This window comes from Wyeomyia smithii, chromosome 1, assembly GCF_029784165.1.
Source record: "Wyeomyia smithii strain HCP4-BCI-WySm-NY-G18 chromosome 1, ASM2978416v1, whole genome shotgun sequence".
Lineage (NCBI taxonomy): Eukaryota > Metazoa > Arthropoda > Insecta > Diptera > Culicidae > Wyeomyia > Wyeomyia smithii.
Genome location: NC_073694.1, coordinates 14,970,560 through 15,034,505, shown reverse-complemented (window position 1 = coordinate 15,034,505; position 63,946 = coordinate 14,970,560). Strand labels below are relative to the sequence as shown.

At 40.0% G+C, this 63,946-nt stretch overlaps 4 protein-coding genes across 5 annotated transcripts; all 4 read left to right on the top strand.

Annotated features, from left to right (window-relative positions):
- Window positions 1–7,382: 7,382 nt before the first annotated feature.
- Window positions 7,383–10,484, top strand: LOC129721308 (N-acetylgalactosaminyltransferase 7). Its single transcript, XM_055673747.1, has 2 exons — window positions 7,383–7,913; window positions 8,064–10,484. Exons 1-2 carry the CDS (start codon window positions 7,700–7,702, stop codon window positions 9,632–9,634), a joined length of 1,785 nt encoding a protein of 594 aa, XP_055529722.1. The 5' UTR covers window positions 7,383–7,699; the 3' UTR covers window positions 9,635–10,484.
- An 8,126-nt stretch (window positions 10,485–18,610) lies between these two features.
- Window positions 18,611–19,287, top strand: LOC129721331 (uncharacterized). The gene is made up of 2 exons (XM_055673780.1): window positions 18,611–18,782; window positions 18,849–19,287. Exons 1-2 carry the CDS (start codon window positions 18,701–18,703, stop codon window positions 19,238–19,240), a joined length of 474 nt encoding a protein of 157 aa, XP_055529755.1. The 5' UTR covers window positions 18,611–18,700; the 3' UTR covers window positions 19,241–19,287.
- A 378-nt stretch (window positions 19,288–19,665) lies between these two features.
- On the top strand, window positions 19,666–36,933 carry LOC129721317 (serine protease persephone-like). 2 transcript variants are annotated; one of them, XM_055673759.1, is made up of 7 exons: window positions 19,666–20,052; window positions 20,117–20,347; window positions 20,532–20,742; window positions 34,188–34,509; window positions 34,564–34,741; window positions 34,794–35,151; window positions 35,221–36,933. In XM_055673759.1, the coding sequence occupies exons 2-7, from the start codon at window positions 20,251–20,253 to the stop codon at window positions 35,405–35,407; spliced, it is 1,353 nt and encodes a 450-aa protein (XP_055529734.1). In that variant the 5' UTR covers window positions 19,666–20,052; window positions 20,117–20,250; the 3' UTR covers window positions 35,408–36,933. The 2 variants fall into 2 exon arrangements, with proteins under 2 accessions (XP_055529734.1, XP_055529742.1); XM_055673767.1 differs by having other exon boundaries at window positions 19,666–20,347; window positions 35,217–35,331.
- A 7,201-nt stretch (window positions 36,934–44,134) lies between these two features.
- On the top strand, window positions 44,135–57,646 carry LOC129721340 (serine protease persephone-like). Its single transcript, XM_055673792.1, has 7 exons — window positions 44,135–44,791; window positions 44,867–45,357; window positions 45,417–45,587; window positions 52,497–52,503; window positions 56,322–56,803; window positions 56,862–57,045; window positions 57,109–57,646. Exons 1-7 carry the CDS (start codon window positions 44,665–44,667, stop codon window positions 57,465–57,467), a joined length of 1,821 nt encoding a protein of 606 aa, XP_055529767.1. The 5' UTR covers window positions 44,135–44,664; the 3' UTR covers window positions 57,468–57,646.
- Window positions 57,647–63,946: the final 6,300 nt, after the last annotated feature.

Genomic DNA, 63,946 nt, shown 5'->3' with positions numbered 1-63,946 from the left:
CCAAACAACCGGACGAGTTAAACAGTTTGTTTTGGAAAGTCTTCGGGTTTTCCGCCAGGAGTGCTTTCTACAAGTAGTTTCAAGTAGTGATGGGAAATATCGCCCAAAACAAACATCGATAACAATCGATAACTCTGGGGTTTTTATCGATATTATCGATAAGTATCGATAATTTGACAGCTAACGTTTGCGGTAAAAAATTTTTTTTTCAGATGGTGATGAAAAAAAAACTATTTCAGATGGTGATGAAAAAAAAACTATGACAGATAATTCAGTTGGACAAATTTCCCATGGAAGGTTATCATGTTAGCTTCCTCACAAAAAATATTACGTCCTTGCGTGCAGCCTTCCGGCAGTTAACCGGAACATTCGCCATGGCGCTTCAAGTTTGTCCAGAAATTCTCGATGGGAAGCAGGTGGGGGATATTGGGCGGATTCGCCAACTTCGGTACCACATCGATATTCAGCCGCTCCATTTCCTCCAACGATCGCTTCGAGTAGTTGGCCGACGTCAAATCTGGCCAGAACACCGTGTCTTCGCGCTTATGGTATTTCTTGATGAACGACGCAACTTCTGTCAGGCACTTCATACTATAAATTTCCCTGTTCACGGCCATCCAGGGTGAGATAGGTCTAGTCGTCCAATACCACTGCCGCATCGCGATTCACCGGGAAAATCGACTTGACCATCTTATTCAACCGCTGTTGCTGCGCCATTGCCTGCAGCTCCGAGACCACTGGACGGGACTGCCGCTTCCTGCATGCATGTCCATGTTCTCCACACTGTTTTAGAGCATGCACCAACCTCTCGGCCTCTTGTCGCTCAGGGTCGTTTGCCGTCCGGAACCGGGCTTTCTTTCGATGCTCTGATCGTTGGCCAATAGTGTCAAGATGTTGTAGATGCCAGAACCGGCATACCCGGCGTCCACAAAGTGCCGCACGATGTCCGTTTTTGACGCGGCGGGGTACCATTCTTTGAACGCGCACACTTCTGAACGGAGTAGCTTCACTTTTTTCGCCATCACAGTTTAAGTTTGACTGATAGAACAGTCAATTTTTTTTTTGCTTACTCATGGGTTACTATGATTGATGATGCATGAGTAGTTTCGTCAGTGCGATTAAAGGTAAACCCATGAAAAATCGGCAATTTTTGACCATTTTTTTCACCGCAAACGTTATTCGACAAATGCAATTTTTCTATATAAATTCGTTAAAAACAGAGACAGAGATGGCCGAAATAGAATGGATACGTTTGCGTTGCGTTGACGTCAATGTGACAGTAAATGTATGGGCTAACTGTCAAATTGCCGCAAACGCAACCGCAACGTATCCATTGTGTTAAGGACTTGAATGACAAATCTTACGATACTGCGAATGAAAATTCAAACAACCGGACGAGTTAAACAGTTTGTTTTGGAAAGTTTTCGGGTTTTACGCCGGGAGTGCTTTCTACGGGGAACTTGATCTGTGAAATAAACTTTACCTCGGTGCTCACTTCCTTCGTGGGGGAGGTAAAATACGAAGAGCCCTGCTAGTCGTTTCCATCCAGGGTGAGATAGGTCTAGTCGTCCAATACCACTGTCGCGTCGCGATTCACCGGGAAAATCGACTTGACCATCTTATTCAACCGCTGTTGCTGCGTCATTGCCGAAGTTCGTTTTGAAGGGTGTATAATAAGGGAAATAATTGAAGCAGGCAAAATTCTGTCAATTTTTAAATGGCCAAAACTTCACGAAAAATGAATCGATTCTGACAAAACAGGTTTAATTTTACTGGAAAACTGTCCTAGTTTCCTAGTATTACTTGAGAACTGGACATAACCAAGGGTCACTGGAAATGTTTTTGATTTCCGGAGTGTGTGCCAAAGTGTACTTTTTTGCAACGCGTAGAACTTTTTCTGACATTCTGTTTCACTTAGGTTTATATGTTGTCAATAAATCAGAATTTATTTCGGGTTTATTGGTAGCCAAAGTTTGAAAATTCACCAAGGAATCATCGAGGAATGCATTTATTAAGTATGGGTGTTGATTTTGGCGGTTTTTTCCCTGTTGGGTACTAATTTTCTTTGAGCTTGCAGCACTCTAGCAGAATTCAATCGAACATTGTGGGTGTGTAGGTCTTATTAAACCAAGCAACTTGCAAACTTGCGTTTGAAAATTTATCTGGATTAACATTTAAAAAGGTCAGCTTATTTTCACGCGGATTTTCTCTAAAAGGTTATTTATGCAGATTTTCGAATTAACGTGGTTTTTTACGCGAATTTTTGAATTAAAGCGGTTTATCAAGCGGATTTCTGAATTAACATGTTTTTAACTGTATTTGAACCTTTTTCTTATAAATCAATATATCTTAGTAAAAAATATCTGAACTTTCCTTCAAAAATATAAAAAAATGAGTTAAAGATCCTACTCTGAAAAAAATATAATTTTAAAAACAAAAAATGATTTCAGAAAATATCGGTGATCGCAGATTTTTTTAAATAAAGTATTTTAGATAGTCAATTTAGTTGCCTAAAACGTCCTATGCGTTGCAAAATTTTTTTTTTGGCGCAACAATTTCGTTGATTTGGATATTTAGTGGAACTAAAAATTGTTTGTTGGGTAACAGATACTTTAAACTTAAACAGTTCCAAGTTAAACTAAACAATTACCAGAGAATTACCAATAGACTGCCGCTATGCATGTCCATCATATTACAAGAGTTGGCAAGCCAAAGGAAATGCATTTTATTGCAATTTCGTATCATTGCTTTTTATGAGATGGTGCAAAAAGTTTGGATATTTTTTTAAAGTTCTCCAGTACTAAGTTGTCGAATTCATCTGTTCTTGGGAACTAAAAACTATAAATACCTTTTTAGTTACCATTATTCCTCAGAAACTCAGTGACACCCGGGGCGAACTTTTACACCACCCGCAACAATGCTAAATCTTGTCGAATAGCAGCACCCAACAAATACCTAGCGGCAAAAGCAACTCCTAGGGTAGGGTAGGAGAGGTTTCCTACTTTTGGGTCTCCTCCAGTAACCAGCCGCACTGACTTGTGCTCACCCTTGTAATATCGATAATTATCGTTAACGTGAAAAAATTATCGATAATATCGATGACCAGCAATTATCGATATTATCGATAAGTATCGATAAGTTTCCCATCACTAGTTTCAAGCCGAAGTTCATTTTGAAGGTTGTATAATAAGGGAAATAATTGATGCAGGCAAAATTCTGTCAATTTTTAAATGGCCAAAACTTTACAAAAACTGAATCAATTCTGACAAAACAGGTTTCATTTTACTGGAAAACTGTCCTAGTTTCCCGCTTGGAAGCGAAAACACACAAACACTACGACACGGCCCGCTTTACACTGTATATTGAAATTTGTGAGAGTGTGAATCAAACTCGGTAGTTTTTGACGTAGGACTACGTCTTTGTTTTCTATACTAGATTACACTTTGTGAAAATGAAAATGAAACTGGCAAATGTTGCGTCAGATTTCAAACGGTTATAGTAAGCGAACGACTTAATGCATCTTAGTCATTTATATTTCGGTGGATAGATAAAATGTGTAACAATTTTTTGATATTATGTTCAACATTGTTGCTTTACTGCTTAATGGTGGAAAAAGGTGAAAAGTTCCAAGGTCAAGCTTTCCCATACATTTCCCTTGTTCTTGGCTTGCTTTCCAAGCACAGATAACAATAACATGGACGAAATAAATTCCACTGCCTACATATTTTGACTCAACAAAGGGTTTTGGTTTGTTTGTCTTTGTCTAAGCTGCGTGGCCACGCCTTAATGGTAAAAATCTACGCTGAACTCGATACAAAAGACTGCGTGTGGAAAATTCAGCTTCAGTTTAGTTTGTTCCACAATAGCGAGTGCGGTGCAGCCGTTAAAGCTTTGCGACATTGAGAAACGAGAGCTGCATACGAGTCAACTTCCAGGCACCGCGGAGCATGTTACCAGTATTCTGCACACGGCAGCAATAATAACCATTGTACGCTGCAGGATATTTTGCTGGCACAGCTGCTGGAGGGCACAGCGGAGAGCAAATTTTATATTTTATCGATGCTACCGGTGGTGGTGTGATTATCAGCATTCTGTAGCATACATTTCGAGCTGAAGGTTATCGAATCGGTTCTTTTTAGAACTATAAATGCTTGAAGATAAGAGTTACGGGAATTTTCACAACTACTCCTAGTGTGAAACGTCCATCTATTTCTCAATAATCATTTTTACAATAACGACCAGGGCGCAACAAAGATAAACGGTAGTGTTGCCTATGAATAGTTTATCACAACAAAACATAACCCTCATTTCAAGAATTTTCACTGCTAAATTGAGTGAATTTCCGGTTTAATTGGTTGTTTGTGTCCACTCGAACACCGTTATCAGTCAAAAATAAGAAACGAAAATTAGTTAATCTAAGAACCAGGACCCGTCTGGACGAGGGAAAAATTTTTCTAATTCTACTCACACCTTCTATTCCCTTTCATCTTCGCATTCCCGCGAAATTACATACATTGCCCGCTTTACTAAAACTTAAAATGTAAGTCAATATGACAAAAAATGAAATTAGTTCGTAAAAGTATATATTAAATATTTAGTCCTACGTCACCATTTCATACAACCCCTAGGGCTGTATACCTTGTAGTATTTATGCTCTCTTTCAGATGACAGTTCTCACAGGTGACAAAAAATTCTTACAGCTAACAAAAAATAAATCGTAAACATCGCACTAATACAAACGCACCTGAAGAACTCTATGCATGTCCATCACATTATAAGAGTTGGCAAGCCAAAGAAAATGCATTTTATTACAATTTCGTATCATTGCTTTTTATGAGATGGTGCAAAATGTTTGGATATTTCTTCAAAGTACTCCAGTATTAAGTTGTCGAATTCATCTGTTTTTAGGAAACTAAAAACTATAAATACCTTTTTAGTTACCATTATTTCTCAGAAACTCAGTGACACCCGGGGCGAACCTTTACACCACCCCCAACAATGCTAAATCTTGTCGAATAGCAGCACTCAACAAATACCTAGCGGCAAAAGCAACTCCTGGGGTAGGGTAGGTGAGGTTTCCTTCTTTTTGGTCTCCTCCAGTAGCCTACCGCACTGACTTGTGCTCACCCTTAAATATCGATAATTATCGTTAACGTCAAAAAATTAGCGATAATATCGATGACTAGCATTTATCGATAAGTATTGATAAGTTTCCCATCACTAGTTTCTTTCGTGAAGATTCTTGCCTCGATAGTACAAGTGTTAAAATATCAATGTGGGCTGTACCCAAGGGGGAAAATCTATTAATTTATGATTTTTTTCCTCTATTATATATATATATATATTATATATATATATATATATATATATATATATATATATATATATATATATATATATATATATATATATATATATATATATATATATATATATATATATATATATATATATATATATATATATATATATATATATATATATATTGTATATATATATATATATATATATATATATATATATATATATATATATATATATATATATATATATATATATATATATATATATATATATATATATATATATATATATATATATATATATATATATATATAGCACTCGTGCGCTAATTGCACGAAAGTTGCAGTGCGATCAGCGGATAATTGCATGAACTCAAAACTGTCATAATTTTTTAGGGGGTGCGCTAATGTTTTGTTTTCGTGTATCCGTTTACGAACCCATTTTGAGCCAGTCAGATTTTTCCATGCATTGCAACTTAGTTGAAGTGTGACGAACATTACTGTATTTCAGAGGATCCCACGTTTTCAGAAGCTGTTCAGTGTGTGGACAGCTTAATGCGACATTTCAGTGAGGATCCGATACAAGTGATCAAATTGAAATCAATTATATCGACTATAATTGAAAACAAATGGGACAAACGTGCAATGTGATTATGTATATTTGGGGCCATCCACATACCACGTGGACAGATTTTTAATGATTTTGAATACAACTCCCCCCCCCCCCCCTGGACAAATGCCCATATAAATTCTTTTTTTTTTTTTGTAGGGACTGTGGACATTAAACAACACCCCAAAGCTGTCCACGTGGTGGATGGCCCCTTTGTTATTTAGTACATACAATCGAGATCTAAAATAACAAAATTAAAAGATATTATTTTTCTCCAATTAATTAAATATTTCGTGCATTCAGTATCCCCTCGCAAAACTTGACAATAGACGTTAGCTTTAAAAACTACGTGTAGTTTGACGCAAAACTGCTTTTTAATTGCACTTTCGTGCAACTAGCGGACGTGCAATTAAAACGCAGTGCAACTGAATCGCGTGCAATTAGCGAACGAGTGCTATATATATATATATATATATATATATATATATATATATATATATATATATATATATATATATATATATATATATATATATATATATATATATATATATATATATATATATATATATATATATATATATATATATATATTTAAATATATATAAATATATATATATATATATATATATATATATATATATATATATATATATATATATATATATATATTATATATATATATATATATATATATATATATATATATATATATATATATATATATATATATATATATATATATATATATATATATATATATATATATATATATATATATATATATATATATATATAGCCAGAAAGGATTGTGTAATCGGCGTGAATTCTTCGATAAAGTTGTAAATGATATTTTGTCTTTTTGATGAACAGATAGGAACTCGAAAAAAATATTAGAACAAAACTATCCTTACAAGCTCAGTTTTTGAAAATCTTATAACAGAAAAATTGAAAACTAGAAAAGTTTAGCTTAACAATGATGGTTGTCCAATCATAAGAAATAATGTCTGTCTAATGATGTCTTCGGTGAAGTTGTAGACAGTAATTTTGTCCTTTTAGAAAAATATACACCGTTTGAAAAAAAAAATGAAAGAAAGACCACAAAAATATTATGAATTAAAAACCTATCTTAGCAAAAAAAACATGAGGTTTTCTACGAAAACTACTTAGATGAACATTGAAAATTGTTTTAACTCGGATTGAGTGTTTTCAGTTTGCTTAAATTAGAATCCGGGAATATTGTCGGTGTTAGAGCAGCGCCTCTAGTGGTAAATTTGATTCGTACAACCATCTGAGTAGAAAAAAATGCAAACTTGGGCACTCTTTTCCAACAGTACACTCTTCAAATCAACAAAGTTGTTTTGTCACTCTCGCACTTGTTCTATCGTTCGGGAGTGAATAAGAGAAAGCGCTCACTTCTCTGATGACAGCCCGCATTGTTTAACAGTGGTAGTGTCAGGCAGAAGTTGCTCTTCAACACAACAGTAGCAAACAAGCCAACCGCCCACAGCTCGGATACCATGTCTGTGTTCTTTACGGTGCGCCATCAAAAGAGTGAAGTGGAGTGACTGAAAGACACCAAAAACAATAATCACTACTCTCGCCACTCGCATTTATCCGGCTCCGTTTTATAGCTAAGCGCAGCAAAAGACGTACACGTAGACAGGTATCTGTCTGGTTGCGTTTTTGATATCGGTGCAAATATCGCAGCTTTCGGGGAGACGGAAAGAGTTATTTCTTTCGTCGTTGGTACACGCAGTAGTTTCGGTTTTCAGTGACCATCGTTATGCGAGTGACCAACATTCGTCGTGGGCGGATCGCCCGGATTGCCGTTATCGTGCTGGTAGTGCTGTTTATCCTGTACACGATTGCCACCTGGTCTGGGGTTGACCATCGGGGGGTGAAGGATGCGTACAATGCCCGCTTCACGGGTGGCCGCCCCGGGGAGCAGCAGGCCGAGCATCCCGACCACAGCAACGTCTTTCCGGTGCTGATTGAGGGTAAGCATTCTTGGTTGAACAAGGTGTGAGATGTTATCTGTGTCATAATGGCTACACACAGCTTTTGTTTCCACTGAAGAATCTGGAGTATGGGAAATCTCTGCTTACAATGTATTTATTTATTTTTTTTTTTCGTTCTCTAATCGACAGGTCTAGGCAATTTTGAACCGAAAGAGGTGGAACGTCGTGATGGACCGGGTGAGGCTGGCAAAGCGTACATTCTTCCAGAGGATCAGCAGAACCGGGCATCCGATGCTGAGATGGAGTATGGAATGAACATTGTCGTGTCGGACACGATTTCCATGGACCGAACGATTCGAGATACCCGACTGGAGGAGTGCAAACATTGGGACTATCCGCACGATCTGCCCACTACCAGTGTGATTATTGTGTTCCACAATGAGGGTTTCTCCGTGCTGATGCGGACCGTGCATTCGGTGCTGAACCGTTCCCCGAAGCATGTGCTGCACGAGGTTCTACTGGTTGATGACTATTCCGACAAGGAGGATCTGAAGGAGAAACTGGAGAAATATATCGAACAGTTTGACGGTAAGGTTCGACTGATTCGTAACGTTGAGCGGGAAGGGCTAATCCGCACCCGGTCACGGGGAGCGAAGGAAGCAACCGGAGAGGTGATCGTTTATCTGGACGCACACTGCGAGGTCAACACCAATTGGTTACCACCACTGTTGGCTCCGATCTATCGGGATCGAACTGTGATGACGGTTCCGGTAATCGACGGAATCGATCACAAGACGTTCGAATATCGACCGGTTTATGCCGATGGGCATCACTATAGGGGTATTTTCGAATGGGGCATGCTTTACAAGGAGAATGAGGTCCCGAAGCGGGAGCAGAAACGGCGCAAGCACGACAGTGAACCGTACAAGAGTCCCACGCATGCCGGGGGTCTTTTTGCGATCAACCGAAAGTTCTTCCTGGAGATTGGCGCGTATGATCCGGGACTGCTGGTGTGGGGTGGTGAAAACTTTGAGCTGAGTTTTAAGATTTGGCAGTGCGGTGGAAGCATCGAATGGGTACCTTGTTCGCGTGTTGGCCATGTGTATCGGGGCTTCATGCCGTACAACTTCGGCAAGCTGGCGAGCAAAAAAAAAGGCCCACTGATTACGATCAACTACAAACGGGTGATCGAGACTTGGTTTGACGAGCAGTACAAGGAATATTTTTACACCAGAGAACCGCTGGCGCGGTTTTTGGATATGGGTGATATCACCGAACAGCTGGCGCTGAAGGAACGCCTCCAGTGCAAGAGTTTCCAGTGGTACATGGATAATGTGGCGTACGATGTGCTCGATAAGTATCCCGCTCTTCCGGCCAATTTGTACTGGGGAGAGCTGAAAAACTCCGGCACGGAAAAATGTGTGGACGCTCTCGGACGCCAGCCGCCGGCCATAATTGGACTGCAGCACTGCCACGGCCAGGGACACAATCAGCTGATTCGGCTCAATGCCGCTGGACAGCTGGGTGTCGGTGAGCGGTGCATCGAAGCCGATGGTCAAGGTATTAAGCTTGCCTTCTGTCGAACGGGAACAGTGGATGGACCCTGGCAGTACGACGAAAACACTTCCACGTTGCTCCATAGGACTTATAAAAAGTGTATGGGTTATCATCCGCAAACGAGAGCGCTGGCTTTGATGCCTTGCGACGTGCACAACGCATACCAATCGTGGAAGTTCCACAGCATTACTCCGCGCTGGTAGTGTGGGCTAAGCCCGACCAGCAATAGAACATTCCTCGTTTGTTAGAAAGTTATGACTCCTGACGGCTAGAAGCAACTTTGGACACAATCAACTTTTTCCGTGTGTTATGAAAGTCATCTAAAGTAAGCCAGTAGTAATCCGTCAGTTTGGGGAATAGCGTGATTTTTTAAATTCGTTGAGCGTTTTGTAAATATTATCATGTTTGGAAAAGTTGAAATTCTAAGTAGTTGATGGTATCTTTCTTTTTTTTTTTTTTTTTTGTTTTGAGTAGAAAATGTGTAGAACTTGCCAAAATTACTTAAGTTTGGATCAGCAACACCAACATCAATTACTGTGCGCCAACGAATTTCGTAGTTTTGTACATTATATCCGGTGGGTGTGTGTGTGTGGTGAAACTGCCGATCCCAAAACCGACAAATAAGACAAATTTTGCAATAACGACACTCAGAAAGAGGGGACTGCTAGTGCCTTTTTTCTTTTGTTTTATCAACCTCAAAATCAGAGAGCGGATTTCCATTTTATTGCCCAGTTTCGTTCAAAGCTCTTCTATTCGAACATCTTTTTTTCCGGGCGACAGCATTGTGGTAGACTAGTTGAGGGGTAGGTTAAAAGCCGTCGCAAAATATTATTAGCTTAGGACGATTTTGAGCGACGCGTCTCGACATAAACTGCGAATCATTTGGTAGTTCGATAGGACAAAATTGACTGCAAGTATATCGAAAGTGCAGCGAAATGGGGGAGTAACGTGAACTGCAGCAAACAAATCAATTGTTTAAGACTTCTTACTATAAAAATATCAAATTAGCATACTTTTTCTAATAAATAAGACAAAAATATTGTTAGTAAACTAGTGGTTGATGGTTCAATTGATCCGAAAAAAAAACTCAAAATAGCGGTAGTAATGTAGCAAAAGTGTAACGAGAAATAAAAAATGTTGCCTATAGGTTCGAGAAATTTTGAATGGACAATAATCAGTTTGAGAGTATTATAAGAGATATTAAAAGCTTGATGCCATGATATCCTGCACAATAAAATAGAGCGCCCTATGTTAAAAATGTCGATTGTGTAAAAAATATCAGAAAGGTAACAATGTTACCAATGTTAACTATACCAAACACATATGACCTGCTCGTAACGGCTCTGGAAAATGCTGCCTAATTGTTGCTGTTCCAGCCTGGTAGAGCTTTTACGGTACGTATGTCGTCGGATCTTTGAAAGCTGGCGAGTATGAACCAGTTTCTGCTTCAACTTGCTGGGGGAGGTCGCTCTGGAAGTTATATTGAACTTCGTTGTTGTAAATCCTCTGGTAAGTTGACTGCCGGTGAATCCATGTCCACATCACCTATAGCACAGCAGAAAGCTGCCAATGGTTTACGAGTGTTTCTTTCCCTACGGGTGATAGGGTACAGTTTCAGATGTATTCTGCGAGCGTCAGAGCTGCTGATGAGTTGAGTCCCATTGTTAGTGACTAGCGTTTCCGGATTACCGTGCATTGCGCATATTCTTCGAAAGATCCGCAAGCTAGCGGGCATGGGCGTAGCCATAATTGGGGGAGGAGAGGGGGGTTTCAAGTTCTTAAAAATTTTAGAAGTAAAAAAATGGTATTTTGAAAAATGAAAATAAATACTAGTGTTTAGTAATTGTTACATCAAGGACATCAGTTTGGAAAAATTGATTATTCTTTATATAAATTTAAATAGACGTTCTTTAGTAAAAACTCTCGAGTTCATTCAAAAACTTTTGACATATCATTTTGGCGACGAGGATCTCAAGAATCCACGAACATGGCAGTAGATAGAGTTGATCAGCAGCCGCAACCGGGAATTCAAGATATGATCCTTAAGATGGCCCAACTTTTACAGCAAATGGCGGCCCAGCAGCAGCAGCATCAGTATCAAACCCCGGAGCAGATTTGGGAGTCCCTCCCATCCTACATCACCGAGTTTGTCTTCGACGAAGAAAACGGAGTTACGTTCAGACGCTGGTTTAACCGCTACCAGGACCTCTTCGAGAACGATGCAGGCCAGCTGAATGATGCGGCAAAGGTACGTCTACTTCTCCGGAAACTGGACACCAATTGGCACAGCCGCTATCCTACCAAAGCTTCCCAAAGCCGTGAAGTTTGAAGACATAGTCAAGATTCTCAATAAAATCATCGGGTATCAAACGTCAAAGTTCATGTGTCTGCAGTTAGTGAAATGCGAATCTTAAGATATTACCAGCTACGGTGGCAACATCAATCGAGCCTGTGAAGATTTCCAGTTCCAGAACCTAACACCGGACCATTTCAAGTGCTTCATTTCCGTCAGCGGATTGAAAACCACAAAATATGTCCGGGCAAGACTACTTTCTATGGTAGAGAATGAAAAGCCTGAGTCACCAATTACTTTCCAATCGTTAATTGATGAGTATCAACGCCTTGTCAACTTAAAGGAAGACACCACGGTCATCGAGCAACAAAACAGCGGCTCGAAACCTACAGTTCACGCCGTCATGGAGAGGAAGAATGCACCGTATCAGCGAAATTCTTCGAAGCAAAAGGGTAAGAAACCGAAGACACTGTGTCGGCAATGCGGTCAAATGCATGTTGTGAAGGACTGCTTTTCAAAAACCACTTTTGCAAAGACTGCAACCGCATTGGCCACAAAGAAGGACACTGATCCTGTTCGAATAAAACGAACCAAACGATGCAGATATCCTGAAGGCTCCTGCTTCAAAAGATCCACCAGCTGAACATGAAGAAGTTCAAGAACTTCCTCCGTCACCATTAGAAGCTTCACCACAACTCATGGCTTAAGAACAACAACCCCTCGATACTGCTGAACAGCTACTAGACAACGAAGAAAATGTTCCTGAGCAGTAAGATGATGAAAAGCCACACACTTGAAATTTATTGCCGGATCTCGGTAAATTTGGACGAGAACGGCACCACTGACTGCTCGACTTAAAAAATAATGACAGCTGTCACATTTTTTCGTGAATCTCGGTTCATAAAATATTGCCGAGCTATCACTGCCGAGATTACGGATCACCACTTGCTCCCGAAGTCCGATTCCATTCAGAACATAGACAATCGTAACCATCTCCAGGCTCTTAGGGTTTATTTCTTCCTCTGCTAATTCGGGATCCATACCAAAACCTTACATCCGAAAATCCGTTTCTTGTTAAGGTCTAATTCCTCATCATCCACTTAACTGCAGGAGTATGCTTCTATCCAAAGCCACCACATGGCAACGGTTCAGGAGGTACGTTGACAGCATTGAAGCTTTGCTACTTCAGCCGCAAATCATTTGCATCCTTCACGGAATGGTCACAGTATTCCGAGTCTACGTGGAGCCTCATACTTCTCCTGGTCACCATTTACCATGTACACGACTGCTTTCTCACCGAATTTTCTTACGGTTTATTGGAACGACAGCCCTTTTGCCCGACCGATTGACCATTCCCTGTCTTAAATTTTTCTCCTTCAGATTTTAGAATTCCGTCACTTATAGCTGTCAGCTAAGGTTAAGAATAGTTGAGCTAACAAAGTCTCTCCCTTCTTGTCTTAAAACGGATTTCTTTGCAACGGTTTCTTCTAAAGCCTTCCACATTACAGCTTACTTTACATTACCAAACATACGAGGGCCGTGGTGGCTCGTGCTTTATCAAGAAGTTATTGCCATGTTGCTCGGTTTTAGGCTGTGCTTCGCCTGTTCCCCAGGTGTTCCATCACCATGTGGTCGAACCATCGTGCTCGCTGCGCCCCCTAATTCTGATGCTGGCAGGGTTGCTGAAGAGAAGCGATTTCACAGGGTTGTCGTCCGGCATCCTGACGACGTGACCGGCCCGCCGCAGCCTATAGACTTTCGCCAGGTGTACAATGGGTTTCTCTTCAAGCAGCGCGTGCATCTCATGGTTCATGCGCCGTCGTCATTCTCTGGCGTCAGTCTGTACTCCACCGTAGATAGTTGTTGCTGTTCCGATTCCGTAGAGGACCACCGGTCTTATCAGGGTTTTGTACAGCGTCAACTTCGTGGGTCGTCGCACTCGACTCGATCGAAGTGTCTTCCAAAGCGAGAAAAAGGAATGATTTCCAGCCTGGATGCGTCTCTGGATCTCTTTGCTGGTGTTATCGGCGGTCACCAGTGACGCCAAATACTCGAAATCGTTGACCACCTCAAGCTCATCGCCATCTACGAAGACTTGAGTTAAAAGGCTGATGTGCTCCTTGGAGCCTCTCGCTAGCATGACGCATTTATTCGGAGTCCGATTCGTCTGGTTTCGGCTTTTAGTCGACCGTAAGTTTCCTACACCGTCGTCAAGTTACGTGTTATGATGTCGAAGTCATTCGCTTGTCACCCTTCTCGTAGAAGCGCTGGCAGTTTTTCATCCTCCCAAATCCCATCTAGCATACACGGTCATCTGTTGCTGGTGCTTCTAGGTCAATTCCTGATCCGCTTCTGCTTACTGTAGCTCCATTCAGGTGTCTATCGAAGTATTCCTTCCTCCTGTCGACTACCTCGCTGGCATCCGAGAGAAGGTTCCCATTGCACGTCATTTTTCGGCAGCCTCATCCAGACTGGTCAACGATCTTATAGAATTTCCGCATATCACAGGCACGGTACAACTGCTCCAACTGCTCCAGCTCCCGTCTGAGAATCATAGTCATGTCGTTCCATACCCGTTTGTAATTGGCCTTGTTCTCTCTCATTGACTTGCCCAAGTGTATCGCCCGGGTCCGGTTCGTCTCATTCACTATTCCCTGTCCTAGCAGTCGTTTCTGCCATTCGGTGCTTCCACTCCTAGTGTCGCCACTGCGGTCTCCCCGATGCTGCACACGCCGTGCTCGAGAGGCGATGCGCCCGGCCTTTCTGCGCGTATTCCTCTGCATCTTGGAAGACTCGCAGCAGCTTGATGTTGAGCCGCGGGGTTTGGCGATGTCACGCGTGGTATACGCTCGACAGTTCCGAGCGCAAAGATACCGCAACTAGGTAATGATTTGAGCCAATATCCACCCCGCGATTGATGCGTACGTTTCAAATGTCTGAGAAGAACCAGTCGTCAGTGAGAACATGGTCAATTTGGTCTGCTGTACGCTGGTCACGTGATATCTAGGTGATTTTGTGGATGTCCTTTCGGAAAAAAGGTACTTTGGACTGCCAGTCTTCGGGAAGCTGCGAAGTTGACGCATTGCTGGCCGTTGTCGTCTGAAACGGTGTGCAGGCTGTGCGGGCTGATTACCGGTTTAGCATGTCTCTGATGACAGTTCGATGTCTCTACGCGAGCAGCTATCGTATAGAGCTTCTCCAGCTGTGCGTAGAACATCTCTACGTCGGGTCTTCCTTCGTGAGGGCAGTGCACATTGAGGAAAGTGTACTTGTAGAACCACCTTTTATTCTCAACAAACTCAACCTGTCGCTGATCGTCGCCACTTAATCACACGACTCTGCATCTCGCCCAGCACTATAAAGCTGACACCGAGGGTTATTAGTTTGTTAGCCGCTCTGGTAGTACTGTGCCCTGCGGCCACAAATCCTCCGTACCTACTCTCCTTTTTTTAGAGGTTCTGGAGCGCAACGATCTTGAAGTGGCGGAGTTCTAGCTAATCTAGTAGAATCTGGTCGCCCGAGGCGTTCTGCGATCTACAGTTCCATCTACCGAGCTTCCAATCGTCGTTCTTAGTTCGTAGTATGTTAGTTTTCCGGCATGCTGCCTTACTAGGGCTGTGGATGCCTAGTCTCGCGACAGGGCTGTCGTCTTGGGTGTAGCTGGTGAGACACCGCATTTCATAATTCAGCCGACGCTGTTTGAGCCGCCCCTAGCATAAAGAACACACGCTCAAGCCAGCTGCTCTCCTAGAAGAACAGCTTCCCTTTCCCTGTCAGCATAGGACCAAGCCTTAGAAGGCCAAGACGAACTCAGATAAACATAAATGAACGCATTGCTTGGGAATGACTGAAAATCTGCTTCACGAGCACTTGTCAACTTCTCAAGGCCTGCTTGGCAGCACCTACGTCTACTATTGTTATAAAAGGTTCAAAATGTCGAAAATTTTAAAAATGACATAATTATCAAAACTACATTGATAGAACTAGGGAAAAAATCGAAAAATGCTATTACAAAATGTGCCAAGATATATATCAAAAATGTCCAAAATAATGATAATGTATAAAAAAATTTCAAATTATAAAAATGTCACAAACGTAACAAATGTCAGGGGTTCCAAAAATTCTAAACAAATAAAATAGTCAACGGGTTAGAAAAAACTGTAAAAATGACAGTAATGACAAGCCTTACCTGTGAATAATTTTGAAAATAGCAAAAATAAATTTCACAACGGCACAATCCGAAAGAAAACAATCCGAAAGAAAATAAACGTAAAAAATGTCAGAGATTCCAAAAATTCTAAACAAATAAAATAGTCAATAAATTCAAAAAAAAAACTGTAAGAATGACAGGAACTACAACAAGCCTTGTCTGTGAATAATTAAAAAAGCAAAACTACAAGGTATACAGCCCTAGGGTTGTATGAAATGGTGACGTGGGACTAAACACTGTAATTAGGGGATTTTTTGTTACAAAATATACAGAGTCCGCAGACAGAATCAATGTGTTTGCTCAGCGACTGTACGTATTTTTATTTTCAGCCTCCCCTGGAAATCAATTTTTGAAATATATTCAACAACACTCGAAAGAATATCGTTTATATCTGACGATATTATGCCTGTAGTATTTTTTTGTGCAAACAACATGTATTTGACAAGGCACGAGCTTATTGTGCTTGTTGAAGAAGCACCAAGAATTTCTCGTAATGCGTCAAAGTCAGAATTAACTCTCAATCCTCAAAAACCAAATCCAATAACACTTACGTTATCATAATGAATGGTTTTGTCTTATTTAACTCTGATTAAATCAAATCTATAATATGGATCTTACTTTCAATATAATATGGAAGCCCTTACAAAGGTTCCTTAATTGGCAAACATAAGAAGATATTTTAAATAAAACTATTAGCAAGTTCCAGCAAAAAAATCGTAGCAATCCACAATTACATGTTTGTTTTTTGCTTGACAATTGTTTCATTTGCCTACAACTACATTCGCTGTATAACGAAGACAGCTAATATACGTTTATTATGGTACTGTTGCTTTTACCGGCATGTTTCTTTCAAGACATCAGTTTTTATTAGGTTCTGAAAGCAGGTTTAGAAATTGTTCAAGAATGGGGATTGTTTCAAACTTTTCAGAAAACTTTTACCTTCGAGACATCATATTAGTCTAAGCTCATGGGAGCAAAAACAAATTGACCTATTGGGACGGGGAGACTCTGTCAATTTTTATTTCGATATTGATACAGAGAATATCACAAGGAACGGATGGTGTCCATTCACGTCGTCTGTGCTAGGAATGCTCGCATGTAATTGGTTCATTATTCGCGTAAATTTGTTATTGAAACCTTTTATCAATTTTAGCGCTTAGCAATAAAATTAGAGTGATAACTAGCATAATACAACATTGTTATACATTTTATCTATCCAACAACATATTGCTTATTGTTATCCATCATGTGGTTATACTGTTATTAACGTTTGAAATCTGACGCAACATTTGCCAGTTCCATTTCCAATTTTATAGAATGCATCCCAGTATAGTAAACTAAGACGTAGTCCCACGTCAAAAAAAATCAAAACGGCCAGTCCTATCCAAAAGAAAATATTGAAGAAAGAATTAGAAAAAAGTAAAAACATTACCATGGCTGCTAAAATGTTACAAACCCCACTCTTTGGGGGCCCCCACAAAAGTTTACCTCCTACAACAAATTTCGTGACACTTCAAAAAAACTTTAAACTTAGACAAACTAGCACAATGGTTCTATAACCTTACTTGACTTTTATTTTTGTATGACATTTTCCTTAATTAAAATTTTGACAACTGAAAGTGGCCTTGAGATATCACTTGGCTCCCGGGCACCCTCACCCCTTGATCCGGCCTTGCATTCAAAACACATAATTTGTCGCTACCATCACAAAACAGAAAAATCCCCCTAACGGAAAATGTGTGTCCAGAAAATCTGATGAGATTTGGCACAGCTTTGATCAAATATACTCAGAATGAAAAGAAACTCGTGCGTTTTTAACGGCGCAGACACCTTCTCCATACAAAATAGAAGACGTGATCGCCATCGTGTGTATTTGGTTGGGCCTTTAGTTAGAACCATTCCCAATAGGAAACTCTTGCGCGCGGCATTGCATTTGCCAGAATGCGTTTTTCTGCATAACAACGGTTGTACACAGGCAACAAATTTATGAATCCATGAATTGTAATAAAAGCATGCCTGCGGCAGGAATTGGGTTGTTTAGCTATATCAGCTTTTTATATCATCTGAGAGATCTGAATTTTCTAAGTAAAACGTGATTTAAAAACAAAAATTCTATAGTTGTCCTTCGCTTTTTAAATCATGATTTAAAACTGCTCGAATCGCTACAATGACAGTTCGCCCATATACCAACTGTCATTGTAGCTATCAAGAGCAAATTTTTATTCTTCATTTAAAAAAAGAAGGATAATGATATAGAGTTTTAATAAATCACGTTTTGCTCAGAAAATTACACTCTTTCAGATGATATATAAAAATCGTAAATCCATGAATAGCTAAACAACCCAATTAAGATATCGTTTGCTGTATGTTTTGCAGTCTTAACCCTTAAATGCGCAGCGTTGTTTCAGAAAATATTGGGAATAATGTTTCAAAATAAATGTATTTTAATTTTTTCTACAAATATAATAGATTGGAGCAGTTATCTAGGCTTTGATTTCTTTATTAAAACCTTGATGGCTGTTTATACGAATTTTATTTCTTAAAAAAAAACTGATTTGAAACGTTATTCGCAATGTTGTTTCAAAACAACATTGCGCATTTAAGGGTTAATAGTATCGACAGTAGAATGGTACTCACCAATTTGCACCGAGGCAACTTTTTGTGCTGACTGTGGCAGTTCGTCGGCCAATCGTGCTCAGGTGGCAATGTTCATCACACCACTGCAATAAAATTTAGTCCGAGTTCGACCGTCACTAACGCAACATAATGACGCGTGCCAAAGCGATCAGCCTACTGTTCTGTTTCCTGTACGGATTTGAGCTGGAAATTGACGGCAAAAAGTATAACTGTGAGTTTCTAATTACTCAATGAGAAAGTATTATAATTAGATCAACTACAACATTATCTGCTTCAGTTACTTACGATCCTCAGGAGCTCGAATGTACGGGCAACGAAACGCACGAGAAGGTGATGCTGTCGGCATACCGGCCGATGTTCGACAGTGACAACAAGCGGGACTACAGCGACGCCCGGTTGAAAAAGTTGTACTCCTTGCAGGATTTCCTCGACAATCGGGCTCCGTACGTGACGGTCGGTATGGACGCGAAGCTGAACATCCCTTACGGCAAAGCGGTCTGCATTCCGGAGCTTAACGTGCACTTCCGGCGGAACATTAAGCTACAGGTGCGGGACACCCACGAGGATTTAACCGGTGGGGGCTACCGGCGGATCGATATCTGCGTCCGCACCCAGGCGGACAGTTTTGATGATAGTGTTAATCTGCTCGAAGCTAGCGCAGTGTTTTGAGCTGTCAATAGGTCAGAGTGAATAAAATTGCAAATCTAGCGAACGTGATTTTTTATAAGTCTTTTCAGTTTTCTACGCTGTCCATTATATATACAGATTTCTAATGAAACTGTCGATTTTTTCCTTATATCAAATACCTACTTGAGTTGAATAGATCATTTGACTAAGTTTTCCTCTTGTGAGTTAAATGATAAATTTTGTGTTAATGGATGAGAAACAAATGAATAGCAATCTGCGTAGTCCCACATCCAGAATGTGATCCTGTCTCAGATAAACTTCCCACTGACAGGTACAAAGTTTACAAATCAAACTCGCAACACCGCAGTTGTGGGTGGTATCAGCTCCAGATGATTGCTATCTCAGTAGTGGTGTAGATCCGTCAGCCAGTGATCGCGTGAAGTTAAGAACAGTTGGAGAGCGATCGCTCTCCCAGTTCCTATCGTATAATAGAGCAGAGCAGACTGCTTCGTCCCTCCGCGAGCTATGGCGCAAATTGTGTGATCATCGATCGCAATTAGAGGGTGGGTTGAGTTGATAACACAGTATAGTAAAGTGACTTAGAGTGCAGCCTACCTGCTAGTGATCCGGAACCTTTGATTGTCGTGCGTGCGATTGTTGTGTTAATTAGTCTGCTATTGGGTGAATCTTCGATTTTTCCGCTACATTTAGCTGATGTTTTAGATGTGTGGCAGTGACACGCCGAAACCGGTTCCAATGTTTATTTGTTTTCATATGGTGGTGTGTAGAGTGATGCAAAACTGGCCTGCGGTTCTGGTTTTATGAAACTGGTCGCGACCGATCGACGACGGAAGGTAACATTACGGGGCGACGATCGTGAAAGCTGTATTGATCTTGGCGACATTATTTTGTTATCAGACCGAACGCTAAAAACGCGTGATTGAACTAGTCTAAAGTCGGAGTATCGGAGCGAGCGTCTGTCATCAGCACTTCAGCAGCCTTGTCTTGTCGTGCGTGAAACGATCGACCCGAGAGAAGGCCGCAGAACCAGAATGCTGCACCATCAGAGCTTCGTCGCGTTTACCATCATCTGCGGATTAGTTACGTTCTCACTCAGTTTCACCGTCATCAGTGGAGACCAATTATACGGTAAGTGGTTCCGTCCAATTCAGACGACAGATCCGAAATGACGTAAACAAACTAATACACTGAAAGACAGATGCACTAAGCGTTCTCGCGTTTGTAAGTGAATCTCTCTCTTTCGATCACTCCTGAGCGCCGGTCGATCTCACAGAGATCATCGTCCTAACGTAATGCTACCTTCGACTTGCAGAGAACGATGATTGTCAGCTGCAAAACGGTTCGGCGGGGATCTGCACGGTCGACATCAAATGTGATTGGTTTGTATCGAACGTTATTCGCAAGAAGTTGGTTCCGTACAGTACCACGAGGAGGTGTGGCTTCAAGGGTAAAGCTGAGATCGTTTGCTGTCCAAAGGAGCAGTCGCTAAGCCAATTGCAGGACAGTGGGGGAGGAGACAAAGGGTAACCCTGCTCAATTCTTTTATATATTGGTAAAATTTTGAATTGAGCTTTTTTGATTTGAATGAAACTTTGTACACGTATTCAATATTTTTCCCCACTGACAGAGAGTTTCCTAGGCTCAAGAGTATTTTTTCAAAAGGTCTTCTACATTCTAGCTTACACTTTATCTAAAGCTGTGAAAATGGTACGGTGCAAAATGCCCGAAAATTTCTTGAAGGTTATGTTTTGAAGCATGTTTCAAAACTCATCTCTTTCCAACAATTAACGAATTCAGTCTGGTGCAATATGATTCTAGTGGTCATCTGAAATCATAAAGCTCATAGCGATCAAGTTTCTCGAAAATTTTCGTGTTCGAGATTATTCAAATTTATGTTCGAAAGGTTTGAATTAAGGAAATACGCCCGTTTTCTAATTCATTTGTCATTTTCCATGAGCAATGGAGTAATTCACTAACTACGTATCGTTGCAATCAAATTCTGCCGGTGGTCTAATTTCAGGATAAAAACAGCTTTTCGCTGTATTGACAGAGTGCCTCATTCCCACTGCCGGGTTGGCACAGAGATGCGATTAGAATCATATTCGATTTCGCCAATGATCAACACTGCTATTACAATGCTGCCGATCGACAACCAATATCGCTAGAAAATTCTTTCATGTGCTTTGATAAGAAAAAGAGTTGAAAATTTTCTCAACGACCACCATTTAATGTTCGTTCTTGTTTCTTCAATACCAAACTTCTAATTTTAAACCAATCACGAGCTCGATTTCTGTTCGAAATATTTCGAGAGGCTCAACCATTTTTTATGTTAGCTCGTTCTGCCAGATTCTTAAAACTCAAAGAGATGTTACGTTTCATTATAAAAAAATAAAACTTATGTCATGTATGCATATCATCTGACAACACTCTCAACTCAAAACATTGCACTATTGAGTTTTTTATGGCTGAAACGACGCCGAATTCTGTTAAGTTTCATCCCACGAATTTACGAAAAATTCACAAAAAGAAACAGAATTATGAGTAGAAGTTTTAATGACATCAAGAAACCGAGAACAAAATTGCAGTTTATCGGTGAACGCGAATATTTTCAAGTAGTGCGGTATTTGCCTTTGTTTTACCAAGAAAACTTCATGCAATTAATTGTGTTTATAACAAAAATGGTTAATGGCTATTCCATACGAAGTGTTCATGCCACATGGACACGAACATCACATATTCTGCTTAAAGTTGAGAGAATTCTAGTGTCACATTGGATAAATCCCAATTTTGATGTCGATTGGAACACCCCCCGCTCTGTAGGACTCTCATCTTTGCAGGAATACCAGGTCATTTTTTCAAATGTCTTCACGTTCCTAGAGAAAATGTCTTCACATGTCTTCCAACTCAAGATGGCTTGTTAAAACCGACCGAAGGCTGCAAAAATTACCGGCAAATGCAAAATTCGGGTCATAGTCACCTGTTTTCAAATGTCTTCACATAAGACTCAATGTCTTCCATTCGTCTTCACAAACAAGAATGTTTTCACCGCAGGGTAGATGTCTTCGATTTGAAGACATGTCTTCCAATCTGGCATCGCTGCCCCTTTGTTACAAGACAGCGCGTTTTGACGTAGAATACGTCTTATGGCAACATATACAGGGATCCAACTTAAATACAGGGATCCAATTTCGAAAACCGAAAACATCGAGAGCGTCACGAAAATTGTCAAATTTCAAACATTTTGAACTCAGTCAGTTTCCAACCAATTTTCGTCATTTTTGCAGCAATCGATAATCATCTAAGCACCCGGCCAAATGCAGAAATTGTAATCTGACTGTTCGAGCTACTGTAGTATTGAAAATTGTTGAACCTTGTCAAAACGTAAATGTCGACCTTTGATTGGTCGCTTGCTGTCTTTCACTATAAAGGGCGACATAATGGAGTACCTAGTAAGCCGGGAATGCACTCATTGGGCTATATAAAAAGCTGGTTCTCCTCAAGCAAGTTCAGTTTACTAGCAGCGGGTAGCAGTGGCAGACAGTAGTAGCGATGGAAATGGGCCATGGCAGCGTGAAGCAGCAGCGGGCAACAGCGGCGGCGGTAGTGGTTAGCTGCAGTTCCTACCCTTTTCAGTTCGGCTCCCCTTCGATCTGAGTTGGACCCCACCAGCGGTATTCCATTTCAGATATCGTTGGGTGAATACAGCCAGAACTGAATGATACACACATATATAAGGTGTGTGAATATCTATAGCGTGTGTCGCTAGCGTGCGTGGCTAGCTATATAGCGCGTGCATGTATACAGCGTGACAACTTGGCCGAAGACATCAAAGAGCTAGGGAATCCCAAAAAATTACTGGAGCTGTTTAAAGTTGAGTATGTCGAAATTTATGTTGCAAAAATTTTTTTCTGCCAACACTGCCAGTGTACCGGCGTTAGTCAGATTTCTATCAGAAGTAACCTCTGAAACACGTTGTAGATTCTACCTACGCCTAGAATATTGACCTGAATTTGTTTGTTTTATCTAACTGAGTGTATAAACTCGTTACGTTGGTTTTACGCTTTCACTTTTTTGACGTTGACTAACGTCTATATCGAAGTTAGGCCCCTGAATTTAAAAATCTAGTAATTCAACCAGGGAAAACCAGAGAAAAGTGGTCAGGTTTTGAGCGCTTATTTTGCAGTCATCTATAATCAGGTTTTCGAGGTTTTGGCATCAATCGATCAGAAATTCTTTTACGGTTAAATTTATGTAACAAAAACAAACTATTGTTTGAGATACACTATTGAAAAATTGGTAATTAATATCGATTGTCTAAATCATACCGCGCAGCCAATCACTACCTCTCTTCCCAAGCACAGTCGACACTAACGGATACAATCGATCTGACTTTGTTGTTATTGTTGTTGTCACTTTCTGTTTCCGATGTTTATGCTGCTGCTAGCGGAAAAAACCTTGCAAATATGCATCTTTTTGTTGGCGTTAATTTTACGACAGCGGCCGGCGCCCCATCATTCTGATTCCAAAACCGCACCAGTGACATGCGGACGCTAGGTGATAGCAGCTGAAAGGAGGAAATACAATATAGTACCGGTCATCTCGTGCCGGTTTCACCCGTAATGCTGGTGGCTTTAGTAATAAATGGCTACTGCAAAACACTTAAATGGCTGGAATTCTGGACGGACTAACCAGGAAACTATAATCGGTAACTGGCACCTTTTGGTGCCTCTAAATTTTGTTACAGAAGCGGCAAATTGAATTTTCTGTTTTACCAAATGATGCTGCTAGCGGAAAAAACCTTGCAAAAATGCATGTTTGTGTTGGTGTTAATATTATGACAGCGGCCGGCGCAGCTTTCAAGAAACATTTGTCTCTTCCATTTCATAATTTGCGTAGCCCATCCCTCTTTTAATTTATCTGACGAAGCCTTGGTATAAAACGTACCGTTCGAACATTTCACCCCATCAGTTTCATTACTAAACCGTACCGGCTACATACGGACGCTATCTTGAAAGAATTCTAAACGGACTGACCAAAAACATGGATATATTCGGCACCTGGCCCCTTTTGGTGCCTCGAAATTTTGTTACAGAAGCGGCTAATTGAATTTTCTGTTTTATTACAAAATGCTGCTGCTAGCGGAAAAAACCTTGCAAATATGCATCTTTTTGTTGGTGTTAATTTTACGACAGCGGCCGGCGCCCCATCATTCTGATTCCAAAACCGCACCAGTGACATGCGGACGCTAGGTGATAGCAGCTGAAAGGAGGAAATACAATATAGTACCGGTCATCTCGTGCCGGTTTCACCCGTAATGCTGGTGGCTTTAGTAATAAATGGCTACTGCAAAACACTTAAATGGCTGGAATTCTGGACGGACTAACCAGGAAACTATAATCGGTAACTGGCACCTTTTGGTGCCTCTAAATTTTGTTACAGAAGCGGCAAATTGAATTTTCTGTTTTACCAAATGATGCTGCTAGCGGAAAAAACCTTGCAAAAATGCATGTTTGTGTTGGTGTTAATATTATGACAGCGGCCGGCGCAGCTTTCAAGAAACATTTGTCTCTTCCATTTCATAATTTGCGTAGCCCATCCCTCTTTTAATTTATCTGACGAAGCCTTGGTATAAAACGTACCGTTCGAACATTTCACCCCATCAGTTTCATTACTAAACCGTACCGGCTACATACGGACGCTATCTTGAAAGAATTCTAAACGGACTGACCAAAAACATGGATATATTCGGCACCTGGCCCCTTTTGGTGCCTCGAAATTTTGTTACAGAAGCGGCTAATTGAATTTTCTGTTTTATTACAAAATGCTGCTGCTAGCGGAAAAAACCTTGCAAATATGCATCTTTTTGTTGGTGTTAATTTTACGACAGCGGCCGGCGCCCCATCATTCTGATTCCAAAACCGCACCAGTGACATGCGGACGCTAGGTGATAGCAGCTGAAAGGAGGAAATACAATATAGTACCGGTCATCTCGTGCCGGTTTCACCCGTAATGCTGGTGGCTTTAGTAGTAAATGGCTACTGCAAAACACTTAAATGGCTGGAATTCTGGACGGACTAACCAGGAAACTATAATCGGTAACTGGCACCTTTTGGTGCCTCTAAATTTTGTTACAGAAGCGGCAAATTGAATTTTCTGTTTTACCAAATGATGCTGCTAGCGGAAAAAACCTTGCAAAAATGCATGTTTGTGTTGGTGTTAATATTATGACAGCGGCCGGCGCAGCTTTCAAGAAACATTTGTCTCTTCCATTTCATAATTTGCGTAGCCCATCCCTCTTTTAATTTATCTGACGAAGCCTTGGTATAAAACGTACCGTTCGAACATTTCACCCCATCAGTTTCATTACTAAACCGTACCGGCTACATACGGACGCTATCTTGAAAGAATTCTAAACGGACTGACCGAAAACATCGATATATTCGGCACCTGGCCCCTTTTGGTGCCTCGAAATTTTGTTACAGAAGCGGCTAATTGAATTTTCTGTTTTATTACAAAATGCTGCTGCTAGCGGAAAAAACCTTGCAAATATGCATCTTTTTGTTGGTGTTAATTTTACGACAGCGGCCGGCGCCCCATCATTCTGATTCCAAAACCGCACCAGTGACATGCGGACGCTAGGTGATAGCAGCTGAAAGGAGGAAATACAATATAGTACCGGTCATCTCGTGCCGGTTTCACCCGTAATGCTGGTGGCTTTAGTAATAAATGGCTACTGCAAAACACTTAAATGGCTGGAATTCTGGACGGACTAACCAGGAAACTATAATCGGTAACTGGCACCTTTTGGTGCCTCTAAATTTTGTTACAGAAGCGGCAAATTGAATTTTCTGTTTTACCAAATGATGCTGCTAGCGGAAAAAACCTTGCAAAAATGCATGTTTGTGTTGGTGTTAATATTGTGACAGCGGCCGGCGCAGCTTTCAAGAAACATTTGTCTCTTCCATTTCATAATTTGCGTAGCCCATCCCTCTTTTAATTTATCTGACGAAGCCTTGGTATAAAACGTACCGTTCGAACATTTCACCCCATCAGTTTCATTACTAAACCGTACCGGCTACATACGGACGCTATCTTGAAAGAATTCTAAACGGACTGACCAAAAACATGGATATATTCGGCACCTGGCCCCTTTTGGTGCCTCGAAATTTTGTTACAGAAGCGGCTAATTGAATTTTCTGTTTTATTACAAAATGCTGCTGCTAGCGGAAAAAACCTTGCAAATATGCATCTTTTTGTTGGTGTTAATTTTACGACAGCGGCCGGCGCCCCATCATTCTGATTCCAAAACCGCACCAGTGACATGCGGACGCTAGGTGATAGCAGCTGAAAGGAGGAAATACAATATAGTACCGGTCATCTCGTGCCGGTTTCACCCGTAATGCTGGTGGCTTTAGTAATAAATGGCTACTGCAAAACACTTAAATGGCTGGAATTCTGGACGGACTAACCAGGAAACTATAATCGGTAACTGGCACCTTTTGGTGCCTCTAAATTTTGTTACAGAAGCGGCAAATTGAATTTTCTGTTTTACCAAATGATGCTGCTAGCGGAAAAAACCTTGCAAAAATGCATGTTTGTGTTGGTGTTAATATTATGACAGCGGCCGGCGCAGCTTTCAAGAAACATTTGTCTCTTCCATTTCATAATTTGCGTAGCCCATCCCTCTTTTAATTTATCTGACGAAGCCTTGGTATAAAACGTACCGTTCGAACATTTCACCCCATCAGTTTCATTACTAAACCGTACCGGCTACATACGGACGCTATCTTGAAAGAATTCTAAACGGACTGACCAAAAACATCGATATATTCGGCACCTGGCCCCTTTTGGTGCCTCGAAATTTTGTTACAGAAGCGGCTAATTGAATTTTCTGTTTTATTACAAAATGCTGCTGCTAGCGGAAAAAACCTTGCAAATATGCATCTTTTTGTTGGTGTTAATTTTACGACAGCGGCCGGCGCCCCATCATTCTGATTCCAAAACCGCACCAGTGACATGCGGACGCTAGGTGATAGCAGCTGAAAGGAGGAAATACAATATAGTACCGGTCATCTCGTGCCGGTTTCACCCGTAATGCTGGTGGCTTTAGTAGTAAATGGCTACTGCAAAACACTTAAATGGCTGGAATTCTGGACGGACTAACCAGGAAACTATAATCGGTAACTGGCACCTTTTGGTGCCTCTAAATTTTGTTACAGAAGCGGCAAATTGAATTTTCTGTTTTACCAAATGATGCTGCTAGCGGAAAAAACCTTGCAAAAATGCATGTTTGTGTTGGTGTTAATATTATGACAGCGGCCGGCGCAGCTTTCAAGAAACATTTGTCTCTTCCATTTCATAATTTGCGTAGCCCATCCCTCTTTTAATTTATCTGACGAAGCCTTGGTATAAAACGTACCGTTCGAACATTTCACCCCATCAGTTTCATTACTAAACCGTACCGGCTACATACGGACGCTATCTTGAAAGAATTCTAAACGGACTGACCAAAAACATCGATATATTCGGCACCTGGCCCCTTTTGGTGCCTCGAAATTTTGTTACAGAAGCGGCTAATTGAATTTTCTGTTTTATTACAAAATGCTGCTGCTAGCGGAAAAAACCTTGCAAATATGCATCTTTTTGTTGGTGTTAATTTTACGACAGCGGCCGGCGCCCCATCATTCTGATTCCAAAACCGCACCAGTGACATGCGGACGCTAGGTGATAGCAGCTGAAAGGAGGAAATACAATATAGTACCGGTCATCTCGTGCCGGTTTCACCCGTAATGCTGGTGGCTTTAGTAGTAAATGGCTACTGCAAAACACTTAAATGGCTGGAATTCTGGACGGACTAACCAGGAAACTATAATCGGTAACTGGCACCTTTTGGTGCCTCTAAATTTTGTTACAGAAGCGGCAAATTGAATTTTCTGTTTTACCAAATGATGCTGCTAGCGGAAAAAGTAGGAGGGTGGTATTCAAGACACGACCGCATGACGTTGACTACCGTATTCTTAAAAAAATAGTACCGGTCATCTCGTGCCGGTTTCACCCGTTATGCTGGTGGCTGTTAGTAATAAATGGCTACTGCAAAATACTAAAATGGCTGGAATTCTGGACGAGAATAATCGGAAACTGGTACCTTTTGGAGCCACGAAATTTTGTTACAGAAGTTTTGTAAAAGAAGCGTTGCAATTCCCTCTACTATTTGCTTCAATGGAATATATTTTTTTTTTTAAGAATACGGTAGTCAACGTCATGCGGTCGTGTCTTGAATACCACCTCCTACTTTTTTATTCACTTTCACTATTTAATTCTATCACTTTTAACTTTTCACTTGCATATACGTATTTCAACACTTACATAGTGCCGTCGTCAGTGCTTATTTGGACTGTGGAGGAAATAGCGAAACCCCAAGAATTTTATACCTAAGTAGGTAGACGAATGGGGAAAATTTTAACTCAGAGAACGTAAACAACTTGAGTTAGGTAGAGAAATGTGCGGCCTGGTGATCCATGCCTTGTCGGGGAGTTTTCGGTAGAAATTTAAAAGTTTTTAGTTAGTTTATTCAAAATTTTTCACCATGTCGGCAAGGGGGTTGACTCTCTTTATCACACTTCTTTCTACATAAAAAGATGCATTTTTGAATATCCTGGAACTTCTCCGAACATACCTCATGGCTTTAATCAATGTTTGAATCACTATTTAGGAAATTATACCCACAAACGGCAGAATAAAACACTGTGCAATGGAGATATTAAGCTTTAGTGGCATTTTTGACAAAATGCATAGTTTTCCATCACATGTAAAACGCCGATTTCTCAGCCCCCGATAAGATATCAAGGATCTTTTTGAAGTAGAATACTTCTCTCAGGAAGTTCGGCTACATAGGGATGTGAAATGAAAATCTAAAACCGAAAAAAGTGAAAAATATGTCCAATTTCAAATGCTTATAAATTGGTTAGTATTCGATGGATTTCCTCCGTTCTTGCAGCAATAGATTGGAAAATCTTCTAAGATTCTTCCCAGAACAAGATAATTGTAATTTTATTATTCACACTATTGTACGATTGAAAATAGTCAAGCTTTGTCAAAACGAAAAATTCGACCTCTGATTGGTCGTTATATGCTTGCTTCCCAAGCACGGTCGACAGAATCATATACCTTGCAATTGAAAACATGCTATTTGGCCTTTATAAGAGCCTGTTTCAGCCTGAGCCGCTCATAATAGTTCTAGACAGCGACAACAGCAGTCGTCCTTCCTTAGCAGCAGCACTAGCCCTGTGGTTGGTCACCACGTCTCAGGAGCAGCGCGGTTTTTCTCAGCGTGTGTCGCCAGACAGCCATTATTCCCCCCGTGTTGGGGCATGAAGATTGCTATTAGGAAATCCAATTTTGAACATCAAAATGCCTTTTTCAAGGCAAATAAACAAGTCATTGAAAGTCAATATTTTTTGTCAACGCAAGCAAGCATTCTGTGTTGCATCCTAGCAATTTAAATTTGTCGCACCCGTCGAATTTACTGAATGTGAAATATCTTCCACAGTGCATGTTGTCCGTGCATCTTAATTCCCCCAATGTTAGGGCAACTCAAAGGTTGTAATTAGCAACCGACTTTGAACCGCAACATGCTTTTTTCAAGGCAAATGAAAAAATAATTGAAGGTTAATAATTTTCTGGCATCAACACAAGCAGACATTCTGTGCGGGATGCAATCAAATTCTGTTGTAGTTGTCTAATTTTTACTTTCACTTTATTTAGTAAACCCCCCACTGTAGGGGCAGCGCAAAGGCTGCGATCAGCATAACCGACATTGAATAATAAGCTGTCCTGTTAGAACGCATTCACAAAAGCAGTTAGTTCGACTATGCAGAGCTAATATGAAGTCGATTCAATCAATCAGCATAAACAGAATTTCGTCGTCTCCCAGCTGCCAAGTTGCAACATGATACAACACGCAACAGCGAGCAAACGAAATCGTTCGATGTTACAAACCGCAATAAGATACGGGTTAAAACCGTTGCGTGTGTGAGAGCACCATCGGTGTTTATTCGCTGGATATAAAAATCAAATGCGAATTGTGGAACAATTCGTCTTAAGAACATAAGGAAATGGTAAACCTGAACTGAAAGGCGTGGCCTATTACGTAGCACCCTTCGGCTATAAAAGAGTGTTTCTGGGAAAACTAGCTACATTCATTAGTCGGAGGGTGAACTGGATGGACCGTCCACAACGTTGACAGCAGTAGGAGCAGATATCGGCACTCAGCAGTAACAGACCATAGCAGCGGGTCGCGCCTGTGGCTGCCTTTAAATTAAACAAATCACTTGCCCTGTGGTTGGTCATCACGTCTCAGGAGCAGCGCGGTTCTTCTCAGCGTGTGTCGCCAGACTGCCATTATTCCCCCCTTGTTGGGGCAGCATGAAGATTGCCATCAGGAAATCCAATTTTGAACATCAAAATGCCTTTTTCAAGGCAAATAAACAAGTCATTGAAAGTTAATAATTTTTGTCAACGCAAACAAGCATTCTGTTTTGCTTCCTAGCAATTTAAATCTGTCGCACCCGTCGAATTTACTGAATGTGAAATAGCTTCCACAGTGCATGTTGTCCGTGTATCCTAATTCCCCCAATGTTATGGCAGCTCAAAAGTTGTAATCAACAACCGATTTTGAACCGCAAAATGCTTTTGAAGTAGAATACTTCTCTCAGGAAGTTCGGCTACATAGGGATGTGAAATGAAAATCTAAAACCGAAAAAAGTAAAATATATGTCCAATTTCAAATGCTTATAAATTGGTTAGTATTCGATGGATTTCCTCCGTTCTTGCAGCAATAGAATGGAAAATCTTCTAAGATTCTTCCCAAAAGAAGATCATTGTAATTTTATTATTCAAACTATTGTACTATTGAAAATAGTCAAGCCTTGTCAAAACGAAAAATTCGACCGCTGATTGGTCGTTATATGATTGCTTCCCAAGCACGGTCGACAGAATCATATACCTTGCAATTGAAAATATGATATTTGGCCTAAATAAGAGCCTGTTTCAGCCGAAGCTGCTCATAATAGTTCTAGACAGCGACAACAGCAGTCATCCCTTAGCAGCAGCAGTAGCAGTGCAGTGGATACCAGCGATAGCGGATAGCGGCCACAACTGTGGCGTAGCAATGGATAGCGCACTAGTTGCAGCGGAACTCAGCATCAATAGCAGCTGGGCCAGCTGATGCAGGGACAGCGGATACCAATGGCAGCGTAGAGCGGCCACAACTGTGGCATGACTACGAATAGCTTAGCAGTTGCAGCGGGTAAATCTTACCATGGAGCATTTATGCAATAATTGAATGAAAATTGCAATATCAGCAATCGGCCTTTTTCAAAGCTAGTAAATGTATTTGGAAGAGCATAATAATGGTTATCAATAAACTGCAACTGAGGTTTGATGCTGCTGCAAATGCATAGCAGTGTGATATTGATACTGTGCTTAACAAGCGGTATATACGAAACAAATCCGATTTCAAAATGACTGACACGCAAGCAGCCGGGTTATCTTTTTTGTAAAAGTATTCTACTTCAAACTTGCGGTCGTGGCTTTGCACACAACCCTCCTGTGATTTTTCATGTAAATTTTCGTCTTGAATTCCGCTTTGCAGTAAAAATTTCAGTTCTTGATCAAAAAAATTTTTATATGTGTTTTGAAGGGTTTTATCTGAAAATTATAAGGAAATTCGCTTTTTTGTGATGTTCAATGGGCTCTGTGAGTCAAATAGTTGAATGCGATGCTGAACCAAACCATGCAAAATATTCAAAAACAACCCCACAAAAATAAAAAAATATATGGAAATATTAATGAATCGAACAGATTTGAAAAGAGTGCAAAAAAGTGGTTTTGTAGCTTGAAAAAGTCATTTCTTCATAAATCACGTTTGGGCAACCTGAAAACGACCATTTAGAAAGTCGAAATGTTCTACAAAAATGCTACAAATAACATTATCTTTCAATTTAGGGCTGAGCACCTTGACTTTTTCAACATCGATTTTTTTTTTGGGACACCCTAGTGAACAATCTGTTCTGGGGGCGTTCAAACCGTGATTCATTTTCGTGAGTCGTTTGTCCATCCCTGATACCAGCGTCTTTAACCAAAACAACGTTTAGCAATCATCGTTACCACAGAATTTAGTTACGACTCTAATAGTAACGTGGAAACGATTACATATAAAAAACTAGTAGAGTCACTGTTAAAAGCGAAATGGTTTGACCAAATCTAACGTCTTTTTTATTGTGTTTCAAATTAAGCTTATAAATGGATATAGTACCTCCATTTGTGATGGAAGCTGGTCAGCCATAAGATATGCAATCATACCGAACTTTCATACTAGGGTAAAACTGCCTTGAATGGACCACATTCTTTAGTGGACCACCGCCGGCCAGATAATTTTAATTTATGCGAAACCTCGAAAGATTTCCAGGTAACATTCATTGGAAACCATCTTATCCAGCTAATTTGCATCAGAATCACGGGTAAAAATTGTAAATTCTAACTTATATCAAGAAAATGCACAGTTTTTCTTCAGGGAGGTCCTCTTAAGGAAGTTTAAAAAAATGTACTTTTTCTATGTACATATTAGGGTGGGGAATCGTTATATGGAAAAAACGAAACTTGATAGCAGAAAGCCAGAACCAAGTTTTTTTTTGTTCTATTTGGGGCCCCAAACAATCCTGAATTTATTGAAAGTCAATTGGTTTTGTCTCCGCTTGGCGCATTGCATTTTAAATTTATATGGAGATTTGATTGGAAAAACCATTTATTTGCATTTTTCATCCTAAAGAGCTTAAAATGGCTCAAACCATAGGTTTCATGACTTCACATGGTAGGTTTTTTGATGCCTCACAACTTGGCCGAAGACTTTAAAGGGCTAGGGTGTGCCAAAAAAATACTAGAGCTGTTCAAAGTTGAGTATGTCGAAATTTATGTTGCAAATCATTTTTTTCTGCCAACACTGCCAGTGTACCGCGGCGTCAGTCAGATTTCCATCAGATGTTACCTCTGAAACACGTTGTAGATTTTATTTACGCCTAGAATATTGACCTAAATTTGTTTGCTTGGTCCAGCTTAGTGTAAAAACTCGTTACGACCGGTTACTTCTGATGGGAATCCCACTGACGCCGGTACATTGCATTGGTAATGTTGGCAGAAAACTAATTTAAATCGACATACTCAACTTTGAACAGCTATGGCTCTTTTAAGGGACATTTTAGCTCTTCAGTGTCTTCTGCAAAGTTGTTAGGCATATAAAATACTATACTGTACTACATAACTACATAATATAGTGCATTATTAGAGCATTATTGAGCTCTCTAGAAAGGTAAATGCAAAAAGTGGGTTTTCCCATATGAATTTTTATACAAATTTGAAATGCAATGCGCCAAGCGGAGACAAAACCAATCGACTTCAGGTAAGTTTGGGGTTGTATGGGACCCCGAAAGGAACCAAAAAAACTTGGTTCTGGAAAATCGATCAGTTTTTCTCACCCTAGTACATATTTTTATTTTTTTATGCACCCAAAGGCTCCGAGCTAAAAATAAGGTGTATGACAGAGTATATACGCTCTTTTAGAAAATTACTCTCGAGCCTAAAGATGTCTCCACCCGTGAAAAATACTCAACTTTCTAAAGCCTGTAGTACACTCTTTGTCTAATGGTCAAATATTTGACCTTCTGAAATAATGGTTAAATTTATTTGACATCATGGTTGTTGTTTGCCCGTGTTTGCCCCATGTTTAAATTGGAGAGTGACAAATAATTATCTTTGACCAAATTTTTATCTGTCAAAAAGTGACAAATATTTGACGCTCGGTCAAAGAGTGTACTACAAGCTTAAGTCAAATACAGATGCAATGTTTCATTCCTATCGGAGCCACCCGAACTTCGTTTAAAACGCCATTATCTCACCTCTCGTGATCACCCAGTTTGGGCACCCGTGGGTCCGATCGGAAGGCAACGCAAGCCTGTCAACACTTCAAGGGAACAACCAAGCTGGCGCAGCACATCATCGGTGGTGAGGACGCACAGGAGGGGGACGCTCCGTTTATTGCTGCGTTGGGGTACAACTCGACCGCAGCTGGCCAACGTTATGAATGGGGTTGTGGTGCAACTTTGATTTCCGCTCGATTCCTCCTTACAGCCGCCCACTGCATCCGTTCCAATCGGCGTCCAGTGGTGGCACGAATGGGAACCCTAAAACTGGACCATTCGGATGAGCCAGATCTCATACGAGACTCTGAGCTGAAGGTATGTGTGACCGGATAGACAGTCGTGGATTGTTAATATTCTTTTAAACTTTAGAACTTTTACCCACATCCGAAATACACGCCAAAATATAAGTATCACGATATCGCACTAATCGAGGTGGTCACTCCATTCGAGTACGAGGACAACGTGAACCGAGCATGTTTGCATACTAATACAGAGGATTTGCCTTCGACGCAAACGTTGGTCGCATCCGGCTGGGGTTTGACAGAAGGTAAGATTACTGAATGTTCGATGGTTGTGATCCAGATTTCCTAACTTTTTAGCGGACACGAGATCGGATCAACTGCTTAAGGTTAATCTAACGACGGAACCTTTGGATCAGTGCGATAAGGCGTACCGCGCAGAGGTTGGCACGTTGCTTGCTAAGTTTCCAGAGGGTATAACTGCAGAACAGTACTGCGCTATCGGTGCACAGGTTGGAGGCTTGCGTCGTGACTCCTGCCAGGGTGACTCTGGTGGACCGTTGCATTATACGAACACTGAGGAGGAACGGTACTACCTAGTGGGGATCATATCGTTCGGGCTGGGATGTGGAGCGACGGCCAGCGTTTACATCCGAGTGGCCGCCTATCTCGATTGGATTGAGCCGATCGTTTGGCCAAACAGCGCATCGCTAACCGAGTAATAAAACTAATGATTATATGCTAATAATTTTTACATTATAATTTTTTTATCACTTCGCTAAGTCAGTGATCGCGAGGAAGGGTTTCGTCAAACCAGTTCCAGTGCAGTATTGAATGGTTGTGCGTTGATTGACAACTTATTGGCTGCCGAGAGAATGTTCGGCACTCACTCTCCCCAAATGTTTTTTCCTGTTTCCTACCTAAAACAACACTCCATGCAAAGCCGTCTTGGATCTGCGGAGTTTGACAGCTGACTTGGTACCTAATCTATAATACTTTTCAAATTACTCAGTCCCTTCACAATAAACTGGAGAGATTAACTGATGTCATGCATCAACGATTCACTCAATTCTCCATTCTCAAACGTATTAGCCTGTTGCTGTTGTTAGGAGCTCTCCGTTAAACCGAAAATCGTCCCTCTTATTAAATGTCCTACATGCTATGCAATTACCTTTCAGTGCCAAGTTTCACGGTGAAGGACAAGACAAGTGGTAATTTTTTATCCGAGGTAATCTTCTGTTGTAATGAACTATTATATGGAAACACAAGCTGCCGATGCCGAATGTGAATGCTAGGAAGTACCGAGCTAGGTTATGTCTGGCGTTGTCGATCAGGTTTGTGAGTAAGACGAAAAACTTGCTGTCAAGCAGGATGGTGGCGTGTGTAAAGTCGTCTGTTTGGCCAAGGAGAGGCAGCAGGTAAGTTCAGTGAACTCCTGGGCCATTCATCCGTAATACCTTTATTGGGATTTAATGCATTTTTCAGCAGAAATAATTCTGAGCAAACAAAGAAGGGGTTTATCCAAGTGGAAGGCGCGAGATGACAGACGAATTATTTGATTCGTTATCTCGGAGTCATGCATAATCCAGTCAATATCCGTTATTTTATTTGTTTTTCAGATGCATTTTGATTCAAATTTTTATATAAGAATTGAAGGTGGATTCACGAGTGTTATCTTCTCAACGAATGACAGTAAACACAATTTGCTCTGGAGGTCGCACACACTTGTACTGGTCAGAAGGACGACGTGAACTACTAACGATTTAAAATCGGCTCTCCTGCTATCCCGCTTACCGATGTCTTTTAAATTTAAAACTTATTCAAAAAAATACAATTTAATAGTGTAATCTGGAAAATATTCAGAACTGTGCATTTGTGTTTCTTCTCTCTCTCTCAGGGTTCTACGTAGTAAGCCGGCGCTTACCACGACTGAACTGAGGCAAACGTTCGACGCAGCAATCAACTGACAGTAGAATTATCATAAACTAAGCGGACATCCCTTTTCAAAAACCAGTTCTAGTGCAGTTTGCGGTTTGACGATCGATATCTCTCCGATCTACTGATTCACATCGGCTCTCAGTTTTTCGTGCTGAGAATGTCACTCATTCTCACCGAAATCCGCTCCAATCGATGACGATCGTGGATGCTCCACTCGCTCCCCAGTAGTTAACGGTTGAGGTTCTGAGCGTTAAGGTCGAATTCACGTTCATCGTCGCTCGCGGGGCTAATTAACGATAGTTTTAGTTCGTCAATGTTTTGTTTTTGTGACCGCACAACTAGTGTGTGAAGCAGAAGGAAGGTCATGCTGTTCGGTACAATAGAATTCACCTGGGAGAAATGATCTACAAGAGATTTTCTTGATCAGCACACAGGAGATCATAGATTCGATCAGTTTAGCACATGTTTACCTATGTAGTCTCACAAACTGATACACGAGCGCACGCATAAAGTGGAATTGATCAAGCAAAAAATTGGCTCATCTCACGTGTAACTAGGCAGCCATGGTGACCACAAACAAACCATTCCTGATGGCGAATCTTCAGCTGCTTTCATTCTGTGTTATGTTGACTCAAATGCTGCCTGCTACGTTCGTACTTTGCGAAATTCTGTACGGTAAGGATCATCCACTCGGGTAGTTAACGTTAACGACGGAAGCAGGAAAACCCAAATCTATTCTGTTTTGTCAATTTTCGGCTGAATACATTACAGTAGCGGTTCATGTGTAAGCAATCTGCCATGTTGTTTACACGGATCGATTGATAACGTTTGTAGTCTTATGTGTTATGTTTTGTTCTTTGCTTTGATCAGGACTAAGGCTAGTACTCGTGCAAGTACCGGTCAGAATGTTATGTTGGGGCATTGCCAAGGCAACATGTGTTCGTAAATTTACTTAAATCTCAACTGCCGGTGCCTTTGTGTACAAATGCAAAGATTTCGAAAATTCAAGCAGTCAACAGGAACAATCCGCCTTAGTATATCTCAGCTTCCAATCTCAGCTTCCAATTGCATAAGTAAATGCAATGGGAGTAGGCTTAGCATAGCATAGCGCGTCTTTGAAGGCGTACTTCGAATTACATCCGTGATGGAGATTGTAGCGAGCCTTTGTAACTTTTCCGTCCCCTTTGCTGAGCATAGTTAACGTTTATCTGCGGTTACCATACCAAGGACGCATATGTTATTCTGGGTCTAACGATAGCTATATAGATCCAATAGATCATTTTTTACTCATTCATAAGGCACTTGTAGCCTTACTTATTACTTTTTTCATATGCAAGCTCCAATTAGTTTACTATCTAGAGTTACCGTCAGCCAGGGTGACATTGAACCATCCAACCCGTGATTTGTCAGCCATCTTTTCCGGGTCAGGACACTAGTCTTTCTAGGGTAAATTTTCGAGGAAATTTATTAAAGAAAGATTGGTCTTATGATCGCCATAGGAAGCCTGACAAACAACGGGTTTGCATGGCACAATCTCATCCCGGCTTACGGTACTCCAAAAAAGTGACTTCTTGAGAAAGTTTTAGTTTCGTTCCATTAAGACATAAGGGGCCATCCACATTCCACGTGGACAGCCGCAGGGGGGTTGGGGGGGTTTTGTGTAGTGTCCACGGTCCATACACATTTTTTTTAATTTATATGGGCAGGTGTCCACGGATGGGAGGTCAAATCGTCAAAATCGTTAAAAATCTGTCTACGCGGAATGTGAATGGCCCCGAAGTCAGGATTTCTGTTTTTTCCAGCGTGTAAACGCAATAATGTTGGTTTCCTTCGGATTTATTGGTAGTCTCTCCTATTTACACCACATTGTAGTTAGATTTAGAGCATGTTGGAGTCTATCTCTGATCGTTAACACGTATATTTTCCAGAAACTTTAACTACTATATCGTCCGCAAACCAATTACTTCAAAACCTTGTGATTCTAGCTGGGTCAACAGATTATCGACCACTAATGGTGAAAAAACACTTCCCTGTAGACATTCTTTTGCGATGCTCATTGGGACTTGTCGAAATTACGTTTTATCATAGCCTGATCTCTTTGACTTCGAATGTTTTTTTCAACTTCTGTTACTAGTCCATGAAGTGCTGTTACTGTTGTTTTGCTATGCTGTTACATATTTATATTTAGATGCTCTGACTAAACGATCTTGAACTCGTTTTATCCTTTTTATTAGTTTTGGGAATGGAGACAACACGAGCTTTCTAGAATATATTTAGCCTCAAGCTTGCTCTGAATATCACAGTTAAGCATGAGCTTCCCTTGCTCTCTTGGATCGTGACAGGACATATTTCATCCGAATTTGACGATATACACGGTGACAAAAAAGTCCGGTCACACTTTTTTGGGGTCGCCTGTAGCCTACACGTTGCATCTCTCTGGTGTCATCTATATGTCAAATGAGAGGGTTAACTTTGCTGCCCAAAGTGGCAGAGTTTCGTTTCTGTGCAGTTTGTTTACATTGAGTTGTGAGCCATGGCAGAGTTAAGAGCAGCTGTTATCGCTGAGTATGTGAAAGGGTACAAACCCGGACACATATTCAAACACCTAAAACCGCTCGGAACCAACCGGAAATTCGTGTACCGGACCATAAATCGGTACCTAGAGACCGTAGGCACCGAGTACAAGGCACGATCTGGACGACCAAGGTCTGTGAGAACTCCAAGGCTGAAAAAGATTATACGAGACCGGATTCGCCGGAATCCCACCCAATCTGCACGGAAGCTGCCCAGGAACCTTAAAATGAACCGAAAATCAATCCGCCTGCTTCTGCGCAAGGATTTAAAACTTACACAGTACAAAAAACAGGTGGTTCATGGGGTTACCAAAGCTACAAAGGACAAGCGGTACCAACGGTCGCGGGAGTTGCTCGGTTGGCGCGCAGATGACGAGATTATTTTTTCGGACGAGAAGCTGTTCGTTTTGGAGCAAACAGTCAATCGCCAAAATGATCGAGTTTGGAGTGTGAGCCTCCAGCAAGCTCCTGCGGACAAGCTGAACGTTTCCCGGTTCCAAAATAAGACGTCAGTGATTGTTTGGGGAGCCATTAGCAAGAGAGGTAAACTGCGTCTTATTTTTATCGATAAAGGGGTCAAAATCAACGCAGCGTACTACCTGGACACGGTTTTGAATGAAAATGTTCTGCCTCAAGCTGAACTATTGTTTGAAGACGATTACTACTGCTTCCAGCAAGATGGCGCCCCATCCCACACCGCAAAGGTTGTTTAGACGTTGTGTGAGGAAAACTTGACCGATTTCATTTCGAAGAATAAATGGCCTCCGTCGTCTCCGGATCTGAATCCACTGGATTATTTCGTGTGGGGATACATGATGTCGAAGCTGAACGACTATAGAATAACAAATTTGGAGCAATTCAAGCGAGTTATCACGAAAATCTGGGACGAGATGCCGATGGAGCACGCGCGCGCCGCTTGCGACGATTTTCCGAGACGTCTGAAGCTGGTTCGATCAGAGAAAGGTGGTGTAATTCCGAGATATTGTCTGGCTGATCGTTGCTGACCGATTTTGCTTTGGTATTTAATTTCGGAATGCTTGTTTCAGCGTATCTTGGCAAAGTATTCACAATTGCCCGCTCATCACAAGGAGACACAATTCTTTTGTGTTCTCTACCAGGGAAATTTTAAATGGTTCCTCCTAGAGATACTCAGAGAGAGAGAGAGAGAGAGAGAGAGAGAGAGATAAGCGATGAAAAAAGCCGCCAATTTGGCAACTAGGTTTCACATGTCAGTGGTGCAAGATCTCTTCTCGAAGCGCAATGTTGACTAACTTTTTCATTCGACTCGTATAGCTGATAGTTCTGGGGAATAATAAAGTGCATCACGAATGCCGTAAAGGTGTTAAATTTTATATTAAAAAAAATTAAATTAAAAATCGCTGTGATAAAGCAACGTTGGAGCATTCTTAATTCATTGTTTAGTTAAAGAACACGAAAAACGTGTGAAAATGAAAATACTCTTTATTGTACCTGATATCAATACCTCTCATTGTGTTACCTTTCTTGTTCGTTTGGCTCGGATTTTTGATATGTTCGTTTGGCTCACATCATTCTCTTCGCATATCTCTCCCTCTGAGTATTGCTAGTTCCTCCGTATATCCATATGTTGACGATTTTTTGGACAATAGAGCAGGTTCTTCCTACAGCCGCTGCTTTTTCCCGCAACGGCTTTCACACATACTAATTATCATAGTAAGCGTAGGAATATCCGTTTCTTTATTTTACTTGCCATTTTCATCAACAAATTTTTCAAAAATCAACCAGAAACAAAAACAAACACTGTCCAAGAAGCTGTTAAATGTTGACATTACACACTGATAAAAAAGGTAAAAAAAGTCTTACTCGACTTACTCGCAATGATCTTGCTTACAAGGTTAATTCGTTACGACAGAGCAACGGTGCTGCCATATAGAATTGTTTACTCTGTGCGTGATTGAAATGTTAACAGCAAACGAAAAACTAAGTGAAAATTTCTGCATTGGTTTTTAGTAGTATTTAGTTAACTCTTTTTTAGCAGAAAGTGTATACATAATTGTCTTGTGAGCTTCAGGAATCAGATGCCAGAGAAACTTGAGCATTTTAAATCAATTTTGTAGTGTGCACGCGGAAAGAAGTTAGACGTTCTTTCATCAAATTCTGCTTCTAGATAATATTTTCCGATATATCTCTCCCTTCATGGAGGAAATTGAAAAACTTTTTTCTATGCACGATTCGTAGCTTTCTCAGTTATTTTAGGATACGTTTCAGGAGGAACTATGGCCGATTTTAAAGAAAATGTACCATGCGACCACATTCTACTGTTTCTGTAGAAGAGGAAGTGCTTGTTGTGTTTGTAAAAATGAAAACAAATCTGTCATTCTTTTGCATGAGCACCGTCTCCAACATTTAATAACAGACTATTTCGTTGGGGTTTTACCGGACTTTTCCGCGATTGAAGATGATCTGCACTGCTTCGATGATTACTATGACCATCGCTCAAAACTGTAACACGTAATATGCCGCACTATTTCCGGCCAAATTATACCGATGTTATCATAGTGAAAGAGCCTACCCCACAGCCAAATCAACGCTTATTCGCATAATAAAAGTCGCGAGACTGCAAAATATTCAACTGCAGTTACCCTTGATGAAACGATTTCATATGTTAGTCGTGGATACAGCGGAAAGGCTTCTGATAAGTAGATAGTTGTGGAGGAAAAGATGCTTGAGAGGGTGAACATAGAAGAAGCAATTATAACCAACAAAGGTTTCAGTATTGACTCGGAATGTAAAACCTTCGGGGTGAAGCTCGTGCGACCACCGTTTTTGGAGACACCCCAGTATCAGTTAGGCCATACAACGCATTAAAATTTTCGAAATATTGAACAAACAGCTAAACGTTTTTTTTTCTGTATTGTTTACATTGCTTGTGAAATAGTCAACATTTCTCATGTACGATATTAAAAATGTTTAAACATATTTTTATTTCAAAAAAATAAATATGTTCAGGTACATTCTTTACCTCTTAAAAGTAGTAGACTATAAGTACTTGAAAAATAAACATTCAAGTAAACTTCTTCCAGTACTACCACCAAAGGTCGAACGTATTTCGAGTCAAATTTAATTTCTTGGACGTAACACTCATCTTCATGTGCTGAATAAATAATATAATCTGCTGATTTTTATTTTAAAATAAATATATTTAGCTGGACCTGAGCATAGTACTGGTTACCTTTCCCTGAAGATGACAGCTTCGTGAGATAGGGAAGCTCGGCGATGCAATCCTTCAAACATTTATGTTTACTGGCTCCCGGGCACTTGATTTCGATCAATTTTTCTTCATTGACAACGATTTCGTCAGGAGAACACCCCAACCATGGTATATGAGAGAATATAACAAAACCCCATTCAGAACGTCTTTTTTGAGAACTCGCTCATATGCTGCTACGGCTTGAATTTCACAGCGAAGACCATGTTCAATTGGGTTGTTCAGTTACTCACGGATTTCTGATTTTTATATATCAGGTAAAGAGTGTAATTTTTTAAACAAAACGTGATTTTTTTAAATTTCATATCATTGCTCTTCGATTTTCAAATGAAAAATAAAAATCGCTCCAAACCGCTACAATGACAGTTGGTATATGGGCGAACTGTCATTGTAGCGATTTCGAGCAGTTTTAGTTCGTGATTAAAAAATTGAAGTACAACGATAGAAAATTTCTGAAAATCACGTTTAGCTTAGAAAAAAAAGCTCTCTCAGATGACATAAAAAACTTATATAGCTAAACAACCCAATTGCAGAGGTTAAAACATGTCTAGGTATCATACTTAGGATTTTTTTCCAATCATTGATCTTTTCGGGTTGAGTTGCATAATATGTATACACAAAATAAGCCCTGGATGCAGTGATCCTACGGGCACGCTCTTCTTCCCACCAGCGTTGTTAAACTCGCTCGCAAAAAGCATGCGATACTCCAAGTGGCGTTCTCGCTGCTACCAAAATCTCACACTAGAGATACTCCTGTCGTACTGTTTCTCGTTCTCTTTTACTTTTTTTATTTCACACTACCGAGCGTTGATGCTTGCGAGTTTTCTCACACACACTCTCGCTCGTGTACTTTTCCACTCGCGAGTACCTCCCTTTCTCGCGAGCACAACCAGCGGAGGTGATTATTAAGACCGTCAAAACGCATTATGACGATACGGAGTGACAAGGCACGACGAAGCGGAGTGGCAAAAAGAATATTTCGACGAGTAGGCAGGGATGCCACATATACAGATTTATCAGTTCTTATACAGATTTTTTGTGTATTTTTCATACAGATATCTGTATATACAAATTACAGATTTTCTAGAAATAGTACAGAACTATACAGTTTTTTTTTTTTAATTTCATGAGGTCGCGAAATGAACTTTTCGATATAGTTGAAAATCGAAAATGAACTCAAATGCTATTGAGCGTGTTAGAGTTTTCATTATATTTATATGTTACGCGTAAACGTGTGCATAAATGAGTCAATGAACAAACTATGTTGCATTTTTTTCTTCTAAGGGATATGTTGAGTAAATATGCAGAATTTTATACAGATTGAAATATCACCAAGGAGATTTCCTGAGATTCGAAATACAGATAAAAATGTGGCATCACTGCGAGTAGGTATTCCGATACCCTACACGTTCAAGCATGCGATTCTATATAGATTTATCACCCCACTTTCGGCTGTCGGTGCACGATGCAAAACTGCTTGGCATCAGTTCAGCGATTGACAAACCGCATGCGTGAGTCGGTGAACGAAGCATTTTCGTTTTCGGGCACATTTTTTCAAGCACTCCTAGTCAAGTACTCTTATTCGAGTACTCGCGTACTCGGCGTGAGTAAAAAGATAGAAGAGAATTTGCGAGCGGTTGTATGCTGGCTGCTGCTCTGGCAAGTGCGTGAATAATAAAGAGTGTCTCGAAGGTGTGTGTGCGAACGACTGGAGAAGCGTAGCACTCATCTAATTCTCAAGCAGAAAGGAGTGGATATGTTATGCTTCTCGCTCGTTTAGCAACGCTGCTTCCCACTTCAATGATGTACTCTGGTTAATAGCATGTATCTATACAAATCTGCAATAATTTAAGCTCTAAAACGAACTTCGAAATAAAGATGCAAGTTCTCTTCCAGTGAGCCAACCAATTCCAGTATCTCATTGTCATTGTTTTCAGCAAACAGGACACTAGGTATTCTCCAACGGAAACCGATGACTCCATCGAATTAATTGGAAAGTTATGCTGTTCATCTAAACCAAGCAGGTGATACAAAACATCCGATTCATTCTCCTTTCCATCCATTTTCTCAATTTGTCTCATTTTTGGTCTTTCGCTAAAATCTTCATATGCTAAAATTGACCCTTTCTTCTCGAGTTGAAGGTTATCTCGGTTATGACTTACAGACTGAAAAGATAAATTTTTCAGAAAGTTCCCATAATGCACGAAAATCCTGCAGGGAGGCGAAACCTGTCGAAACTTGAAAAATCAGGGAATGTCAGGTAATTATTTTGAAGTTTTTCTGAAAAAAAAAAAATTTCCAAATATTAATTTTCGATAACCTCTTCTCGCGAGGGGAACTGTAAAATTCATACATCCTTCGTATCGTTCTGTGCGGCACAATAACGCCCATACTATACAAGCCTTGAGTGTAACTTTTTACTTTCAGTTTCATCAATTTTACTATGTGAATTTGGTGAGCTTGACAGCAAAACATGTTAAGCATTGTTACGATACATTTCTCTCCAAAAGTGCTCTATAGATGGAACGGAACCGAGGTGATCCAACGAAGGCGGAGCTTTCGACGTCAGGGCCGCCATTGGAAGCGACGGCCTTTTGCGAGCAAACGACTGATCTACACTTTTTGCTAAGCGTTTAACCTCTTTTGTTATTTTCCTGTTGGTTTTCACATTCCAGAGGGTGATTCGTGCGAGCTAAGGAACGGTAGGAGTGGTTTATGTGTGGAGGCACCCAAATGTTCGTGGTTTATGGAGACGATTGCAAAGAAGAAAAAATACAACGAGCGAGTCGTATGCGGATTCGACGGTAAAACCGAGGTCATCTGTTGTCCGCCGGATGCTTCGATCGCACAGTCGATCGCTCTGAAACCGGGCGTCCGTACGAGGTTGGCATGCGATCAGGTCCCGCGAATCGAATCCCGGTCGACGTTCCACATCATCAACGGGTTCCAAGCGGATGATGGCGAGTTCCCCTTCATGGCAGCGTTGGGCTACGAAATCGAGGACGAGGGCAAAGGGTACGAGTACCGCTGTGGCGCTAGTTTAATTTCTGACAGTTTCCTGCTGACGGCAGCCCATTGTATTCCCAAGAATAGCAGGCCGGTGGTTGCTCTCCTGGGCGCTCTGTCTCTTGAACCCAACAACGCTGGTGTTTTGGTTAGATTTAAAGTAAACATTATATCCAACTTTCAAAACAGTTTTTCTAATTTTAAATTCTGGTTTTAAAGGAATTCTATCCCCATCCGGAATATCGTAGCAGTAGAAGTTACAACGATATTGGGTTGATTGAGTTGGAACACAAAGTGCAGAATGAACCGAATGTAAATCCTATCTGCCTCTATAGTGGCACAGAAGACTTGCCCGATAACGTAATACTGTCTGCCGAAGGCTTTGGCATCGTTGACGTTGACCGTAAAACTTACTAAATTGTCACTGATAGTTTTCCCTGTTGCTAAAGCTTTATCTTTCTTCCAGGGCTCATGCAGTCCACAGTTCTGATGAAGGTTAACCTGACGACGGTAACGTTGGATAAGTGTAATCAAAGTTTTTTCGAAAATAATCTACTCACAAACAACCGGAGGCTGTCACTTGGGTTGCTCCAATCGCAATACTGCGCCACAGGGTTTGAGAACGTGGAAACTCAGCAGATTGGAGACACCTGTCAGGGTGATTCGGGCGGTCCCCTGCAAATTGTGGAGGACAATAAATTCAAACTCGTCGGAGTTACGTCGTTCGGCTATGGATGCGGGTCGAATACACCGAGTGTTTATACGCGGGTAGCTCGGTATATCGACTGGATTGAATCGATTGTGTGGCCCAAGTCTACCTCTTGATGCAGATTAGATTTGAAAATGGGCAAAAAATTTATTTCACTTTCGTTATGTGAATAAAACTTTGCACACGTATTTCTATTTCTTATTTTCTTAAAGAGCTTATGTATTTTAGCATACACTTTATTCATAGTTCATCGATAATGCTTCGCAAGCAAAAAATATACACTGATAAAAAATGTTAAAATAAACAGAAATTTGAATTACAAAAAATGATTCGAATTTTTTATGGAAACTTTTGGAAAAAAGTACAGGTTGTAGAAATGTGAAATGTTTCAGAGCATAATTTATATTTCAACATTTTTGAAAATATTTTTTTTCACAATTTAAAAGCTTATGACAGCTTATAACATCCTACATGCATCTGTTTTCGATATATTTCATCTTTAAGTTTGAAAATTCTAAAAAAAAAACAAATTTCATTTGTTTTTGCTCAAACTTAGAGTTTTACCAAAAACTTAGACGTTGATATGGGAAGGTCGTTTACCGGATCAATGTCACCATTCATATCAGTGAGCACAATTAAGACATGTGCCGCTTGTTTCACTCAGTTCAAAAGAAGTTCAATAGTTTAACCTATTTTAAAAAGGAAACTGCTACCCATTTTCTATTCAATCAAGAATCCTGCTTTACAGTGGCATTTCTTGACAGGTTCACATGGGCGTTTGTGTGTGTGTATCTTTTCTCTCCTCTCAGGGATTTTTCCATTGAGTCTGTGCCTACCACGACTGAGCTGAGGCAAACGTTAGACGGAGCAATCAACTGACAGTAGGATTAGCATAACCTACTACAGTATGCGGACATCCCTCTTCAAAAACCAGTTCTAGTGCAGTATGCGGCTCGACGATCTACTGATTCACATCGCCTCATCGCCTCTCGCTCGTGCAGGGAATGTCACTCATTCTCATCGAATTCCGCTGTCCTATCGTCACCGCGATCAATGGTGATCGTGGAAGCTCCACTCGCTCCCCGGTAGTTAACGGTTGATGTTCTGAGCGTTTAGGTCGAATTCGCGTTCATCGTCGCTCGCGGGGTTTATTAGCGATAGTTTTACGGTTTAGTTTGTCAATATTTTTGTTTTTGTGACTGCATTTCCAGCGTGAAACCCAGAAGGAGGTACAATAGACAGTGCAAAGTAATACACCCGGAAAAAAATGATCTACAAAAGAGTTCTGTAGTAAACATACAGAGGATACATAATAGATTTGTGCAAAATAGACCAGTTCAGCACATGTTTACCTATGTAGGGTTACAGCCTGGCACACACACGCACTCAAAAAGTGGAATTGATAAACTAAAAAAATTGCTCATCTTTATATTAAATTAAGCAGCCATGGTGACTGCGAACAAACCATTGCTGGAGAAACTTCTGCTGCTGTCATTCTGTGCTATTTTAACTGGAATGCTGCCAGCTACATTCGTACTTTGCGAAACTCTGTACGGTAAGGATGTTCCGCTCAGTTAGTTTTTTTTTACGTAATTTAGTTACCGTCGAAAGCCGGCCGCATGACCGCGCGACTACGGAAGCTGGAAAACCCAAATGAACCAGTAAACTAGAATTTATTGTGCTTTTTTGTTTTGTCATTTTCGGCTGAGCCGTTTGCAGTAGCGGCTTGTGTGTAAGCAATCTGCCGTGTCGTTCACACGGATTGATTGATAACCTTTGTAGTCTTTCTTGTTTGTTGTTTTTTCTTTCTTCGCTTTGATCAGGACTGGAGCTAGAATTCGCGAAAGTGTGTTCGAAAATTTGCTTTAATCTAAACTGCAGTGCCGTGATTCTGAAAATTGGAACAGTTTTTATTGGTTGTGTAATATTTTTCCGGATCAAGGTGATTAAACATTCTGTGTCCTACGATTTTGATTCAAATATTCCGAGCTTCGAATTGATCAATTACTAGATGAGTGTTGCATCTTGCTCGGAATAGTGATGGGAATATCGCCCAGAACGGACATCGATAACAATCGATAATTCCGGGACTTTTATCGATATTATCGATAAGTATCGATAATTTGACAGCTAACGTTTGCGGTGAAAAATTTTTTTTGAGTTGATGAAAAAAAACTATTCCAGATGGCGATGAAAAAAAAAACTATGATAGATAATTAAGTTGGATAAATTTCCCATGGAAGGTTGTCATGTTAGCTTCCTCACAAAAAATATTACGTCCTTGCGTGCAGCCTTTCGACAGTTAACCGGAACATTCGCCATGGCGGACGAAAACATGCGTGTAGCCATGTTTTTAAGCTCTTTCTTCGTTTTTTTTAATTCCTCCTCCGTTTTCGAGACAAAATTGTTGGAATAGATCTTGCGCTTCAAACTTGCCCAGAAATTCTCGATGGGAAGCAGCTGGGGGACATTGAGCGGATTCGCCGACTCCGGTACCACATCAATATTCAGCCGCTCCATCTTCTCCAACGATCGCTACGAATAGTTGGCCGACGTCAAATCTGGCCAGAACACCGTGTCTTCGCGCTTATGGTATTTCTTGATGAACGACGCAACTTCTGTCAGGCACTTCGTACTCAGGGATGCCACATGTACAAATTAATCTGTATTTTACAGATTTTTGGCCGAAGTAACGGTACAGAATCTGTATATACAGATATACAGATTTTCGTCGAAAAGTACAGATTTACAGATTTTTCGAAATTGACATTAATTTTAAAAAACAATCCAAATTTTATTTCATTAAATATTGAGCAAATTGAACATATTTTCAACTCCTCACACGTTTTAAGCTAAAAATTTCGATTATGTACAGCACTCGTTTGCTAATTGCACGCGATTTAGTTGCACTGCGTTTAAATTGCACGTCCGCTAGTTGCACGAAAGTGCAATTTAAAAGCAGTTTTGCGTCAAACTACACGTGGTTTTTGAAGCTAACGTCTCTCTGTCAAGTTTTGCGAGGGGATACTGAACGCACGAAATATTTAATTAACTGAAAGTAAATTTAATACTTTTTAATTTTGTTATTTAAGATTCCGATTGTATGTAATAAATAGCATTTATACATAATCACATTGCACGTTTTCCCCGTTTGTTTTCAATTATAGTCGATCTTATTGATTTAAATTTGATCACTTGTGTCACACACTCACTGAAATGTCGCGTTAAGCTGTCCACATACTTTACAGCTTCTGAAAACGTGGGATTCTCTGAAATACAGGTATGTTCATTACACTTTAATTAAGTTGCAATTCATGGAAAAATCTGACTGGTTCAAAATTGATTCGTGAACGGATACACGAAAACGAACCTTTAGCGCACCCCCTAAAATTTTTTGACAGTTTTGAGTTCATGCAATTAAAAAGCCCATCCGCTAGTCGCACTGCAACTTCCGTGCAATTAGCGCACGAGTGCTGTACCATAAAAACTCAAAAAATACAAAGTTCTTTGTGTTTAAACAACACAGATTTTTTTTACAGATATTTTTGTTCCAGATACAGATGTTCAGATTTTTTCAAGGGAAAACACAGATTTAAATGTGGCAACCCTGTTCGTACTATAAATTTCCCCGTTCACGGCCAGCCCGGAGCGAAAGAAGAGCAATTTTGACATCCCTTTCTCGCTGATTGACAGCAACAGCCGCACCTTCTTGGGGAACTTGGTCTGTGAAATAAACCTTACCTCGATGCTCACTTCCTTCGTGGGGGAGGTAAAATACGGAGAGCCCTGCTAGTCGTTGCCATCCAGGGTGAGATAGGTCTAGTCGTCCAATACCACTGCCGCGTCGCGATTCGCCGGTAAAATTGACTTGACCATCTTCAACCGCTGTCGCTGCGTCATTGCCTGCAGCTCCAAGACCAGTGGACGGGACTGCCGCTTCCTACATGTATGCCCATGTTCTCCAGATGCTTTTTCACTGTTTTAGAGCACGCAACAATCTCTCTGCCAAGTGCACGCAGCGATTTAGCCACTTTTCCCTCGGTCTTCCTCTTCAGCATCCTTGGAAGCTTCTTGTCGCTCAGGGTCGTTGGCCGTCCGGAATCGGGCTTTCTTTCGATGCTCTGATCGTTGTCCAATAGTGTCAAGATGTTGTAGATGCCAAAACCGACATACCCGGGGTCCACAAAGTGCCGCACGATGTCCGTTTTTGACGCGACGGGGTACCGTTCTTTGAACGCGCACACTTCTGAACGGAGTAGCTTCACTTTTTTCGCCATCACAGTTAGAATTTGACTGATAGGGCTGTCAATTTTTTTTTGCTAACTCATGGGTTACTATGATTCATTTTTTTTACCGCAAACGTTATTCGACAAATGCAATTTTGCTATATAAATTTGTTAAAAACAGAGACAGTGATGGCCCAAACAGAATGGATACGTTGCGTTGCATTGACGTATGGGCTAACTGTCAAATTGCCGCAAACGCAGCCGCAACGTATCCATTGTGTTAAGGCCTTGAATGACAAATCTTACGATGCTACAAATGAAAATTCAAACAACCGGACGAGTTAAACAGTTTGTTTTGGAAAGTCTTCGGGTTTTACGCCGAGAGTGCTTTCTACGGAGTAGTTTCAAGCCGAAGTTTATTTTGAAGGTTGTATAAGGGGAATAATTGAAGCAGGCAAAATTCTGTCAATTTTTAAATGGCCAAAACTACACGAAAAATGAATCAATTCTGACAAAACAGGTTTCATTTTACTGGAAAACTGTCCTAGTTTCCTAGTGTTACTTGAGAACTGGACGTGATCAAGGTTCACTGGAAATGTTTCGGATTTCCGGAGTGTGTGCCAAAGTGTACATTTTTGCAACGCGTAGAACTTTTTATAATATTCTGTTTCACTTAGGTTTATATGTTGTCAATAAATAAGAATTTATTTCGGGTTCATTGGTAGCCAAAGATTGGAAATTCGCCAAGGAATCATCGAGGTATGAATTTATTAAGTATGGGTGTTGATTTTGGTGGTTTTTTTCCTGTTGGGTACTAATTTTCTTTGAGCTTGCAGCACTCTAGCAGAATTCAATCGAACATTGTGGGTGTGTAGGTCATAGAGCAATTTATCTGGATTAACATTTAAATAGATCAGATTATTTTCACACGGATTTTCTCTAAAAGGTTATTTATGCAGATTTTCAAATTAACGTGGTTTTTACGCGAATTTTTGAATTAAAGCGGTTTATCAAGCGGATTTTTGAATTAACATGGTTTTTTCACGAGGCATGTATCCCCCGCGTAAGAAAACCTAACTGTATTTGAACCTTTTTCTTATGAATCAATATATCTTAGTGAAAATTATCTGAACTTTCCTTCGAAAATATAAAAAAATGAGTTTAAGATCCTACTCTGAAAAAAATATAATTTTAAGAACAAAAAAGGATTTTAGAAAATATCGGTGATCTCAGATTTTTTTGAATGAAGTATTTTAGATAGACAATTTAGTTGCCTAAAACGCTCTATGCGTTGCAAAAATGTACACTTTGACACACACTCTTGAAATCCGAAACATTTTCGGTGTAGGTAGGTTACACCAAGTTCCCAAGTAATACTAATATAATACTGTTTTCCAGTGAAATGAAACCAGTTATCAAAATTGATTCATTTTTCGTAAAGTTCTGGCCATTTAAAATCCGAGAGAATTCTATTTATCTCAATTATTCTGTCCACCTCCTGTATACATCAGGATACTTTTTTGGCGCAACAATTTCGTTGATTTGGATTTTTAGTGGAACTAAAAATTGTTTGTTGGGTAACAGATACTTTAAACTTAAACAGTTCCAAGTTAAACTAAACAATTACCAATAGACTGCCGCTATGCATGTCCATCATATTATAAGAGTTGGCGAGCCAAAGAAAATGCATTTTATTACAATTTCGTATCATTGCTTTTTATGAGATAGTGCAAAAAGTTTGGATATTTTTTCAAAGTTCTCCAGTACTAAGTTGTCGAATTCATCTGTTCTTAGGAAACTAAAAACTATCAATACCTTTTTAGTTACCTATATTTCTCAGAAACTCAGTGACACCCGGGGCAAACCGTTACACCACCCCCAACAATGCTAAATCTTGTCGAATAGCAGCACCCAACAAATACCTAGCGGCAAAAGCAACTCCTGGGGTAGGGTAGGTGAGGTCTCCTTCTTTTGGGTCTCCTCCAGTAACCAGCCGCACTGACTTGTGCTCACCCTTATAATATCGATAATTATCGTTAACGTCAAAAAATTAACGATAATATCGATGACCAGCATTTATCGATATTATCGATAAGTATCGATAAGTTTCTTATCACTAGCTCGGAATACACACTACAAAATTAACGTTCTATGGCAATAAGGTATATTACAAAGGAGTGGCAGATAAGTTATCGATATGCGATCAGAGGTGGCGAGTAAAAAGTTATGACGTTACAATAGTTTACGTTCGGCATGCAGTGCGTATTGTTTTTTTTTTTTTCGAGTTTCTAACGCTCTACAGTTACCAGAAAACGCGAATGCCATCGTGTGAAGTGAAATCATGTGGTGTTTCGGTTGATCAAGCCTAAAAGTTAGGCATAAGCATGCTTCTACCAAATTCTTGATGTTGAGAAACGCTGGCGTTTGTTCTGTCGGGTATCAGGTCTTCCAGCAAAGTTTTTTAATTGTTCACAATATTTCCGGGCGCATTTTAGCATCGGAAGGTAATGTATCAATTTACCACTCGTAGCCGTCCAAAAGTAATTGTTTATATTTCAGCCGTTCAAACAATTTCTACACTTACACCGATGAGTCCATCATCAGACAGATGCACCAACTGAACAACACGCTCCTTCTGCCAAAAATCAAAATACATGTTCCGCACCATTCGAAGAGAAGTTCAAAATGAGTTGCCTGTTCGAATATAAAAAAGAGCTCTCTAACAACCCTGGAATCGCGGAATAACTCACCTCAAGCGACAAAGAGGACGACACGTAGACCTACAAGCCAGACCAACGACCTTTTGAGGAGTCGGATGGAGTTATTGAACGATAATCGATTTTGAAAAGTAACCCCGAAATGGGCATTTACACATATACAATTGAAAACCTTTCGGAACACGGCTGCCATAAAATAATGTTTCTAACGGTGGGCTAGGTCAACCTTCTGAAAACTGGATGGAAACTGCTAATCAGATGTTTTTAACCATATGCATAATACTGGTATCGATTCCTCAGTAATTAGGTTCAAACAGCGTACAAATGTGAAGTCACAAAAAGGAAGCTGAAAGCCAAGTTTACTTACGTTCCGGACAATGTTCTAAAATCCGTATACGGAAAATTAGTATAAGGAATGAAAAATCATCGAAGAACTGCAAATTGAAAAGAAGTATGACTCAACAAGAAAAAGAAAAATTAAGCCTAATGGTCAGATTTTTGATCAAAGCGAGCAAAGAAGTGCAGTGCTGAGAAAAAATAGAAAAAAAAGACTCGAACTTTTTAGAAATTAAAAATTTAACATAAAGCCTTGAACACTAAAATAAAAACTAGCTGTTATCGTGTTTTGTTTCATTCCTCTATTTGAGAATTCCGTTTGAGAAACGGTTTTTATGGTTTACAAAAGTTCACATCAATGGACAACGTAACTCTGATTCCCTAACAAAAAAATCGTTTACCCCTGAATTTGTTCCGAACTCTTTCATTAGAGGACATTGATTGATGTGTCGCACATATAACCTGGCAGGAGGTTCAAAACATTGCAACATATGAGGGAGGCCAAAATGAGAATATCGGGAATAAGTTATCAAAATATTTTATGGAAACTTTGCCATATTCAAACCTCTCCCCAAAATAGTAACGTAGTTATTTTTGATGTTATCATAGTACAACAATATAATGCATTCCATACGATTTCAAACAATATCCATGCATCTTTTTTTACGCCAAACTGTGCTCAATTGGTTATTGTGACGTCACGATCTCAGTACGGGAAAAATGTTGCTATCTAACACATGTAACCACACTCATCCGCCGCTCCTTCCTCCTACCTTATTGGTTCTATGGCGCATCCAACCTGTCAACACCTTTTCGTTGCATACTTTGTATTTTAAATCACTTCTGGTTTGACATAAGATTATTTAGTCCCATAGATAAGTAATGTCGCTAGTGTGCCCATTGTATTCAAGGCAAATCATGTTGCACAAAAGATTCCAAGCACTAGAGTTGATTTGTAGCGATTCGACTTGAAAACTGCTTTGAGAATCATGATCTAGTAGACCTACCTCTATTTTGAGCCTTGTTATGAGCAAAAACTGCCAAAAGAAAAAGCAGACTACACTGAGCATAATTGCTCGCACATAAATGTGTTATCATTGCTTGACTTTAGCTTTCAGAGATTGTATATCATTTTAAAACTGATTATCACCCTTTGCTTGCACAGTTCAAACAAATAAGCGCAACACGAAACAGTTAAAATGATTGTTATTAACTATGGGAAAGTTTATGGATGGGCACATCGATAATGAAACGGTGTGAAACTGAATCGTAAAACAGTTCATGTTTGTATATGATTTCCTTAACCCATTTCCGGCGGAGAATAATCAGATTTTACCTCGAAAAATGACCTTCAAACTCTTATTGCTCAGCAACTGCGCGTACAATTAACACAAACTGGGTTGCGTATTGTAGATTGATCTGTTCTCAAACCGTATTTAATAGTTTAATCGTTCAAAATATCAGGTTTAATTGTTAAGTTGTAATCCAAGTTCAGATGTCAGGTGATGCTGATTGGGCTGACATGGATGATTTTCTTTCACATATGCGCTTGAATTCATGTTGTAAATAATCGACAACTATCACTGAAAATATAAATGCAAAATTTTTCATTGATGATATTTTTTTACAAGTGTGCATAGCGAATCATATTTTTAAGGTGAATTATTAGTGCATCGAGTATATCATATGACTTTTTTAATTTCACCCGTTTGATACTTCTGAATAATAAACTCTCTAATAAGGACTCGACGATTCCGTTCAGTGTAACGACGTTTGACGTTACGTTCCCAAGCAGATCAACTCTATACATAACCTGTAAAAATGCAGCGACGCCAGCAAAATTACTTATCTAGGGACTAAATAATCTTATGGTTTGACGAGTAATTTCTTTTTTGTCAGCAGAAGTTTCAAAATTTAGAAAAATACTTTTAAAAAATGTAAGAAATAGTTCTCAGTTGTTGATTGAATTAGTTGCAAATTTTGGTTTTAAGGGGTGATCCTTCTGGCATTGTTTGGCAAAGCTTTTTACAGCTTACAGACTAACAAGAAGTCGCCTTCTTAAACTTCAAAACGGCGCAGCATCCTGCACACTTAAAAAAATTTGCCGAATCTCGGCATTATTTGCGCTGAGATTTGGACAGCCGAGTGCTCAGCAGCCATCTCGGCTGAATTAATTTTGCCGAGAATTTCGAGGAACCAGTATTTGACAGATGTCATTTTATGCCGAGAATCTCGATACGCATTCTACTGCGCATTCGGCAGATATAACCGAGAGGCGGCATACTAGTCTAACGACTTCTCGGCTATATAAGCTGAATGTTTCGGCACAATAGAGGCGATTTTCCAGCAGAATCCAATTTTGGAGAACAATTTCGCTTAGAATTCAGTAGTTTTCTTCCTAAAGATAAACTATAAGCTCGATGAGTTTTACTAAGAAAGTAATTTATTAATTTTGAGTATTGAATGTTGTAATCCACCGGAGTAAGCTAATTTCTTGTTTCCTGGTTGTTGGACAAATCTAAAATGAGGTTGCATCAAGCACAAAAGCTGGTTCACTGAAGTAATACCTAACGGTAGTTACAGGAAGCATACAATATTAGGGCTGGAGACTGGGGGTTTTAGTGGGTCTGGTCTAGCAAACATAACCTCACTTCCTGAGTTATCTTCTCTGATAACACATTTCCCACTTTTGAAAAAAAAAAACAAGGTGCTGGCACAAGTAACAGGAAATTTAGTAAAGCACGCACAGCATTATGAGCGGAGCCAAACAGTTGCTTCCTATCTAACATGCACTCGTTGCTTGATGCTTGTCTTCGGATCTGCACGCAACGAATGAAGAACAGCACCACAAAGCAAATAGCTCCTTTTTGGCCTTTTCTACGGTTGCACAGAGTGTGGACCGATTCTGAGCGGTTCCTTTGAATGTTTTTGAATGCATCATGGAGGAAGGATTTACGGGAAGCCTGATGATAGGCATGCGCAAGTCACTAGACAGATGGCTTGATTCTTAAAAACGTATAAATTTAATTACATTAGAGAAGATTAAAGATCGACTTCGGGACCCCGGTAAAGTCTGGAAAAGTTTCTTAGCACTAAACACCTCTTCTATTATTTTCCTGTTGTCTTTCCATTCCAGAGGGTGATCCGTGTCAACTACGGAACGGCAGCAGTGGTTTCTGTTTGGAGGCACCCAAATGTCCTTGGTTTGTGGAGACGGTTTTGAAGAAGAAGAAATACAACGAACGAGTCAACTGCGGATTCGACGGTGTTATCGAGGTCATCTGTTGTCCGTCGGATTCCGCGATCATACATACGATCGACCTGAAGCCGGGCATCCGCACGAGGTTGGCATGCGATCAGGTCCCGCAAATCACCGACCGGTTAACGTTCCACATCATCGACGGGACCTTGGCGGAGGAGGGCGAGTTTCCGTTCATGGCAGCGTTGGGCTACGAAAGCGAAGACGTCAGCAAGGGATACGATTACCGCTGCGGAGCTAGTTTGATTACCGACACATTCGTGCTGACGGCGGCCCATTGTATTCCCAAAAATAGCAGGCCGACAGTGGTTCTCTTGGGCACTATAAAACTTGACTCTGGTGTGGTGGTTAGAATTAAGGTAAAACACTCAATCCAACTTTCAAAATAGTTTTTCAATGCAAACTTTTGTTTTAAAGGAGTTTTATCCCCATCCGGAGTATCGTAGCAGTAGAAGTTACAACGACATTGCATTAATTGAGTTAGAAAAAAAGGTGGTGAATGAAGAGTATGTTGTTCCTATCTGCCTCTACAGTGACACGGCAGATTTACCCGAAAACCTAGTGATGTCTGCCGAAGGCTTTGGCATCACCGACGTTGACCGTAAAACTCTCTAAATCATCACTATCAGTTCTTAATGTTGCTCATAGTTTACCTTTCTTCCAGATCAAACCCGATCCGCCGAGCTGATGAAGGTTAACGTAACTACGGTAGCGTTGAATAAGTGCAACCAAACTTTTTTCGAAAATAATCTACTCACAAACAACCGAAGACTGGCGCTTGGGTTGATCGAAACACAATACTGCGCAACGGGGTTCGAGAACACGGAATCAAAGCGCATTGGAGACACCTGTCAGGGCGATTCGGGCGGTCCCCTGCAGATTGTGGAGGACAATAAATTCAAACTCGTTGGAGTTACGTCGTTCGGCAATGGATGCGGATCGAATACACCGAGTGTTTATACGCGGGTAGCTCGGTATATCGACTGGATTGAATCAGTTGTGTGGCCTAAACCTACGCCCTGATGCAGATTAGAGATTACAGATGTTTACCATGACAAATGTAGTGAGGCGAATAGAATTAATGTAAAGCAAAAAAAAAAAAAAGAATGGTACTGACTCTCATTGCACACCGTTCATGTTTAGAGCTATTCAAAAAAAATCAAGTTTAATGTATATTTTAACAAAATTTGATTGAAAATTTCTTCTAATGTTTTAAATAAATCCGAAATCATTTGGATGTTTTTTTCAAATCGATAAAACGATTAAATGACAATCAAAACGGTTTAAATTATAACCGTTAATTTCTTTCAGCTACTTTTATCGAATCATGGTGAATATTTTCGCTTTCAAACGACTTTGGTTACGGAATTCTTCCCCTTCTGGTGTTCTTCGGTTTATTTTTAATGAATCTGGGGACTGTTTCTATAGATGGAAAGACTGACTCAAAGTGTGACTCATTCCTTTCCAGGGCCGGCGGTTCATGTGGGTAGTATGGGTGTAGTACCCACTCGGAAAATATCCCTGTGGGTACTTACCCACACGGAATTATCGGACAAAACCAAAAAAATGCAATGATTTCTATGTTCGAAACTTAAAATTGCCGCGCACATAAGCGAGCGACCGCTTTTAAATGGATATTGTGGAGCGAGAGTTTAAGCTACAGATTTAATGTAGGTACCGTGGAATAGGGTGAAATTGATCACCTGAAAATTCGTGATAAATAATACTAATCAAAAGATATTCCTATTACAACACTAGGCAATGTTAACGTGTCCTTAAACGCAACTTTTGCATGATTCACATACCTGTCAAAGTTAACCCTTGCATGCCCGGTGCATTTTTTCATGTTTTCGAAAATCCTAACTCAGTCAAAACTCAATCAAGTTTGATCAAACAAGTTTCAAAATAACAAATAAAAAGTATTAAATTTACTTAAAGTAATCTTAGTTGAGGATTAATTACGTTAAATTTGGAGAAGAGAGTAAAGTTTGATGAAAGCTCAAAAAATGTAATTTTCAACAATGATCATTCCATGCCATTAAAGAAATAATGATGAATCCGCAGGAAACCACAAAGATTTTAATTTCAGAGCTGGTTTTTGAGCTTTTGCAACAAACCGAATTGAAATCGGTCTAACGACGATTAAATAAGAGCAAATTTTTGATAAAGCAGCTCGTGAACCAAAATAAACAAAATTTATCCTGAAATTTCTTAATTTTCGTTTCCAAACTAGCTGTAAATGCTATTTTTCAGTACAGTAATCATCATTTATCTTTAGAAAATCGAAAAAAAAGCACATTGCCAGAAGAATGTATGGATTTCAATGATGATCAATTTCACCCCAATTTACCTCATAGTACCTTATAGAATTATCGAATTTATTTCATGAAGTAGACGATAGAAATTTCACCATTAGCCATAGAAGTTATCGGAGCACATACCAGTACTTGTTTTAAAATTATACTGTTTCGGGAAAAAATTACATGGAGCTAGTTAATTGGAAATTGTTATAAAATTAATCAATTTCACTCCGGTCCATGGTACTTCTAAGCAATTTGCTGTTCAACAAAATTTCAATTTCGAAAACGTCAAGAGCTACTCTTCTGCATTTTTTTCATTGGTCAAGAAAATGAGACTTTCTCTACCGTAAATGAAGCCTTACCAGAAATACACTCAAATTTATATTTTGGATGGAGACTTCTTTTGAGGAGACGAAACTGTTGAGTCTTGAGTTTGCATTAAAAAAAGTAAAAGTAAAAAGTCCGCGGGGTAAGATTAAGCCACGGGGGTGAGAATAAGCCAAAACGGGAAATGTTTGTATGTTGAATTACTTTAGATTTCTAGAACCTAATACCGCAAATTAAATACTTTATGAAACATGTCATATTTATTCACAACTTCAAATGGAATATAGATAATATCAGTGAACTGTTTCACTTGAATAATGTTTCAAAGTGCAAGGTGAAAAACATGCGTTAATAACGTTACCAGAAATGTCCCAGCCAAACCAATCCGATCAAGAAATCACATCAACTCAATGCTCAGCTGGTACTTTATTAAACCTGTGTTGGCTCAGAGAATAATGTTTTTCCAAACTGTACACTTTTCGAGCCCTTTTGGGGTGAGATTGTGCCAAGCTATAATGAACGGTACAGTATGCGGAATTCACTTTCATGACAAAATTACATCAGTATACACCAAAACACTTGCATTGTTTACATAGGGCATGTTGACTAGCTATGGTAATATTTGAAATAATGACTAAAAGCTTGAGAACAGTAAGCTAACAACTGTTAGATGGAAATTTACAATGACTGATATTACTTATGGAATGTAACAAAATTTTCTACACCTATTTTATAGAAAATAATGACTTTTAAAGCGAGGAAAGAGGGTTGTGGGTACGTTCACAGCGGTTTTGAGATCTCCAATGGAATATGCAGTGGTCAATGACACATAATAATTGAAACGAAAAGTCTTCTCAGGCTTTATGTCCTAACGTTTTCCCTTTCTAAGCTACCTGGAGACGCCACTATGTGTATAGAGACTGTCTATAAGCCACGTTCTCATAACTACACGCAAAACTTTTCCTTATTACCTTAGAAGCAATAGCGCAAAATTGCCTTTAAGGTAACAAACCTATTACTAAAAAGGCAATAAAATTCTTCCCCAGTCAAGTAACAACACATACTGTCATATATTTAGCACGTGTTACGGGAGTACGACAATCTAATAATGGTCGTTCAACCACATGCAAGATTTTTTCTGTCATAAACTGCTCCCTTTCCATCCCAAGTTAAAAAAAAAATCACACACCGTCGCATATGTTGCACATGTTACAAGTTTCTTCAATCTCCAATTCATCCGGTGAGCGTGTATTAGTTCGCTCGTTGTATGCATACGGAGTAGAGAAAGAATATGACAAGAGCTGCCAAGCAGCATTTTCCCCGTCATAGAGTATGCAAACGTTGATGATTTCAAAGACTTGAAATGCGTCTTTAAATGATATCACGATCTGTAAACTGCGTTAGAGAAAAACAAAAACATTCGCTTTCTTGCAAGCTATTCAAAACACATACTAATTGGTTCATGGAAACTCATTTGCACCTGTTTGAAAATACAAAACTCGTGCCCATCCAGAACAATATTCGCAACTTCGGCAACTCTGTTCAGACAGTATAACATATTTTCATTTCATGTAAACACTGGGGGACGAAACGAAAGTGTTTCTAATTAGACATTTGAGGTTGACGGGTGAGATTCTCATTATGTGTGGATGAAGGGAAGCAAAATGAATCTGATCGTTGCATCAATACAAATGCAGCGAGTGAAGTCTTGCTAACACATGCATTGCGGTGCTTGGCTGCATGTTCTCCTGCAGAAACACATACAAGCGTGTGCCCGTCATAATTTTTGTTACTTCTCGGATATTACTATTTGTGTATAATGCGCAGTCATAAGACACAATAAGTAATAAAAAATTGCCCTAAAGTAATAAAATGTTCCCCGTTTGCGTTGGGTGTAGTTACTCCAGATATCGATTTGATCCCGTCATACATTTTTCTATAATTCATATGAAACGTAGTTTCTGGTCAACCCCCTACAGCCCCTAATAGACCACGTTGTTCATGATCATCCCTATACTTACTATTTTATCATGTTATTCATGTGAACTATTCGTAAATACACAACTTTTCATTTAACAGGTATTGAATTCAACTTTTTGTTTTTGGCACAATCTCACCCCATAGAAGGGGTGAGATTAGGCCAAAGTTCATTTAATGTTAGCAAAATTATAGTTTATTGTAACTTAACCATATTTGCGGCAGTCGTTAACTAATCATTTAAGTGTGCATTGACGTGATTTGGATCAAATTCATTGCCTAAATGTGTGCATTACAAGCCAAGGAACAAAAACGTATCTTTTTTTGGCACAATCTCACCCCGGCTTACGGTACCAAAAATTGTCTATTTTTCAAGAATTTACGTTAACATGCACTAACGAAACAACCCATGCAGCATCAATCATAGTAACCCATGAGTCAGCAGAAAAAAAATAACGTGATGGCGAATACTTCATTCAGAAGTGTGCGCGTTTAAAGAACGGTACCCCGCCACACGGATATCGTGCGACACTTTGTGGACGCCGGGTACGCCCGTTTCGGCATCTATATCCTGGCACTATTGGACAAGAATCAAAGCATCGAGAAAAAAACCGGTTCCAAACGGCCGATGACCCTCAGCGATAAGAAGCTTTAAAGGATGCTTAAGAGGAAAACCGAGGGAAAAGTGGCTACATCGCTGCGTGCGCTTGGTCGGGAATGTGAAACTGTGAAAATTACCTGGCGAACATGGATGGCAGCGACCGGCAGGGCACTTCGTATTTTACTTCCTCCACGAAGAAAGTGAGCTCCGTGATGTAGATCATTTGACACTAAGTTCCCCAAGAAGGTGCTGCTGTAGCTGACAATCAGCGAGAAGGGGATGTCAAAGCCGCTGACTGTCCGTGAACAGGGAAATTTATAGTAAGAAGTGCCTGGCGAAAGTTGCGTCGTTCATCAAGAAATACCATAAGGGCGAAAACGTGGTGGAGGGGATGGTGCGACCCCTAGCTGGCCACATCGAGAGTTTCTGTGGGAAACTGAAGCGTAAGATCTACCCCAACAATTTTGTCGCGAAAATTGAAAAATAAAACGAAGAAAGAACCCAAAAACATGCCTACACACATGTTTTGGTCCGCCATGAGGATTTTTCCGGTTAACTGCTGGAAGGCCACCCATGAACCTTCCCTATTCCTTATTACCCACTTGAGAAAATAGTGTGACGCCGGTCCTGCTACGCAGTTTGGTTTGGTTACCATGACAACACTACGCGTTGCTATTGTAGACCCTTATCGCAATCAATAGTAAAATCGTCTTCGTTTTTGCGGTGTAGCTACCCCGCGGACTACACTTTGTCAGATCACTTTTTTTTTCATTTTCCGGACTATCCCGGACTATCCTATTTCTGTCCCGGACAGTCCGCGAAAGAAACAGAGTGGAGTTTTGAAGACACCAACACATTCATACGTATGTGTCAAAATCAAAAGAAAAAATGTGTCAAAATCGGTTTGCTTTGATTATCATTCTTCGCGTGTCAAACATCAGGTTGAATTTTATTTATTTTATTTTGTTATTGAAGATTGCAGTGAAACTTCAAAATGTATGAACTGGGATAGCAAATGTAAAGAAACTAGTGATGGGAAACTTATCGATACTTATCGATAATATCGATAAGTGCTTGACATCGATATTATCGTTAATTTTTTGACGTTAACGATAATTATCGATATTATAAGGGGTAAGTATCAGGATACTAGTAATTATGGGTGAGCACAAGTCAGTGCGGCTGGTTACTGAAGGAGACCCAAAAGAAGGAGACCTCACCTACCCTTCCTCTGGAGTTGCTTTTGCCGCTGGGTATTTGTTGCTATTCGACAAGATTTAGCATTGTTGGGGGTGGTGTAAAGGTTCGCCCCGGATGTCACTGAGTTTCTGAGAAATAATGGTAACTAAAAAGGTATTTATAGTTTTCAGTTCCCTATGAACAGATGAATTCGACAACTCAGTACTGGAGAACTTTAAAAAAATATCCAAACTTTTCGCACCATCTCATAAAAAGCAATGACACGAAATTGTAATAAAATACATTTTCTTTGGCTTGCCAACTCTTATAATATGATGGACATGCATAGCGGCAGTCTATTGGTAATTCTCTGGTAATTGTTTAGTTTAACTTGGAACTGTTTAAGTTTAAAGTATCTGTTACCCAACAAACAATTTTTAGTTCAACTAAAAATCCAAATCAACGAAATTGTTGCGGCAAAAAAAGTATCCTGATTTATACAGGGGGTGGGAAAAATAATTGAGATAAAAAAAATTCTCTCGAATTTTAAATGGCCAGAACTTTACGAAAAATGAATCAATTTTGATAACCAGTTTCATTCCACTGGCAAACAGTATTATATTAGTATTACTTGGGAACTTGGTGTGACCATCCTACACCGAAAATGTTTCGGATTTCAAGAGTGTGTGTCAAAGTGTACATTTTTGCAACGCATAGAACGTTTTAGGCAACTAAATTGTCTATCTAAAATACTTCATTTAAAAAAATCTGAGATCACCGATATTTTCTAAAATCATGTTTTGTTTTTAAAATTATATTTTTTTCAGAGTAGGATCTTAAACTCATTTTTTTATATTTTTGAAGTAGGCTGATCAGATTTTCTCGGGTTAAAAACGGGACAAACGGGTTCAAAAAACGGTACACATGTTAACATTTATTTTTGAAATTTTTTTCCAACCAAAGCATGCAAACAATTGGGACTGCTTCGATGAACTTACCCCATCCTGAAGAGTGCAATTTTCAGCAATTAGTTCCTGAAATTTCTCACATGATGATCGAAATTTTGACTAACAATTATCATGGTCTCAACTTTCAATCTGACCTTTTTAAATGTTAAT

Coding starts and splice junctions, on each gene's coding strand:
- LOC129721331 (XM_055673780.1), top strand. CDS start 18,701: ATGACGCGTGCCAAAGCGATCAGCCTACTGTTCTGTTTCCTGTACGGA. Junction 18,783..18,848: donor TGACGGCAAAAAGTATAACT/GTGAGTTTCTAA, acceptor TATCTGCTTCAG/TTACTTACGATCCTCAGGAG.
- LOC129721340 (XM_055673792.1), top strand. CDS start 44,665: ATGTTAAGCATTGTTACGATACATTTCTCTCCAAAAGTGCTCTATAGA. Junction 56,804..56,861: donor GTGTGGTGGTTAGAATTAAG/GTAAAACACTCA, acceptor TTTGTTTTAAAG/GAGTTTTATCCCCATCCGGA. Junction 57,046..57,108: donor TGGCATCACCGACGTTGACC/GTAAAACTCTCT, acceptor CCTTTCTTCCAG/ATCAAACCCGATCCGCCGAG.
- LOC129721308 (XM_055673747.1), top strand. CDS start 7,700: ATGCGAGTGACCAACATTCGTCGTGGGCGGATCGCCCGGATTGCCGTT. Junction 7,914..8,063: donor CTTTCCGGTGCTGATTGAGG/GTAAGCATTCTT, acceptor TCTAATCGACAG/GTCTAGGCAATTTTGAACCG.
- LOC129721317 (XM_055673759.1), top strand. CDS start 20,251: ATGCTGCACCATCAGAGCTTCGTCGCGTTTACCATCATCTGCGGATTA. Junction 20,743..34,187: donor AGTGGGGGAGGAGACAAAGG/GTAACCCTGCTC, acceptor GTGATCACCCAG/TTTGGGCACCCGTGGGTCCG. Junction 34,510..34,563: donor TACGAGACTCTGAGCTGAAG/GTATGTGTGACC, acceptor TTTAAACTTTAG/AACTTTTACCCACATCCGAA.